The sequence below is a fragment of the Ixodes scapularis genome, unplaced genomic scaffold (assembly GCF_016920785.2).
Source record: "Ixodes scapularis isolate PalLabHiFi unplaced genomic scaffold, ASM1692078v2 PGA_scaffold2__306_contigs__length_199485367, whole genome shotgun sequence".
Classification (NCBI taxonomy): domain Eukaryota; kingdom Metazoa; phylum Arthropoda; class Arachnida; order Ixodida; family Ixodidae; genus Ixodes; species Ixodes scapularis.
This window is the reverse complement of record NW_024609857.1, coordinates 7,641,564-7,713,652: the sequence shown is the minus strand read 5'-3', so window position 1 is coordinate 7,713,652 and position 72,089 is coordinate 7,641,564. Positions and strand designations below refer to the sequence as shown.

Below are 72,089 nucleotides of genomic sequence, written 5' to 3'. Positions count from 1 at the left end.
AAGCTGCTTACAACTCCCTGTAACGCCGAATTAGAGCGCAGCTCTTGAGGAGGAGGAGGGAAGGGCACTGGGGGGGGGGTTAAACTAACCAGGGGGGGGTCACGTGACCTTGGGGGTCACGTGACCCCCAATGCCGATTATGTCATCACTGACGTCACTAATGACGTCATCAGTGACGATGACGATGCGGGTACCGATGGCGTCATTAGTGACGTCATTGATGACTTCACCAGTGATGATGACGATGACGATGCGAATGTCGGTGACGTCATCAGTGACGTCACTGATGACGTCATCAGTGATGATGACGATGACGATGCGGATGTCGGTAACGTCATCAGTGATGATGACGATGACGATGCTGATGCCGGTGACGTCATCAGTGATGATGACGATGACGATGCGGATGCCGGTGACGTCATCAGTGACGATGACGATGACGATGTGGATGCCGGTGACGACATCAGTGACGTCACTGATGACGTCATCGGTGATGATGACGATGACGATGCGGATGTCGGTAACGTCATCAGTGATGATGACGATGACGATGCGGATGCCGGTGACGTCATCAGTGATGATGACGATGACGATGTGGATGCCGGTGACGTCATCAGTGATGATGACGATGACGATGTGGATGCCGGTGACGTCATCAGTGACGATGACGATGACGATGTGGATGTCGGTGACGTCATCAGTGACGATGGCGTCATTGGGGGGTCACGCGACATCGGCGGGGGTCACGTGACCTCAGGGGAGTCACGTGACTTCGGGGGGTCACGTGACCTCGGGGGGGTCACGTGCCCCCCACGAGGTCACGTGACCCCGGTGGGGGGCTCGCGCGGTGCATTATGGGACATTTCCCATGATGCACCGGGGTCACGTGACTTCGGGGGGGTCACGTGCCCCCCACGAGGTCACGTGACCCCGGTAGGGGGCTCGCGCGGTGCATTATGGGACATTTCCCATGATGCACCGCGCGGCTACGCCGACGCCGACGCCGACGCCGACGGCGACGGCGACGCCGACGGCGACGGCGACGCCGACGGCGACGCCGCTCAAGCCGGAAACGGGCCCCTAAGAGCTGCGCTCTAAAAAAAAATTCCGAGGAAACCTAAGCACTTTTTTTGAGGTATGAATGCGAAAGCTTGAATGTCGTTCTTGCACCCCATGGGTTCGTCTGCGGTGTACTGGCGTGCACGGCCACGTTTCGCTACTGCCAAGGTTGCGGCCGCCGACGATATAGATATCTCAGGCGCCGCCATGTCAGGCGCCGCAGCCCCCCCCCTTTCCCCCCCTCCGGCAACGTTTAACACAAGAGCGGCGGCCGAGCGCGCGCTCTCGTGAAGCGGTCGCCACTTGCTATCTAGAAGCCGTTTTGCTCAGCCAATGGAAAAATGGGCATTTCTTGCGCTTTCTTTTTTTTTTTTGCGGTTTTAGACGTTGCCGGTTCTGCCCTATGAGATAGCTAATGCTTTTGCATTATTAATTACAGGAAGATCTATCGGTGGATTCTTAGGGAATGCGTTAGCATGACCCTTGGGAAACGCGACAAACGTCTCCCTTTGGGAAACGTTAGCGCTGACCCCTTTGGGAATCTCTAACACTGACCCCGTAACAAGATCAAAAAGAGGAAGCAAAAAAAAAAGGAAGTAGAAAAGAAGGCAAAACAAAAAAGTTAGAACAGAAAAGTAACGGGGTCAGCGTTAGCGAATCTCAAAGACATGTGTGGCGTTCCCCAAGAGCGATGCTAAAGCATTCCCTAAGAGTTCACCAATGCATCTTTCTCTATTTAGCTCTAAACATGTTTTCTGCACTGCCTGAGCCTTCCGTAAATTGCAGCGATTGGCTCTCCCAAATGCTCTGCAAAAAAAAAAAAAAAAAAAAAAAAACAGACACATTGGATATTCTTCAATTATGTTTTGGCTCTTTACGGAACCCGTGTGATGACCGATAGGGTGGAACTAAACTAACTCTTTTCTGGCTTATTTTCGTGATGCATCTCAGTATAAGAGTTATTTATACGCTTTATGAATATTTTCTTCTAATTCACGATAGGCTCAATTCAATTAATTAGATAAATATTAATACAGACTCATTCATTGAATCGAGTCTGCAGCATTGTATACGTGTCCCAGTTTACCTCCAAATCTTGGTTTAAGCCGTAATTTATATGCGATTGAATGTTTACACAATCTTATATTTCAGGTGGTACACGTGCTATACTATAGATAAAAAAGGAAGGGGCTGTGGCAGTTTGATTCTAAGATTCGAGGGTTTGCATTAGATTTAGTTAGGGTTCCTTTGCACAGCTGAGGAATTCAAAGTACGTGCAAAGAGACGTCAGAGAAGCATCGCTTTAATAGCTTATTTTTTTCTAAGGATCTGCTATTTGTAGACCTATTAAGTTATAGTGCCTATTCCCGCGCGCCTATACTCTCTAAAATACGATATTCGCGGTCGGTCATGAGCAGTTGAGCAGTTGAGAAAAGTTTAGAAAGTGCAAAATGCAGTTTTTCGTGTGAGTAGCACAGAAGTCCATTTTTAGGACCGTTTATAATTCAGTTTTCTAGACAACAGGGATAGTAATATCCCATTTCAAAACTGAAAACGGCGTTTTTTTAGGAAAATTAAAAGAGGCGGCGTGAAAAGTGGCGGAAAACGAAAGCTTAAAAGCGACGTATAATCGATAAAACCAAGGGAAATATAGTAACTGACGTCGCACAAACTACAACAATAGCTGGAAAAAAGAAATCGAAGGGGCAACAAAATTGAATTTTGAATTCACCGTCAAAGATGTGTGTTTTGGCTATTAATATCAGTGCTGTGTTGTTATATTTAAAGTTTGTAAATAGAGATACTACACATCAGGAGCTACATAATTTTTTTCGAGCTAGTCCCGGGTATTGGTTGGTGTTATTCAGTACTCCAAGGGTACTTCCAAAGATCCACGTGGAGAAGTCTCTTCACTCATACGGCTTTTCTCACCTCCGGAGCGTGACAAGAGCTAGGCCAGGCGTAAAACTTATTTCGCATTCTTATTCCCGAAGCCGTCCCACAAGACCGCACACTAAGACAAAACTAGTTCATCAATGTTTTCAGTTAGAGTACAGAAAGGAGTTTATTAAAGGAAAATTGCTCGAATTGGCTTCCTATTCAAACAGGTGCACAACCTAGGTTTCCTTGGATAAAGAGAGAGGAAACCAAATAACCACGTTACACAAAAAAAGCGCCATTGCAGCGCCGAAACCTATTTGCGTCAATATTTTTCGGACGCGGAAAACTACGGCTTCAACGACAAACACAACCGAGGTTTCCCGGAGAGCGCCTTTGAGGACGAAAGCAGGTTTCCCTCGCGACGCGCCTCAAAGAGCTTTTCTTTTTTCCGCAAACACGACAAGACCAACGACAGGTCCGATACTCATGTCCCTAAAGCGACAGAATCGCGCGAAAATATGGGTACTCCAAGGATCCACGTGGAGAGGTGTCGTCATTCATACGGCTTTTCTCACCTCGGGAGCGCGACAAAAGCTAGGCGAGGCGTACAACGCGTATTCCAATTTCTATTCACGGAGCCGTTCCACCTCCCACACGACCGCCGCGCTCGTGCGCGCTTTTTTCCCAAAATGCGTCCGCATGGGAAAAAGAGTCGGGCAACGTCTACGCGAAGAAACGCGCTCGGTAAACCAACGGCGCGGATAAACACGATTTGGCGCAGCGAAGCGAGGAATGCCATCTGTATTCCGGCGATGTCAGCCATCTCCTCACTTTTGCCGGTAAACAGAAAAGACAAACAAACCGAGAAACGCTTTGGAGCGTGAAGTATACCACGACGCGAAAGGATGTTTGCGATTACGCATTTGAGAAGGACGGCGCGAAGGTGTGTCGCGAGGCGCGATGGCTCTCTCAGTCGAAAGGGCTTGGAGAGCGCGTTGAATCGTCTTTGACGGATTTTCTTTTTCTCGCGCAGTGGCACGAGTTGAAGGGGGAAATGTTGTTAGAAACGAATAGGTGTTATAAATGGGAGGAGCGGGTTTGATAGGGCAGGACGCGTGCCGTTGTTGGGCGGGGCCCAAGATGAACGAGGAGTTACGACACTTTACGGCGCTTTAGGGGCTCTTTCTCTGATTGGTCGCGAGCTTGCGCAAACGGCTGCGATACGGTTTGGGGGGAAGAGAAATGGGGGATGGCGTAATAGTGAGGGTTCGGAGGAGGTGACAATGAATAAATGAAGGGTGAGCCGCCGGCTACGATTGTGCAAGTGTGATCGTACAATACAATGTCTTCGATAAAATCCGCGTGACGGCGAATATTTTGCGGTCTCTGAGAGACATTTGGCACACGTAATAGCACACTTCAGAGCATAAGGTTTCTGAACCAAATCTGTGCCTGGTTGATGAACGGTTCTCGGTGCTTAATAACCTTGGGTTATCAGGTAGAGCCACAAGCACTTCGAACTATTACAGCTAAGCGAACGGCCACCTGCTGTATTAATAGTGCCTCTTACAAGTTGCTTCACGTGGGTTGCATGACAACAGTATTGACCATATTTATGTTGATGACACGTCCCTATAGATAGACTATAGAAACTTGCGTCGGTCTCTGCCCGACGCACTATACTTACCTTCCTACCTTGCGTGCTGACGTTTCGTCTTTCAACACATGCGCCTTGCATTCTGAGTGGGAGAAAGGGGCGGGGGAGGATGGGGGGGGGGGGGGGAGGGGGAAGGGGGGAGTAGCACATAGCTGTCAGCGTATAGTCGAAGTGTAGCAGGAAACGACCGGTGTAAGTAAAAAGTTCAATTTATTGATATTAATAACTGCAATTTTTAAAAGGTAATTTTTCACCGGCTCACCGCCACACGTCATTACGAGTATTGCCTTGTTACTAACTTTTATGGGGCCACAAAATGTCGCCAATTGGCCTCGTAAGATTTAACTTCTTTACAGATGTAATTTACATGCATGTGGTGTTTATGTTGTAAAATGATATGTCTACGGAACAATGTTTTCAAGATAGGCTAATTAATCGCTAATTGCCAAAGCACATTCCCTTTCTCTTGTTCCAGTCTTCTTTTTTTATTGCTTTTTTTATAGTAAACCTGTACGTACTGCTGTCTTTTCCGTGTTAAACGCTTTGCCGGACCTCGGATACTGAGCAAAGGCGGTGTGAATTTCGTCATGACTTTATATCATACGAACGGATGGTACGGTTTGAATTGGGCTGCAATGTGCGCCCCCTAGCTTCTACCAGATTAAAAAAAAAAAAAATAATTCAGATTGACCGCGGAAAACGAGGACTATTTTAGCTGGTCACTCAACATATTTTCAACTTTCAACGGCGCGATGCTAAATATAGGCAGCAGGATGGAGAATAAATATCAATATTGATAAAATCGTGATTTAAATAAAATCAGTTTTACTCTGATATTTTAATAAAACCTAAATTCCCGCCAAAAAATAATCCCCCCCCCCCCCCCCAAATAAAACAAAAAGTTTGTTTTTACCGTTTGTCTATCGTTTGATGCTAATGTGCATTTGTTTTGTATTTATATCAAAGAATCATCAAGCAATGATGATATCTATAAAACTGAACACCGGGAAAGGAAGTGCCCTTTTTAGCAAATCGGAGCGTTGAGATTGATTTCTACCTTGCACTTCATTCGTCAGCTTCGTAACGTCCTATTCCAGCAAAATCAAAACACACAAAAAAAAAAAAAAAAAAGGTGCGAAAACTGGAAAAGTAACGTCCTACTGCAATCAAGTAAGAGCTCTAAAGAAAACATCAAATGAAGTTTTATAACTCACGAAAGATGTCCGTCCTTGTCCGTCCTTTCTGTTTATTCTTTCTGTAATAAGTCAGATAAAATCACTCAGTCTTTTTTTCTAGCATGCCGGGATTACGCTGTTAATTAAACTACTTTACACTAACAGAGTATTGTTTCCCGAATTGTTATCAGTGATCGAACGAATTAGTATACCGTGCCAAATAATAAATTTTTATGTAAAAAAAAATTGGTATAGAGTGATTTAAATAAATTAACTCGATTAAAATCAAATGAAACTGATTTAAACCAAATAAATCTGATTTATTAGATTTTTCCCCATTTTGATGAGCAGCCGTTTTCTGCATTTCGTCAGTTATTCGGTACATTCTGCAATGATTCAGGAGGCATTTGCTGAAATACTAATAATTTTAGAGTTTTATGCAAATTACGTTTGCAGAACTTGTAACGCTGCGGGTTTTTGACTTACACCACATTTCTATCTTGGGGCGGAGGCTTTCGAATTATATAGTAGCGCGACGATAAAAGATTATCAGCAAAGGCCCTCAATATTAGCTTCTAGCTAATTATATTAAATACGGGCCACCACACCGCTGTTTGTAGTTATAGCAAAGTAAATGAATCACAACCAACGTACATCCACATAGTTCTGAGATACGACCCGCAAATCTGAGTGTACGCGTTTCGCGAGAAAGCAGGATTATTCGAACCCCCTAACTGGCGTCATTCCTGTCTGCCAACACCGCCTGATGAGTTCCTAGCTTTCTTTCTGGGTCGCATTTGCATACGAAAATTGCATATGAATACGCTAATATGGTAACGATGGCATAAAAAAAAAAAACACTTTGAAAAGCCGAAGCCTACTGGAGTCAAGCGATATTATCCTACGCTGATTTTCTTGTCGGCTGCTTTGTGGCTGTGTAATCTACTCTGCCAACAACATGGACTAAAAAAACAACCTTATAAATAACAAATATATACGAATCTCTCTCTCTCCCTTTCTCTATCTATCTCTATATGTATATGTTATTTTTTTTATAGTTTTTAGCCGCAAAACATACGTGTCGAGTATATGAGGATTCTGTCCGAAAGTTCTTTACCAGTAGTTCGTTGTTGATTATTCCGAACCTTCTCTTTTCCCTTTTGCTGCAAATTTAGAAATGTACGCTCGAACATGGCGGGTACCGAATATATTTTTTCGTAAAGATGATCTCCCTTTATTCGACGAAAGCGGAAGTGTATTGCGTTCACCGAAGGTGCTTTGAAAGACAATGACGCTTCCCTCATCACTCAGAAATAATATGAACAAGGACTCATAAAAATGTATTCACATTTGCAAAAATTAAAAAAAAAAATTAACTCTGAACTTTTAAGCCGGTGTCACACTGATCATGCTTCCTACAAAAGAAAGTCTGTAAACACGAGTCACCGGAATATCCGTGGTTCGAATGCCGCGTGCCAAGTTTTCTCCCTGAACTCATTGTCATGCGGCATTCGAAGCACAGATGTCGCGGTGACTCGCGTTCAAATCTCTATGCAGACTGTCTTTTGTATGATGTATAGACTAACACGCGGCCGCGATGTCACGCAGCTGCGGTGGCGCTGTCGACGGCACTGCGCATGCGCAGAGGATTCACTTCAAGTCAATCTGGTTTCTGCGCACGCGCAGTGCCCACACCTGGCCTGGGCAAACGAGGGCTTGTTTGCAAACAGCGTGTCGGTCTATAAGCAGTGTGACCCCGGCTTGAAGCAGCTAGAAGTCATCTGCCTTTTGAGATGGCAACTCTGGTTCGACGCAGCACGAAGTAATTAAGCCAGCGCAGTAAGACAGCTCAGCTGGGCTCTCTGACATGCGTCATGTAATTATATTTATACGCACACTCTCCGGTATGATCATGCAGGCAGCTTTGCATCTCAGTGCAGCCATTACAGAAAGCATGGCATTTCTGCTTTAAGTATATAATTTTTTTCCTTTACTTCTACCTTCTTCGTATTTTTCTACTTAACCGACAGATTTCGGCACCAAATGCCACCCTCTCTTTTTTTCTTTGTCTCATTTCGTCTCCAGTGACATGGTCCCGCGGCACGGTCGGTCGGTCACCCGCTACATTTTTAATTGAGCGACCCGGGGCACGTTCGTCCGCGCTCCGCGAACAGCGGTGCTTAATGGTGATTAAATCTCGGACAATTGTGTCACTCACCTGCCCGTCCAGAGAGACGGTTGCAAGCTCCGAAGTGCGTGCCGGGAGCAAGTCGTGGTTCTTCCGCGTGTGCGGCCGTCGCGAATGTCACCAGCGGCATTAATTTTCCACGGCCGAGGCGTGGTCTCGCATCTCCGTTGATCCCGCACGTCTGACCGTACCTCGAGGGATCGCCTCGACTTTGCCGTCGTGCATTAATGACGAGGCCATCCCGCGTTCGGCATCGATTGATGCAGAGCAGCTCGAGGCCTGCAACTCGACCAAGGGACAGTTGGCTTTAGAGATTGCCAGTGCTGCATATACGCTCTCTTCAATACACTAAAAAAATTACAGAAGCGTGATCATGCTGACAAACACCGGGGAGTACAGAATGTTTGCAAGTGATCTGGACACATGCTTTATGTGTGTGCGTTTCTGCGTGTGTGTGTGTTGCGTTAGGAGGACAAGTGACTGCGTGACGTCACGCAACGTCATGGTACCACGTGACATCACAAAATCATGTCACGTGGTAATGTCACGAGACATCATGATGTAATGCGACACTGTGACATTTTGACGTCCTTATGGTCTTATATACTTTATGTGTGACTGGTTCAAATGTAAGGCTGGAATCTGACGCTGGAACGTAACGCTGCAACGTGACGTTTTACAGCGGTAGCTTCGAGGGATATTTATACTCCAACGTCGACGAACGCAACGCGCGTCGGCGCAGATCAACGTTCGTCGACCACTGCGCCGCGTCACACTGCGCCGAGAAGCGCCCAAACGATGGTGTTTACAGTCCAGCGTAGAGCAGCGCGGTCCAGTGCGCCCCGACGAACTGCCCTACTTTGCGCATGCGCGTCTCCGTGGCAACCGCATCGTCTATATACGTCGTATTGCAGCTTCATGGTCGGTACCAATCACGCAATTGGTCAGTGGGGTTCGTCCTCGTCGTGTTGTCACGCTTCAAAACAACCATTCGTGGTAGTAATTTGCAGTCCGAAAACAAGTAAATGATGGTGATAACGAAAGCAGATCAGCATTTATTTTCTCAAAAAGGTCACGCGAATGCCGACGGAAAAGAAAATTCAGAATGTCGCGTCCGTTAAAGCTAGCGGCTTCGCAGGTTCGCCGGAGTCATGCCAAGCGACTCCCGTAGTTCCGCCAGAATGATTTTATGAAATCCATATTCCACAGCGACCGTTTCCGGACGGATAGCCTGTGTTTCATCATCATTCTATCCATTCACGCTGACTCAAGAAACCGACACCGAAGAGAGCGGACGATGCCTAAATTACGCAATGTACGCATGCGACATTGTAGCGCACTTTACAGTGCCCGAGTCCCACTAGAACGACACACAGACACAACCGACACCGACAAGCCTTATACATGTGAACCATGCATTCGAAGGTATCTTCGGCAGGATTGAAATTACTCGTGTTTTTGTTCTTTTTACGAGCACCGAGAGACTGCAAGCCTGCCAAAAGTAGCATCGCGAGCTAGCTGCAAGTGTTTGAGGGTTGTTGGTGTCGGTTTTTTTTGTTTGTCGCTCTAGTGGAACTCGGGATTTACAACCTGAGACACCCCGGTTGGAAATATCTTGCCGGCTAAATAGTTGTGAGCTTTCACTGGGTCCTCGCGTACCGTGTATTCGACGGCGCTTGTTGTTTCGATCGGCTGCCGGCGCGTACATGCGGCTAGCACGATTAGCATATGATCATATATATCACACACACATTAGGCCATCCTTAATTCTACTTAACTTTACGTTGGGGGCGTTATCGAGCTTCCAGCTTCTGCCGGCACCCCACCACCACGGTGGTGGCGGTGATGGCGGCACATCCTCGGAGCAGTCCACGTCCACGCATACACTCGTCCAATCGAGCGCACGAACGTTAAATATGCAGACCAACACGGGAACACGTGGACAGCACACGAGACACGGTAAGAACGGCAGGTTCAGATCGCAGAATTGAGCGCCTCGCACAACGCACAGGCGCAGACACGCTCCGAATTCCCGAATAAGGCGCTCGCGCTTGGGCTTGCGTGATATCGGAATGAGAAAAAAACAGCGCCTTGTCTGTTCTCTATCTTCTACTGGTACGTAGTTTTGTTTTGCGTTGTTTTTTTTCTTGTTCCGATGCTTCACCAACTCGGTCAGGCTTCTACGTTTTCGGGACAGTCACCGTCGTCGGTCTGCGCTCGGCGACGACGCGAGCAGAGAATGCTCGACTCCGTCGCGCCCTACGCCGACACGCGCTGGGTTACGCTGCGCTACGTCGCGTTGCGCATGACGACGGAGTATCCCCCGTTTGCAGCCAGCGTCGGCCAAGGCGATCGGGCGCGTGTGCTCGTCGATGTTACGACGGAGTATAAACAGCTCTTTATAGGCCCAATCACGCTCAAGGTTAAGCCCTCAAGGTCATGTCGTCGAGTTCACGTATCACCCATGACGGAAGTGCACGTGGCTGAAGCTCGAGGTCGCGTTATCAAGGTCACGTAACGCCCATGGCTAAAGCGTAAGCGCCGGTCGCGTAAGCACCGGCCGCGTAAACACCGGCCGCGTAAACTCGTAAGTGCCGGTAGCCGAAGCCTACGTGACCTGTCATCCTTGACGTCCTCCTCGACGTCGTCCTAGAGGTCGTCTTAGACGTTGTCCATGAGGTCGTTTTAGAGGTCGTTCTAGAGGTCATCCTCGGCGTCTTTTTTGACGTCGTCCTAGACGCTGTCCTAGACGCTGTCCTTGACGCCGTCCTCGATGTGTGTACGGTATATTACAACCATTTCGTGACCGTACCCTTTCGCTTCCTAATTCTTCTCACTACCAATGTTCGCGTAAAGCTACCGTATTTCATCGCGTTTGGTCGAACGAACGGAGCTCCACCAAAATTTTTTTCTCGTGAATTTCACCTAATAAATTACATTTTGCGTTAAAACTGCGCCGTGTGTGCCCCGCGTGTGGATTGGTGCGATAAACCGAGATGATGCAGTCTCTGCTGCACACGGATTGCGTTCCACTCGAAGGTCGACCGCAGCCGACCCTACTATTCAAAGGAGCCAATCCAGGCGCGCTAAAAGAGCCCCGTCACTTCGCTCATCGCTTTCGTGCCTCCGGTATCACCGAATGAACCATTCTCGCACAATGAATGCACCGCGATCCTGAGCTTTTGTTTTCTATTCGCGATTGGTCTAGTCGGAGTTTGCCTAACCCACAGAGGTAACGAGCGACGTGACAAGGTACCCTGGTGCTGCTTGATTCGTTCCAGTGGATTGCAGCATCGGCTGCAGTTTGACTTGGAGGGAAACGGAATACACTCACGATCATTTTCCTCCATCATTCAAAAATTCAGCAAAGGTGCGAAAATTGCACTGTCGCGTGACGTCACGTGCTAATGTACCGCCACGTGACGTCACAATTTCTCCGCTAGAAACATGTTCGTAGACTTCACATTTCCATGACTTGCGTTCAAATTTGAATTAAAAAAAAAACGTTATTAAGGTTTAGTCACTAAGACTGTTGAGACTCAATGGTGTAATTGAGACATCCTGTGTTTGTCCCCTCTTTAATTGTAACCTCCGTTTTGGGTTTTGGAAATGTTTAACTTTAACCAGTTCGTCTGCCTTTTTACTTTATCATGTAGTAAAAACTGCCGAAGAAATTTGAGTCGACCGGCTTCCCATAATACCCAAAACAAACTACGAAAGCGAGGATCATGCGGTCTCTCGTGACCCTTGACATTATAGATCGACATCATACGATCAAACGCTCGAACTGTTTTGGGGGTAAATGAAACTAGACTCATAACACACACTTTCTAGAGCAAGCTGGGCGTTTTTTTGTTTTTTTTTTTTACCCACAAAGCCCGCCCTCATTCTCACGAAACTACCCTCGCGTGTGGGTCTTACTTGTTTCATCCGAGGGCACGAGACCCAGGCGCATATATGAGCAGGTTTCAACGCGCAGTAGGTCGGCACAAAGCCACGAGAAGGCAATTACAGGGTGCATTAGGTGTCCCAATAAAACGAAGGGATGTGTGCAGGGGGGATAAGGCAGAATGGATAATGAAAGTAGCGCGCGACCCTGCAAAACCGGCAAAATGCTGTGAAGGTTATTTATTTTGCTCTCTTGTCGGGAGGAACGTAAGTTTACCCTCATGTTCCTTTCTTTCCCTTTGTTAAGTAAGTGCCGTGTTTCGTGCTTGGTCGTCGTATTACGCCGGTCGGCGTCCCATTTCGCGGCTGAAAAATACCTTCGGCGGAAAAAGCGTCGGCACCGACAAGCCATATCGTAGCGTCCGCCCGAGAACTAAGACGCATGAATTATTCAGCGCCGAGTGCGAAGTGCGCGCCGGGGCCGAGCCGCCCGGCGTCTACGAGCCGGAAAAGTAAAGCTGCCCTTACCTATGCCGAGAACGGAGGATTCCGTGATACCGTCGTTTTTCTCGGCGCGCTGTTTATACTCAAGCTAACTTCGTTGCCTCTGAGGAGGTGGCAGATCCCAGAGATAAAAGTACAGCGAGTTAGTTTTAGGGTTTAAGGGAGGCGAAAGGGGGTGGCTCCACAACGTGCGAACGTTTCTTCTTTGTCTCTTTGGTTTGTGGTGCTGTTTTACCGTTGAAAACAAGACTGTGGAAGTGTCGCCACGCTACCTGGATTTTGTTGTCTACTCCGCGTGAATACCTTTTCTTGTATCTTTACTGGCGTAGGCCCTATGCTGTGTACATTTACGTTAAACGAAAACTAGTGTCTAGTCAAGCTATTGCAAACTTTTAGCGAACCGGTACCGTGTTCCGCGTACCGCACCAGTTTAGCCTTTGAAGCATGCTTTTAAGCGCGCGCCCCGCAGTTACGGTATCATCCGGGCACGCACTTAAAAGCGTGCTTCAAAGGCTCCTATAGTGCTGTACGCGGTAAACGTTAACAGTTTGCTAAAGTCCCTATCGGGGACTTAAAGTCCCCGATATATCATTATCTCAGGTTTACAGAAACGAACGCAAAAAAAAAAAAATGTTCTAAAGATGTGCGCTTCAACAAACTTCTTTGTTCATTCTAGTTTCACAGTGATAACTGTTCGTGCACCCTCTGTATAAAGTCTGGTGGCGTCCGTACGCAATAACCCACGCGATCGCGGGGAGAGAGTGATAGCGCAGCCGCAGTATCGCTCCCTCCCGTTCGCCCCTCGCACAACCACGTCATCTCTCGCCTCGCTTCCTGCCGCCTGGGTTCTGGAAGGTTCTCCGGCGTGTTCACACGGAGCTCGCTCTATTCTCCCCTAGGCATAGCCATTCCTCACAGAGCTTTTGTTCGAGCCGCGTTGAGCAGAGTAGACGGAGGGCCGCAGCGGATCGAGAACAGCAAAGGACGCAGAATCCCGTCTATCACGCACGAGAGGCAGCCCCTATCACGCACGTCTTCTAAAGCACATCTCCTACTGCGTTTTCTACTAAAAGGGGAGGTACTCAAGAAAGAATTTCTCTAAAGCACATCTTTCAAGAAAGCAACGGCTGCCGCTGTTCATCGGAGCACACTTCCTCGGAGCTGTCCCTCGGAGCACAGCGTGGTCGTTTGCATTTTTTAGAGCGCGGCTCTTAGGCGCCCGTTTCCGGGTTGACCGGCGTCGCCGCCGGCGTCGGCGTAACCGCGCGCGTTGCATTAGGGGACGTTTCCCCGCTAAAGTTAGCAGATACATTTTTCCACTGAATTTAGCGGGAAAATTATCCGGATAAATTTAGTGGGGAAATTGACGCCACGTGACCTTAACACCTATTCAATTTCCCCGCTAAATTTAGCGGGGAAAATGACGTTACAACTTCGTGTCACGTCACCCGAAAACAAATTCAGCGGCAGGACGAGAGAAGGAGGACCAGGGAAGGAGGAGGAGAGGAGGAGGAAGAGCATACCTTCCCCTCCGTACCCTTTTCTCCTCCTCTTCATTAGCTGCGTTCTAGTTTTGCATTACACAGATTTGTAAACTTCTTTCATTTTTTTGTTTTTGGAGCGCAGCTCTTAGGCGCCCGTTTCCGGCTTGAGCAGCTTGAGCAACGTCGCCGTCGGCATAACCACGCGTTGCATTATGAAACGTTTGTCATATGACGTCACATGTGACGTCATGAGGGTCACGAGTGACGTCACGAGGGTCACGAGGGAGGGAAGAAGAGGAGAGATTTTTTTCTGCTATATTTAGAGGAAAAAAAACACGCAAGATTTAGCGAAAAAAAATTCTCCACTAAATTAGAGGAAAAATTGCCCCACAAAAATTTAGCGGAAAAATTGCCCCGCTAAGTTTAGCGCAAAGAATTCTCCGCTAAATGGGAGTGCAGCAGGAGAGGAGGAGGGGGAGGAGGAGGGGGGAGGAGGAGGAGGCGCATACCCTGCCCTCGTATCCTCCTCTCGTCCTCCTGAGCTGCGCTCTAATTCGGCATTACAGGGCGTTGTAAACGCCTTTCGTTTTTTTTTTTTTACCTGTGAGATCTTTTTTTTTTTTTCACTACTTTATATTTTGTGTGTGTACTTCCCCCTCCCTCTCTATCTCGTTTTAAAGTTATATACATTCGCACTATACTCTGTTTCAACTTACGTGCGGACGCGACGGACGGTACGGGCTACCCCCCAATCCAGTTCTGTGGACGTAGCCTGGGATTCGCTTTCCGCGTGTCGCTGTGTCCCCTCTCTAAAGCCCCGTGACAATCAGACGGCCTTGGATTGGCTCCGGTGGTTCGTAACATCCGGAGCGCTTGAACGTAAGGCGAAATGGAGTATAGCAAACATATCTGGCTTACCATATTTCTCTGTGTTGGAAGTATCACCGATCTATGTAACGTACCAAATAAAATACTTATTTGGTGAAAACAAAAGTTAAAAAATAATGGGAAACTTTTGTTCAATAGCTGTGAAAATCAAAGTACCGTATGAGACACATAGCGTGAAGATGTACAAGTTTAACCGAAGTGTAGATTTCCGCTGCCTAATTATTAACGTACATTAAGTCAACATTTTCAGTGGAAAGAACCTGGGGTTCTTAGCCTCCCTCACACACAAGTCCCGAGACAGCACTCAAATTTTGAATTTTCATAAGCAGAGAGACACAGATAAAGACGTATTTTCGCACGAAAGGGCGAACAGCGGTGACTCACACTGTCCGAAAAGCTTCGGACAGTGTGAGTCGCGTATGGAAGGCTACTACAAAATGCGGAGAAGGAACTCCATGCTCCAAACTCCAGGTTTGACATCTTCTTGACCATTTTCCGGCGTCATTTGGGTACCCAAACAGCACATGTAACTTTCAGTGCCTTCCCGACTGCTTGCACAAGCAGTGAATATACAGCCATAAAAAAAAAAAGATGAATGTAGCATGTTGGATATGATTGGGAATGACCAATATATAATTCGCAAGGGTCTACTGGTTGAATCAGCTAAACAAAATTAATGTCCTTTTTGTTCAGAACGTATTTATCGTAAACACTCGATGACAGCTACTTGTAGCGTTGCCTAACACAAATAAATTTTATGCCATATATATACATAAATATATACATAAAAATATTTATAGGGTGTTTTTTGTAAGCTTTACACATTTGTTTAAAAGGACGTGAAAGTTACACTTATGTGGTTTATGCGAGTGAGTTATACGGCTGGGGGGGACATTATCTGGGTGACTAATCTTTGCCATAAGTCGGATAATTATTCAAACTTCGTTAATTAGCTTCTTAGTGAAAATAGACACATGGCTCCAATCAGGAACTTACTGAGCGTTATCGAAAACCACTAAATCGACTCTTTTTATAACAACTTGAAGCTCGTGGGAAACTCGGGGGCGTGCCAAAGGTTCCACTCGTGAAGCAGGCGCAAAGCTAGCAGCGCCGGAACGCGATCATGATCTAATCATCCGTGTTCCGCCACTTCTAGCTTTGCGACGTCACGGATGGTAAGTTTGGCGCGCCACCGAGTTTCCCACGAGCTTCCAGTCGTTATAAAAAGAGTTGATTTAGTGGTTTTCGATAAAGCTCAGTAAGTTTCTAATTGGAACAACACGCCTATCTTCACTAATTAAATTAAAAGGTTAATTAACGAAATTCAAATAATGAGGCGACTAATCGGAAAGATTAGACACCCTCATAGTGTCTCCCTGGCCGTATAACTCACTCGCACAAACCGCATAAGTGTAACTTTCATGGCTTTTTTTTAAACAAATCTGTAAAGACAAATAAAAACCACCCTGTAGGCCTATATAAAAACGGCAGAAAAACGTACTTGGGACGGTTGTTTCGAGTTCTATAACACATTATTCGTAAAGTCAGTCGACGTTTCGGCCTGAGACAAAATTTGTCTCAGGCCGAAACGTGCACTATATATATTTCTTAGGTTCCTAATCACCTAAAGCTTACAACTAAAATAAAGATATAGTACGAAAATTACGCCACGCCAATGCTTCACTAACACCCTGACATCGGCCAGTAATCCGTTTCATCTTCTGTAGCTAATTTGTAATTCCCTTGAGAGCTCTAGACGCCCGGTCATTTACCGGCATGTAATTATAATGCGCTTGGCTCTGTACGTCAATGTTTCTATATGTGCTGCCCAAGACGGCGAAGATGAATCTCGTCTACTCAACATCTGCCCTTTCACGCGTTGTGAATGCACGACTTCGGTACGCTACCCCCCCCCCCCCCCCCCCCCCCCCCTTGCCTCTCTCAGGACGCCGGCTCGGAGAAAATGTATCACCAAGCGAATCCCTCTGATGCGTCAATTCACACGAAGCGTTCATTCAAATGAACCCGAGAATCTAAGCCTGATTGAATGCTTTCGGCGAAAGCTGTGCGTCTTCGGCCATGCTTCGTCATCTGGTTACTTCGAGGTGAATGCGGAGCAGCTTTCAGAAAAGTTCGAACGACGAACGCTGCATGTTAGTTACGCGGCACAAAGCATTTGCACGAATGGCTGGTCGAGGCGAAATTTTCCGGCTTCTGTGTTCGCTGCTGAGGGTGAAATTTGACGACTACATTGCGACTATGCTGTGGCTTGGGCTCCCTTTCCTAGCCTTGTGCAACCACTCACCAGACTCAGTTACAACCGTACACACAAACACAAAAAAAAAAACTACGTCCAGCTAACCTGCGCCCTCGCCATAATGTCACTAAAGTAATCTTTAATCACCTCTCGCCCCACAGCAGAGATAAACATAAAAATGCCGGTGAAGTGGTTTACGTTTCGCAAGCGTATTAGAGGGCCATCTACTAAATACTGCTTTTGTTTTTCTTTAAAATTAGCGATTAAAGAAATGGCGGACCAGATATGTTTCGGTGCTCCCATGTCTTGAAAACCGACATAACATAGAAGAAACAAAACTTCTCATCACTCGCCATTCTCACAACAGCCCAGTGCTTCCTCGGAATGGCCCCATTATGGGCCAACGTTCTGCTTGCCCGAGTTTAATCACGTGTCGAGAAAAGATCAGAGGTGAATGTTCCCGCTTAATCAAAGGGGCCTCATTCATCTCGCCAAAGCACGTGGTAATTTCGTTTTCTCGCCAAAATCACGAGTAACCTCCTTGGTATGGATAAACTCCAGCCGTAACGGCCTTCCTCTGGGAGATATTCCTAGAGCACTAACTGTTAACGTTTGGTCGTATTTAACGCGCGCATTATGGATTTCATTAGGAGAGCGTGGAATGAGCTCTCATCACAGGTAATTTAATTTTCCTCGGAACTAGTGCGGCCTGCATTGAGTAGAGTCTTAAAGCCCATTGAAGTAGATACGTCAGTGTGCAATTTGAGTTCATCTCAGAGCTATTTCTTTTCGTATAAATGTAACCACGGCTTACATCATTTTCTTTTCTTTTAATTGCGTAGGAGAGAAATTTTGAGGACGTTGTACGGAGAGAGGGGTGCTGTAATAGGGCGTTTTCAAAAAGGGTACGCCATCTAGTAACTGCAGCGCCAATTATCACAATCCGCCATTTTGGTGTGTGCTCGGTTGAGCTCGTGTGGAAAACGAGCGGGACGTCAGCGTTTGGAGAGAGCTCAGATTTAATCACACGTTTCATGCACAAGAAATAGCGACCGCCAATGTTGCTTGAAACGTGGTTTTCAGAATAATCTATTTATTCGCATTATACTTGGCATGAAAAGTTTCGAAAGTTGCAACAATTTATCCTGTAAATAATGTTCGCTGTGATGTCGGGTTATTGTGAGTTATTTTCTTCTACCTTCGTTGACATTTTTTCGCGGCTTTTTTTATCTGACTCCCTTTACACTATTCCACCTTCCTGCTATATCCTCTCCTTGACGTGCCTCTAAGACGCAATGCGCAGAATTGTCGGGGTGGGTATTTGGTTTGCTTCAAAGATGTATCAATTATAGCCCCCTTTTCCACAATGAAGAAAACCGTTTCGAATTTTTCATAAACTTTTTTTTTTTTTAAAGGAAAATTCTGATGAGGGGCAAAGGGAAACGCTCTGTTTAAGTTGCTTGATTTTTGTACCCAGCTTTGTCTGTGGTTATAATAGGTACAAAAATGAAACACTCGTAGCATTTTTTTGCAATATTTTGGCGCATGAACCATGTTTCTTTCTTTATTCTAAACTGCTTTGGCATATGCCATGCCGGAAATAAAAAAAATAAAAAAATGCCAAACATCGCACCTTGACGTTTTGGTGACATACTTGGAGCCTTGTATCTTAGGACTCATGATACATTTTACTATTAGATTTTATGTATCTGTACACCTACACAAGTACCATCGACTGGTGCTCTTTTATTTTAATTTATTGTTAGGAAATGATTTATATAATTTCTTTGCATGTTTTTGTGCCCGCGTTATGATATATAAATATTTATTTATTATTTGTTTATATTTCTCTCGACGATGTTAACTTTCTTTGCACATTATCAAATTTTCCTCTTTTTTTCGGTGTATGTTTTGCAGAAGCCCTTAAACAAAGGTACATGCACCCGAATCGGCAAAAGGGTAATTTCACAAGTTGGCTTTACAGCAAGGCTTTATTAGCCTTAAAATGCGAACGAGCAGAGAGGTCGGGAGTGCTTCGGAGGCGAAGGGGTGGCTAAGTGGGCGAGCAAAACATATATTTATTTTTATAAAGAAAAATGGCCTCCCATTGGCCGAGTTATCCTTAGGCTTAAAGGGATACTTCAGAGAAATTTGGGCGCTTATTTCTTGGTCTATACGTCTTCGAAGGAGCAGTATCACATCGGACACCTCAATATCTCGTTGAAAAAGACAAGAAAATAAATTTTAAAACGAATTAAGCTATTAGCGAATGGCACCTGGTAAGTACCGCTAAAGCCTGGTTTGTAATATCCGTCTGTACCCGTTTTCACCTCAAGAAAGAAGCAAGTTCTGCGCATTGTTCATACGCGGCGCGAAGTAGTTCTTACGAGATTTGGTTGTCGGAGGAAAAAAAGGCGCTTTTGGCGTTTGGAACGTGTACGTCTTGATAAGATAACATATATCTAATCTAAAATGCACTTACATATATCTTAGTTATCCGCATAAAGGAGGAAATTAGTAATACTCCGCGAAAAGCCGGACTTTTTTTACTACGGTTCTTGTGGTGAAAACAGGTAGGAACATTGACAGGTAGTGACGATGCCTGTCTCGACTAGAATGGCGCCCCAGTAGTACCCCTTTCCGTGCAAGCATGTGTAGCGTGCTCGTGAACGTAGCTTTGGGAAGATTGTAACTGCACGCACTTGTCAGCACGAGCAGAGACATGGCGGCGGCCAGAGGCCCTGCTTGCCATCGTCTTGAGCAAGGAGGTTATAAATACAAGGAGGGGGCATGTTGCAATATTGGTGAAGTCTATACTTCGTTTCAGCTTCCGTCCGAGCGCAGCCAAAGGCTGAGGGACGGTTCGCAATTTCGAGAAGAGCATTCCTACGCACCACAAAATAGTCCGCAAAAGTTTTTTTTTTTTTAAATAACTGTTTTGTGCGTAAACATTGCGTAATATTCCAGATGTGTACTGCTGAGAATGATTTGCAACGAAGGGAATTAAATATCTGAAGTGTATGTTTTTATTAATATATGTAAATGCATCTGGTTTGGTGAAAACGCGTATATCCGCTGGCAACAGGCTGCAGCGCTCGTTTTTTCTGTGTGATTTCGTTCCCGGTATTGGTCGAATCATGTGCTTCGCTGCTTTCCTCACCAAGTCGCTTCAAATCATCCTTTCGTGAAGGCACATTTGGGCGTCAGGTGCGAGAGGTCGTGATGAATGCCTACTTTCAAACTCGGCAGGGGACTCCGGACGCGTCGTACCGCGAATCCGTTGTGAGCAAGAAAAGCGTCTGGGCCACTACATTGCACTGATACGCGGCGAAATCGGGGGACCCCTTTACCGGCCGATCACATTGAACGCCGAGAATCTGGTGGAAAGGACTGCGCCTCGAGCCCTGGTATATCCAGACAATGCAAGGAAACATCAACGGCCGGGTCATCGGGCACCTTGCAATGTGTAGTTGCATCTCGAAACTATGCCGAAATGACGAACAGATGGAAAGCTCGGACACAGACGCCAGCGGCCAGCCTACCTACTGACATCCCCTGTGACTAAAGTTGAGAACGTGAAAGGGCACGTTTTAAACCTGTAGCAGACGATACCGTTGATACACCCGTAGCAGACGAAATACTCGACGAGCGCGGGCGGCGCGGACGACCAGCGGCGCAGCGGAGTGATACAAAAGTGCAGGCGAGATCACGTGACCTATTGCCGGCGTGTGACTGGCTCCGGCCACAGGTACCTTTGACTGCGCTCGGACCACGGTGGCTCGGACGGAAGCTGAAACGAAGTATTAGCCCCGAGAGCGAACACAAGCGTCGCTGCGGTCGCCGCGCCCTGATTGGGTGAGGTGTACCGTGACGTCAGAGGGAGGACTCCGCTCCGCGATCTTGCATCGGCTCGCTTCCCAGCACCGGTTGCCTGGTTTGGCGTTGTGTGCTGCAAGCTCTTCGAGGAGCTGGACTTCGTTCACCCGGTGTACAAGACGTTGAGTTAGGCCGATATTGACGTGCTTCCCTATATTTTATAAGTTTGCTTGTCCCTTTTACTTTTAAAATTGGGTTAAAAATCCCGAAAGCAATCGGCGGAGTCAATTCCGCCGATGAACCTTCCCGTCCGTCCACACGACACAAGGCGATCTTGCGAGGGGTCGGTGAAGTGGTGGCGCAAGTGTTTCAGACGCTGGAATTCTGTTCCCTGCATGTTCATGATTTAGGACGATATTACATCCCGCTTTCAAGGCACTTGAAGTGGCATTTATATCATGGGCCTTTGGGTGGTCGGCAATTTAGCTCGCGACCCCGACTCTGCGCTGCCACTCTGCATGCGCTGGTTCGCAGATATTCTAAAGGCCCTGTTTCTGACTATCTTTGAAGTGCTCGTGGAACAGGGTTGTTTTACATAAATGTAGTTTCTTCATGGATTAATTATATAGTTTATACACGTATGCAGGCATATTTCTTAGAAGATGCCCAATTACTGGAAATTAGTTTGTATGGTAGCAGCAAAAACGGCCGAATTGCCCCCAGTTGCCGGTATGATATGTATTGAACTGCCCAAAATATGCACAGCAATAGTGCCGTATTTCGGAATGTTTATACTTTTTTCGTGACATTCTTTATTCCAGTCTTGGGTATTCGGAAAATACACCGTTTAGTCTGAATTGCCATTTCCAATTAAAAGAGACACTGCTGCAGGTCTCCAAAAGCTTCCTTAGCCTCCAAACTCCCTACAGCTGGACTCTCTGACAACAGAGGAAAACAGGAGTAAAAGCAAGCATTCGAACGTTTGTCCAGTGGTAGATGCAGCACTAGTAGCAGAAAATGTGGAACCTGTGAAGGGCGACAGTCTGCGTGAGAAAAGCTTCTGGTATTTCAGCTTCAGGACAATTCGATTTAAGTAAAATCTTAATTTTAGGGCTTAAGGGGCTAATAACGAGCTAGACACCTTCGCTTACGTTTGTTATACATTAGTTGAGGGTTGATATAAACAAGTCCACACATACCACCCGTGTAGTCCATTGAAATACTATCCGAATCCAGCAGAGGTCAAATGCGAGCAATGTATATAATGAATGTTCCTTGTTTTTTTTACTTTGCCCCTGCACTTGGGCTGTCTTACTTGTGATTCCCTCCCCATGGTCCAGACTGTATTTAGCATGTTGCTCGAGCAGCATGCAGCGTTTCTGCTTCGGCGATCGTGTAAAAAAGCAGAGATACAAAAAAAAAATAGTACACATAACCTGCCAAATCATTCAGACCATCAGCAGCATTTATTGTACGAGATGTAAATCTATAGTGCATGATGCTCCTGCAATTGTGGTCATATTTTTTTGTTTTGTTTCATATACCAGCTGCGATTCATGCGTTGCCTGCCCTGTACACCATGCTTAAAATGGTGGTTGAAGTTTCGCCTGTAGCTACAGGGTATACCTCAATAAAAGCGCATATAAAAATTTACACTTCCTACGAAAAACACGCCAAAAAAAAAATAAACAGAAAGGAGCGCGCCGACAGCTAGCGTCGTCCCAGCCTCCACAGGGCGAGCGGGGCGAGTCGGGGAAAAATTCTCTCCTCGCCGTGACGTCACTCCGGCTCGCCGTAAGGGGGCGCCACGCGAACTTCTCGGGGCTAATAGTCATAAAAAGTTTAAACGATATTGTGCCCAACGTGACCGCAGATCTCTCTGGTGATTGGCGCGCGTGACATGTCGTTTGCGAGATGGATGGTTGATTTTAGAAGGATTCCTTGCAGGCTTGCGCGCGCTCCGTCCGGTAGGTTTTATCAGAACGAAGGCTAGACGAAGGCTAGCTTCGGTCACGTGATGTGGTCATGTTGGGCTGATAAGTGAGGAGAGTAAGGAGGAAAATGAAAAATAGGCGAGGCGTCAAGGGAGCATGGCTTGTGGAGGCTACGTGGCCGACGTCATGCCCTCTCCTACCCTGTATCCTCCTTGGTCTGGAGGACGTCAGCCTCGCCGCAGCTTTTCTCGTCCCTACACAGGCTACGTCACGATTTCGCCGGATGTCACCTGCTCTCCGCTGGCTGCTCTCCGAGCGCTTGCAAGAGTGAGCCGTTTGTAACAAAAAAACAAAAAAACAATGCAGCCATCAGGCTCAAAATACAAACGTGCGATTGTCATTTACGGATATTTTGCATCATATTCAGCCTATTTCTGAACACTACGGGTATATTTCAAATTTGGTTGATAATAGCTTTATGGGTTGGCGTAGGCGATTACGTCAAGACGATCGATGAGGTGGCGGCTTTCTTATGTCGTCCACCGGTAAATCGAGAGTGGTTTTCCTGCGTTCTGATGAGGCACCCTTAACTACGGTTAAGGGTGCTTGCGTAATTAGGGTACAAGTAGTGCATAAAATGCGAAACTATGCCGGTGTCGCGCTCGTGTCACCCTTGCCACGCATGGTGTTCTCAGCCCAGATGTCGATAGCTCCCTGCGAAACGTATCGCGCAGCTCTTTCTCTTTCTTTTCCCTCGGAGCAGAAGCGACCGCGGTGTAGACGCACTCCGGCATTAATCCGGCTGCATTAATATCCGCGTAATGGACGTGCGCATCGGTGAACGAGACTCGGGAGAATGCGTAATGACGACTGCACGCCCGGAGCTTCTGCGGCGGACGGGGAGCCAGAGGCCCGATTCGCATTATCAATAATTAATCAGCCCGCGTCGTCCGCCGCACTTTACGACGCCCCCACAGCGGCGGCGCCGGCACCTGGGCAGATTTCGGGTCGCCGGTCGTCGATGAATATTTGGGAGCCTGCGAAGCTGGTGTCCGCGGAGAAATGGCCGACGCTAAGGGTGTAACAACAACGCCTTTGTTTCTACGTGTCGTCGAACTGGCTGTTTAGACTGAAGCTCGAGCAAATGTACCCATAATGTCGCCCCAAACGAACGCTCTCTCTCTTTTCCGATTTATTCAAAGTCCGACCCCAGCCGACGCTGCGACTCAATGAGGGGAATAACTGTGCAGTGATAAAAGCGCTTCGTCATGGCAGTCGGCAGTCGTTGTCTTTGTGTGTTTTCTGGCACCAGCTAAATCAATCACACAGAGACGAAAGGCCAGAGTCACGACCCATTCGCTGTGCGCGATCGACCTAGTGAAATGGAGTATAGACACGGTGCCTTCATTGTTCACCAGGGGCTCTCATGCGGACCTTTGGCGGGCGAATAAATCGGCGAGAAATGCGATCGCCGTGATTGGCCAATGTGAAGCGAGGCGCAGGCCAATCACGACGGTCTAATCGTTTGCCGACTTTTTCGCCAAGTTTCTAGATTGGAGCCCCAGAAATGAAAGCAATAATTGTGAAAGTTGTCTCGCGCTGTTTGTACAGTTTTTTTTTTTATTTCACCCACTATTGAATTTACATTATGTTGTAGTTTTTTGCAACGTAAAAACTGCGACAAAAGTTCCGCCACCAAAAACAACGCTTCGCTTCATGTCTAATGTGCTCAGGCGCACTAGTGACCATGCAGAGCTTCGTTTTTGTCCGCGCCAGTGTTGAGAGGAAAAAGGCCCGGCGGATGTTCCCCTCTTTCCATGACGTCAACAGAAATGCTGCATTCATAGCGAATGACGTAGCGAGTTTATTTCTCTCTGAGAACTCGGAGTGAAGTGTCTTTTGCACTTATGACGCAACGTGCTGTAGCAAGGGTCTGAAACACGCGGCCCGCCCCTCGCTGAGACGCAGCCCGCAGGCAACCGACTGCGAGCCCCCGTTTCTATGTCTAGAGAGCTAGAAATGACGTAGGCCAAAATCATCTCATGTCGTCGATTGACGTCCGCTCGAAACGTAAATCTACTCTTATAGTTTTCACTCGCCTCGTATTTGATTTAATTTGTGTTTTCCAGCTTCTTTTTTTTAATAGTATCACCATTAAAATCCAAGTAATATCTGAGATTCTTGCTAATAAAATCGTCAGGAAAGCATCATATGGGATATGATCAGAATATTTTTTCCTTTGAGACATTTAAGTCTGAATAATTTTCGAGTTAATTGAGCAACGGGTACGATAATGTGATTGCTCTCGTGTTCTATTACAAAATGCCAGCACGTTCACATCGTTGGGGCGGCGCCATTTCCTAACTTTTGTAATCTCAGCTGCTAAGGGCCCCCAAAGTATAGTCCTATAAGCAAATCAAAATTAGAGATGTCGTTGGCGAACCTGCGAGTTTACAGAAAGCAGAGAGCACTAGGTTCCTTTTTATACAACCTTTTAGCCCCCCCTCCCCCGCGCCTCAGCCTTACATTAACCCTGGCCCTCGAAGCTTCGGGGTTGTGGGCTATCTGGCCCCCCACACTCAAATGGCTTTGCACCGTTCTATTATAGCAAAGATGCGTTGGTTGTTCGTAGATGGTTGTATATAGCAGAGGTTGCGCTAACTTTTCAGGCCCGCGACCCCTCAAATACCCGAACGCTATCTATCAAACCCCCCCCCCCTCTCCTTTTTTTTTTTAGGGCATTATCGAAGCCATAACTTTTTTAGGAACCCTCGACCCCCAGACGTCGCCTCGCGGCCCCCACTTTGCGCACCTCTTGTGCATAGGACAATCATTGAAGAGAAGTGACTATTCGGTGCACTGTTTTAATAAACCCTAAAACTGTAGTGCAAAACGAGTTACAATTAAGATAATAATGCGCAACTACACCAGATCGCCTACACTCTAGGCATTTGTTTCACTACTTTGGAAGCTGCATCGTGTGCAGTGGGTTTTAGTGAGACCCCGGGGCATTGGCAAGATCGGAACATTTCGGGATCGCACAATCACGATTCAAACTTTTACCAGAGCATAAAAGGTCGGGATTGTAATCCAATATTGTTCAATAAAAATACATCGGTGGACAATTTTTTTCCCTTCCTTTCTGGCAGAAGATCAAGCACACGCTAGGTAGCACTTTTCTGCTAATCTGCTCGAACGTTAGCGCCCCGGTAACGCTCTCTTCGGCATCATCTAAGAAAACAAAAGTTTGCTCGGGTCTTTTCAAGCAGACCATTCACACAGTCTGGAACCTAATGAACGCCTCTTGACCAGCGTCCTCGAGGTACTCAGTCTCGAGCACTTTCCGCCGCTCCCAAAACGCTTCCACGACTATTACGACCACTCACAACGAAAGAAAACCTTCGCTAGCCTCCTTCGCGTGGTCACTATCCCGCGCCCATTCAAGCCTGAATCACATAGTGCGTTAAGCGTGACCCACATGGAGCGTTTTATTGCTCGCGTTAACGCGACGAACGCGCGCGCAAGCGCGGAAGACGCACCCGCATATGGAGCGATGGACAGTTCACGCTCTCGTCGCGTTCTCAATGTTGCTAGACTACACAAACTGCCGCATGTGGGGATACTATTAACGCAGATATGACGCGACAATCGTAAAATTCATGATTAAATGATTAAAATAAACTTGCACTTCATTTCAGACTGGTCTTTTATTTTTAGGTTGTAAATAAATCTGCCTAAACCGGGCTAATATCTTAGTGTAGAAACTGCACACTGAGTCAGCCGCGTCATCGGTGGTGATCAGTCGTTTGTTGTGCACTGTTGTTTACTTGTGGGGTTCGTACGCTCGCAAGGACTCGTACGCTCGTTCCAACGTTGGCTGTGGCTCGTACGCATTTTTGCCTCGGTAGTTCACTGTGATCTGAAACTCGCCGCAGTATCCGATATGGAGCGGAGGAAAAAGTTGCTCCTGCTTCGAAGCATGCATGTGCTGAAGCAGGCGCAAATGCGAGATAAGCATGACGTCGCTTATGCATCGCACGCGACTCGCCCGAAAACTGAACTGGTGGACGGTATTTCTACAACGGGCCATACTTTTGACTTAGCGGCCGCAACGACCTTGACGAGGGGGAGAGGTGGGGTCACGAAAAACTGCTAGAATCGTGGTCCATCCGAGGGTACACGTCATCGTGCAACAAGGATCGCGGCCCTCTCCCCGAAGCGTACACGTAACTTTCCGATACATAGAACTGTGTGGAGATAGACCATTGCATTTTTGCTGTACTTACTGAAGATGCCTCCCCCATGGAAAGCGAGAAATTTAATGAAAACATTTCTTTTAACGATATGTCAAGTTAATGCCCTTAATTTTATTATGGCGTCTCTATGTTTTGGGGGTATTTAAAACAAAAACGAAAAAAAAAAAAGTGACTACTAATACTACAATGAACGCAGTCTTGTCCACCATGCTGACCAACAACGTATTGCGAGCAAGCACAGCCGTAATGACCGCGCACAGCGCGAAAACCGGAAGTGTTGAACTCACGTCACTGTTTGCATGGCTTTCATGGGTGATAGCAAACGCTTACTTCCGACGTCGACGCCAGACGCGCGTTTTTTTCCGGCCCAACGAGAAACAGGCCCAGCGCGCGCGCGTCCGAAATAACGCCCCGTTGACGTCGACGGGCGCGAATCGGGCAACAAAAACGCACCATGCGGGTCACGCTTTATGGTGGTGGGGGCTAGCTGATTCATCTTAGTAAAATCAACATGGCGCTTGTCCACCCATCTACTCCGTGTTCGTTTTTTGAGCGCTGTGTTGGTTTCATATGGTGAGATTTTACTCGCAATTTCTCAGTTGTCACGACTCTGGTTGCGGCAAAATAAGCCTGCAGAGGCTGCGGTGCCCGACGCCGCAGCTGCGAATTCGCGAGAAAAAATCGCACCCTTTGAATCAGGCTTGAATCGGGCTTTCGTAGACACTCTTCGTTGGCGTACGCGTTCGTGGGGATCGAGTCCAAGACGCCATAAGTTCAAAGGCCTAAAACAGCTGTCTAACGCCTCCCCGAAGAGTGAGGGAGGGAGAGAAAGAGAGAGAGAGAGAGAGGTTGACGCAACTATACTTTGTTTCAGCTTCGGTCCGAGCGCGGCCGATGTTATGAGCCGAATGGCCAATCAAACAGCGAAAGAGGCACAACGTCATGGCGTGCTCTCCGCAGTTGATAGGACCAGCCGGTATTCGCCGTCTCTCTGCGCGCGCTCCTCCACCGGCTAGTCTTATCAAGCGCAGAGAGAGCGCCATGACGCTGCGCTTTTTGCGCTGTTTGATTGGCCCTTTGGCTCATAACATCGGCCGCGCTCGGACCGAAGGTGAAACGAAGTATAGACGCCCTTCATCCCAAAGCTGACAGTGAGGTGGGAGCGACGCGTCCGCCGGACCAATCAAACATTTCCCTTTCACCAGGCGACCTCTCTCTCTGCGCGTCTGTACGGGCGAGCGTGATCACGTGACTAAGGAGCGACGTTTGACTGCTCTAGCGAGCGCGTAGCTTCTACAGCACTGTCAACTTAGTGCGGCAAAGCAACAACAACGACAACAAATGACAACCGCAAAGATTTGCGTGGGCCTGCTATAAAATATTCACGTCACTGCACTCATTTACGCCTCGGGAACATACGGATATATAAAAAGGAAAAAAAAGAAGAAAAACTTGTCCGCTGAAGCTGCGGCGTTTCATGGCTGCGCGCTAAACCACGAAACGGTTGCCTTTTCTCGTATGAATATGCAATCGCGTCTCGCGCCTCCAGCGAATCAAGCAAGGACACAACTTGTGCGGAGAGAGAGAGGCTGGCGGAGCGTGGTGGAAGAGTGGCGCTGTACCGTAGTCGTCGTTAAAACAACCGCCCATCTTCTCTTTAATAATGTGTTAGCCGGTGTTGCCCTCCGCGAGGCTGCAGTCGCGTCTCTAGGCTAGGGAGGCTAGATTTCAGAGAGAGAGCAACACCGAGGCCATGGAAGCAATGCAGAAAGAGCACGTCGTCTGCTTCTTGCGCAGGAGTTGCGGTGACGTCAGAACAATGCCGAAGTCTGCTTGGCCTTGATTGGAAGGATAGTGGTTAGACCGCAATGCTAGATGCCTTGAGGTCTTATCGTTATGCTTATTTTTCGAACAGCCGAAGAGAGCTCGGCGTTGTGACAGTTGTGCAAGAAGCAGACTAACTTGCGCTCCGCATACCACTAAACAGACAAGGCCTGCGCCTTTTTCCGCCTAGACGTCATCAATAGTGGACCAACGCAGCGCTGCCTAGCTTGAGTTAAAATAACGGGGCCTGGGAAAGTAGTGCCAAGCTCCTAGAAAGCGTTTGCTCCTCGTATGGTCGTCATTTCGGTTCATGGGATAAGCAATTTCACCATGATTTCTCCATTTTTCGTTGAGCCTATCTACATGCGCTTTTGACAAATACCTTTACAAAGATTTTTTTTATTTTTTGTTTACCAAGATTTTGTTGTCTACGCACCGGCGAAACAAGCTTATATCTTCATACCGCCACCGCACGTGACATCGGTGCTTGGGCGCATCCAAAAGTAATTTTCCTGCCTTGAAATACGCAAGAGAAATGTAATTGTAAGAGATCTGGTGAGATAAGCATGATTAATACGTTGATTGCACCCACAGTGCCAAAGAATCGGTTCTTAGATGCATCGAAGCGCTGATGTAGCGCTGCTCACGTGCCGTCAGCTGCTTATCGTCTGCCATGAGCAACAGTTTTGACGGTGCGATACAAAGCTGGTGAACGCTCCCGTGAGCACGCGCTGTGCTTGTAGCGCCCCGCTGCATGTGTGAACAGGCCTTTATACTGGCGAGCAACGCTTTCAGTACGATGATACTTCATGGCGATCCTGGCGCAACTGTTTCAGAACGACCCTTTCGAAGCTTCGGAGATTTTAATGGACTAAAATGGCGACCGCCAAGGCAACTGAGACAGTTCAGCCAATCACCTTGCGAGGCTTGCTCGTCTGTATGTTAGTATTTGTTTGTGTCCGGCTAGCAAGCAAGGAAGGCAATGGCGCCACTTTCCTAGGATGCATTGACTTTAGCTTGCGTCGGCGTCGCCGACAGCTCGTCTCGCAGTTTCGTAACTAACACGCGGTGATGCCAAGACGGAGGCGTCTGTTTCTTTGTGGAGGCTCTTGTCGCCCTTCAGCGTGTTTCCCGCTTGGGTCCGGTCGGGGATTCAACTTGCGATGACGTCATACTTCTAGCTCATAATGAGAGAGGGCGTTTGCAACTTAATGGTGGACGGATCCTGCTAAGGTTGGGTGCGTCTCCAATGTCGCAAACAAACACTCGTTTAAAGAAAAGAAAAAAAAGGAAGACGTTTACGAATTTTTGTAACGTGAAATTAGAGCTCAGCTCTTGAAGAGGAGGAGAGGGGGAGGGTACGGAGGGAACGGTGTGCCCCTCCTCATCCTCCATACGATTCAGATTGGCGTTGAGGTCGCCTGGCTTCAATTTTCCCGCTAAATCTAGCGGAGAAACTGAATTCATTCATGAGTGACGTGACACGAAGTCATGTGACGTCATTTTCCCCGTTAAATCTAGCGGGGAAGCTCAATTGGTGTTAAGGTCGCAGTGCTTCAGTTTTCCCGCAAAATCTAGAGGGAAAATTGACGTCCCGTAACCTCAACACCAATTCAATTTCCCGTTAAATTTAGCGGGCCGGTCACGCCGACGGCGACGCCGCAAAAATTCGGAAACGGGCGCCTAAGAGCTGCGCTCTAAAAAGAATGACCAGTGAGTTTCGCGCATGATACATATAATTTTGTTTCGTTTTTCCCAGAACATTGTTTGCATGAAGTAAGGTGTCAAAAATTACTGTTGATACTAAAAGATTGAAACATTTCTCGCAAATTTAAAACTTGTTTTCCCGTGGAAATATTTTGTAACGAATCAAACTAATGAACTTTATCTTTTCAAGGTGATATATTGTCTATTCGTGCCTTGTTGCATCGCTGTTCTTAACGGTTTTTTTTTTTTTGCTTTTTTTATGATTTAAAGTTTAGTTAAGACTCAGACTAGTTGCAGAATTCGTGACTAAATGAATAACTAAAATTTTCGCACGCGTACCTTGTCTAGTGGCAAGGGGGACGATGTTGGGCAGAGACGCTTGCAGGCGATTGACGCCTTCTCATCCTCCTCGCGGCTCGCACTGCGAACGCGGCCCATACACCACGTGACCTCGATAGAGCAGATGGAAGCACTCTGTGATCTAGGCACACCGGTCTTAGCGCCGTGACGCGAAAGCGAGGGCTGCTACCGGACTGTTTGAGTTCGCGCGTGGCGCTGAGGTTCGGAAAATTATACATGCGTGTTCTTTATGTTGTGCGGCGCTGGGGTGGTGTTCGGGAGCCAAGGGTTGGTTGCCTGTTGCGGGGGCTCGTTTCTAAGCGTGCTGGAGGCTGCTGCGTTTGGCGAGGAATTTTGAGGTGAATGGAAAGGGGATTGGCGGCGGGCGGTGAGAACCAGTGTGTGTGTGTGTGCGTGTGTCTGTGCGCGTGCTCGTTTGCGTGCGTGTGTCTGTGCGCGCGCTCGTGTGTGTGTGTATGTGTTTGTTTGCTTGTTCTTCAGTGAGGTTGTACCGAAGAACTTGGGATGCGAGACTATAGTGATGAAGACAAGCCGATTAGTTATAGTGATAGTCATGTTCGTGGTGTTAGAAGAGAGCCAGTGTATTCAGCATGGTATGGTGCGTTCCATACCATTCGTATCAACGGATACACCACGAGAATTAAGCCGGCTGTTGGCACACAAGCGCTTTTGGCATCCGGATGGACAAAACAATTCTTTGTGTTCCCGCGTTTTTTTGTTGTTGTTGTTGTGGTGTTTTTTGATGGAAAGGGGGAGGTTAATTGGGTCTAAAATATTGCCTATGGCCTTAGGAGGTTTTGGGAGAAATTTCGAAAGTATTGAGCACGAAATACCAAAGTAATTTGAGGAGATACGCCAATAGACAACCTAGAATACACGGTAGAATGTGACTCCTTATGGAACGTTCTTTGAGAAATTAAGGGTGTGGGGGGGGGGGGGGGGGGGGTTGATTTACGAGGTACTTACATTTTTTCCATGTTTTTTTTTTAATAAATGTTTATGTAACACCCAACACTCCGCAATACGCTTAGCAAGCTCTTGTCAATTCATTAAATGATGACTTTTTTTTTCTTTTTTGGGGCTGGGACATAAAGCTGAGACTGCTCTTTAAGAGTTTAACGCTTTTTGTACCGACACGTAGATTTCGGCAATGCATGACTGCTACGTTGATTTCTCATTTTTCGTATATAGTTCTTTTCTGAACAGGACCCTTAGATGATTGGTATTGCCGTCACTAGCCGTTTGGGAAGAGACAGAAATCAGCTCAAGTGCGAATCTCCCTAACCCGCGCCAAGACGATGAGACGACTAAAGGCGCCCTTCCAGAACCCGCTCGCATTTTAGCCACCCGCAAAAAATAATTACGCCGCTCGCATTATTTTCGCCCGGAATAAACATCCCCGTCACGACCCACACGCACGAATAGCACTCTGTCCGCTAAAAATAAATAAAAAAGTAAGTTAAAATAAGCCACGAAGTGTCGTCCACCGACACGCCCCGACCAACGAACCGGCGAACTAGGAGAAAAAAAAAAATATCGATGCGCAGCTCTGGATTCGACGCCAGTGTGGTCACGGCCGCTAGGCGCCAGCCGACCGAAAGGAAACTCTCTTTCTATTTATGTGGGTTTTATCTGTCTCCCTCGCTTCACAATGTCCCATCGTTGCCCCGGGTGACCCCCTCGCCGCACTGTCGCACCTCTGGCCCCAGCGGCGCTGGAGGTTCGTCTTTGGACCGCGGTCTGGATTCCCGGCTCACGCTGACCGCGTTCTTTTAATTCGCGCTCGCCTGGCCCGTTCATCGTACAAAAGATACGGTGTTTCTTGCAAACACGACGACAGAATTACCTGAGGACACCCCCCAGGCACGTTTAAAGTACGTTTGACTTTGTTTTATGCTACGAGCATTTTGTGTGGCCACACATCTTTTGCGCGACGAGTGTGACAGGACCGTCCTACAATCGGAAGAATCGCGCCTCATACAGACTGTGTGGAGACTGTCTTTGTATAATGTGTTAAATGGAAGCGACCGCGTTCTTTCATGCATCGTTTGACTATACGATGCCGCTGGAAGGCGCTACGAGACATCGCGGCTAATCCGACGAGGTGAACGCCTAGCGTCTCGCTGGTCCGCTTCCGGAGGCCATGGGTGACACTCGAGTGGAGTTGAATGTGCTTCGATGTTTCGTGGCATCCTCTGCTGTGGATCGTGAAGTATTAGCGGCGAGATGTTTCGGTGGCGCCCTCCTATGGTTACCTTTCGTGACGTCATTACCTTGTGAACAACAAGTTCGATGGTGTTTGTAATGGGCATGATAAAAGCCTGAGATCGTTGCGCTCTTAAGGCAACACTACCACCACCGTCGAAATTGAAGTTCTTCCATTCCTCTTATTTCCGTCGATGAGAAATCCTCTGCTGACGTCATAGTCAGCGTTCTGCCAATCGCGGAAGGACGACCACAGCGACTCTTTCGATCGCGCACGTCGCCTTTAGAGCGCGAATTAAAAGAACGCGGTCAGCATGAGCCAGGAATCCAGAACCGAAACGGAACAAAATGCAGAGCTACTGGACCAGAACCCGAACCGAGACAGAATATTGACCAATTCGACTCCTTGCTTTTACGATGAAACCCAGCCAATCTTCTGCTGTTTGCGTGGAATACTAATAAAGGATTGGAATCAATATACTAAGAAATCGCAGGGATCGTACAGCAAACGTAAACGTTTTAGGGCAGGTTTCGTAATATGGCCGGCGCTACAGTCGCTTCTGTTGACAAAGTGTACCGATTGCAGTTTGTCAGCGCTTTTCTGTTCTTGCCGCGGTCATTTGGGGCAGGTATACGAGGCGTCGCTTCTAACAGCGCACTAGCGGTGCTGCTGCGCAAGTACTCGAAGGAGAAAGCAAGATGGCTTCTTGCACCACTCACAATATAAACACTTTTAAGGCTTTGTCAAACGGACAGCACGCTAATCATGCCATGTATCTGCGGAGGGTATCCGGTCTGTTTGCGAAGGGACTCAGTTGTTTTAATTGTTCGCGTTTGTTGTGACTCGCGAGCTTTTTACGCTTGATGGCGCGATCTATGTTTGCTGTGACACCAAGTGCCACGAAGCGCTTTGTGCGACTAGCCTTCGGCTTAGGAGAATAAGGGTTTTGAGGATGCTTTTGCGTACGTTTTCAGTCGTCTTCGCATTTGATGTGAGCAGATTTATGCTGACTTTTTCTAGTAACACAATGTGGCTGTTAGTGGCCCTTTTTTCACGTTCAGGAATTAGAGGAGCGGAATTGTGGAGTTCAGCCATTCCAGGAGTGGGAATGGGCTCAGCATCTCCATTCCGAGGAGTTGAAAAGAATGGAATTGTCGGAAATTCTAATTTCCCGGAAGGGAATTAGATTGAAATCAGGGTGCCCATTCCGGAATACCGTTCAATTGAGTCTAGTCTGTACAAAACCTATATAAATACGGTGAGAGACAGTTTACTGAAATGTGACCGGATAGGAAGTTGAAACGTCTTTAAAATGAGGATAGGATATCTACAGACTGCCTGAATTATTATTTTTTTTTTGTAAGAGTGTATCGGTTAATTGTTTTGAATCGTTCTTTAATAACGGCCCGTCGCTAACTCCACTTGATACCATATTGCGCTTCTCGTTTCTTGGGACGTTGTCCTACCGACAAACAAGACAGGCAGCTCGCAGGAACATCCATTGCACTTATTTACAACTTTTTCCTTTTATGCCTTAACGAAACCGTCCACAAAAGCACATCTTGAATAAGGCGATATGGGACTGACGATAGATCGGTTTGCCGAAAAGCGGAAATTAGGGAGTTTTTGTAGACCGCGTTTCCCCCTCCGCTAAGCCCTCCGAAACCAAGTAGCTACTGCGCCTGCGCGCCGATAGCCTTGACTGTAGAGTTTCGGGTGTCGTAGCGGGGTTGCGGAGGGCATTGCGGAATAGCGAAAACGGTCTGTTGTCGTATTAGTGCGAAAAACAGTTTTGTTTTTAGCGTGGGTGGAGTTAAGTCGTTATAACTTTCTCGATACTGCTGTAAAGAGGATAAGAGAGGAGCTACACCTGCTCTCTTGTTGGTATCAATGGGACAGGCAATGCGATAGCATTTTGGGAATCTTTGCTACCGAAGTTAGTTCTACCTTTGCCTGTGATGCCATGTGGTGCAGTGTCAGATAGCGTCACAGTGTCAGGTTGTGACGTCAGCGAGGTATACGTCACTGACTTTGCGGCGTCAGTAACATCGCGTTACGTGACTAAGTCACGTGACGGGACACTCCGTGAATTATACACCAACTCATGTTTTACCGCATCTAGCGACCCATCAGCGGACAGTTGTGTCTGCTTTTGCGCTAGCCCTTCAAATTTGTTTTGCCTGAATTAAAGCATAAAATACACTACACTGCAATACAATACAATCAAATACAACACAATTCAATACAATACAATACAATTTGAGAGAAAACTTTCCCGCTAAATGTATCTATGGAGCCGGTTCAAACGTTAAGTTAATTTTTAAATAATGTCGGAAAAAAAAAAAAATGTCGTTCGAAGGTTGTTTTGGTGTTTATGACTGTAAAGCGAAGTAAAACACGCACTGTTCTCTCCCTGTCCCATTCTACCTTCGACTATTTTTTCACCTTAAGACTTCCAATCCTTTTGACACTCTCAGGGACTCAATTGACGAATGATCGAACACGATTGTCTGCGAGGCGGTACTCCTCTTTATTGCTTCTAAAACGCTCGACTGATTCCCTTCTTTGCCGCACTTACCGCTCATTCACACTGGAAGCGGATCCGCGTTCGCAAAGCGGTTGCGAACGCGGTTGTATAAAGATCCAGTGCAATTTCACGCGTACTCGATGACATCAAGAGCGTGTGCAATTGTACTGGAACTTTATACAACTGCGTTCGCAACCGCTATGCGAACGCGGATCCGCTTTCAGTGTGAATGAGCGGTCACTCCAGACTGCCGCGTCTTTCGGTTCTCGGAAGAGCGATTCGATTGGACGCGTGGTCGTCGAGTGCTCAGCACCTGACGCATTCGAACTCGTCCAGCTGTCCCGGAATCTCCCGGAGCTTGAAGCCCGGCTTGCACCTGCAGCCGTCTCGGAGGCAGCCTTTGTAGCAGCCGGGATACTGCGTCTCGTCGCACACGGGTTCGCAACCCGTGACGCAGCGGCTGTACTCCTGGTTGCGTCCGCACTTCGGGGGGCACTCGCGAATCGGCACGCAGGGTCCGTTTCGGCTCGATCTGAGCAGTTCGACAAGAGGTAAACGTCAGATGCCTCGCGAACACTGCAACTATGGCGCCATGAAACGCGTCTCCGACTGGTGTGGTTACCGCGTCCTAAAATAGTTGTGTCTCGATTTCCCCCTGATGACGGCATAGATGTATAACGCTGTCGCCGATCGCGATCCTGGCGGTGTGACAGCAACGGTGGTGTAAGCGACAGGCGCCTGCTCTGCTGCAGGTAGCTCTCCGGCGTGACAGACAACGGAAGCTTGAGAGCCGGGAGTTGGGACGCCGTGACGACGACACTCCCGTTCCCTCGTGTTTTTTTTTTTTTAGCTTTTACGTTTATTTACCAGGATTGCGATATTAGACAGCACGACACTCCAGCTTTTGTGACGTTATTTGTTACCACTTCGGGGCCTATTTCGGTGCATGTGCGGAATGCGTAGAGCAAGTCGTCTGCTTCTTTTGCAGGAGTTGTGGTGACGTCAGAAAGACGCCGAGCCCTGATTGGCTTTGATCGAAGGATAGTGGGTAGACATCACAGCTGTCTCGAGGTCTACCCAATGTACTTCATTCAGAACCAATCAGAGCTCGGCGTTCTTCTGACGTCACCACAACCCCTGCAAGAGAAGCAGACGAACTTGCGCTCCGCATAGGACGCTAAACACTCCTCTCGGAGACGCGTTCCGGGCTCCGTAGCTGTATTAAAGTGGATATTTTTTTCCCAAAATACATAACGTCACGTCGGACGTTCCGAATCTCTGTGGTTCAAGATGACCGAGCTGCCGAAAGCAACGACATTTAAAAGGAAAACAACAAAAACAACACAACTTTGTGCGACTTTCATGGATCCTCCCAAAGTATATTTGTAAAGCATGAGGTGGAACTTTATATATATTTCAGCATTTTAAATTGAACTAAAAGATACATTCCACCATGACGGTAGTGATCCTTTATAGTGCAAGGACGCGTGCCACTGTTCTAGAACAAATAAACATATAGAGAGTGTTTTTTTTTATTCCAGAAAATGAACGACGTTTGCCATTCTCTGTAATGCGAAATTAGAGCGCAGCTCATGAGGACGAGGAGGGGAGGTATGTCTCTCTCCCCCCTCCGTACTTTCCCACTTTCCTCCTCGCCACCCATTTGGCGGGTGGGAAATGTTCCCGCTAAATTTAGCGGGGAAATTGACGTCGCGTACCCTCAATACCGATTCAGTTTGTCCGCTAGATTTAGCGGGGAAATGTGACGTTCCATAATGCAACGCGCGTGCTTACGCCGACACCGACGCTGACGCCGACGCCGACTGCGACGCTGCTCATCCCGAAACTGGCGCCCAAAAGCTGCGCTCTAAAATAAGCCGTGAAGTGAAGAGTGACGCTGTTTGTGCAAGTGAATTATACGGCCAGGTAGATATAATAGAGGGGCAGGGACGTCGAAATAGGACGGGACGCGGCATGACGTCATGCCCAGCGACGCCTGAAAAGAACTCAATCCCAGGCTGCCTTCCCTCCTTTAAAACCCAAAATAACTTTTCGCTATCTGGAATATGGAACTAGAAACCTTATTGGACTCTATCTGGCCTTTAGGTTTTTATACTGGATTTCAGGTTTCCAATGCGGAGGGCAAGTTCGTCTGCTCCTTGCGCAGGGGGTAGCGGTGACGTCAGAACGCCGAGCCCTGATTGGCTGATCGCGCCCCCCTATCTGAGCGTCGTCTGCTTCTTTGCAACGTCGTCTGCGTCTGTCTTACGTTTCCTGCGACTTTCGGAAGTGCAGAGGCCAGATTCACGAAACGATCTTACGCCAAAAATGTGCGTAAGACAAAACTTAAGAACAAATTCGTATTCACGAAACGAAATTTTCGTAAGTTTTGCGCAGGTTACGGCGAAATCCTACAACAGCTCCGAAGCTGTCTTACGCACTTCTTACGATCAACTCAGCATGGCCGACAGCGTCGCGGTCGCGACGACCCACGGACGTTTATTTTTCTACGTGAGCTTCTCACGCGTCCTGACTTCAAGCAGCAAGAAAAAAGTAAAAATTACTTGAAACAGAGCACGACGAACAAGAACGCTGGATCCACAGACACCGGGGAAAAGCTCCAACGGCCACGATTTCACCGAACGCGACCAAACGAGCTGGGCAGTTAGGCCTAGCAGGCACTCCGCGACTCGGCGACCGTCTGTCTGCCCACGACCGGCTGACGTGCTGAATGGAATATGCCCGCGCGACCCTTGTGAACCCTTCCCGTGTTATACTTTGATCGCTGACCTCAATTTTAGATTAAGAGGTCAATTTCTTCTTGTTATTTCCTTGTTTACCGAGGCAACGGTGACTCTCGCCGGTTAAAAAGCGGTGAATCTCCGACAGACGCAGGAAAGGTAAAGCAGCCATCGCTTTGACTAGCAGACGAAAAGCAGACGACGTTAACTGCGCCAACCCGCCGGCGCCGTTAGAGAGTGAGGGGTCTCGCCGCACATGAATGGAGGGAAAAAGTGTTTGGGAGGGAACTTGCGGACACACGCTCACTCTCGGTTCTAAGCAAACAAACCTCGGCGCCCCGGGACACCTCGCGACCTCGCCAGCGAGTCCTTTGACTTCCCTCCTTGATGCGCGTCTGCTAGTTGTTAGACGAAAACAACGTACCGCTCGAGTTATTTCGTCTGCCCTCTCTTAAAGGCGAAGTCGAGTTCGCTCCGAAAGTCGCAGGAAAGGTAAGACAGACGCAGACGATGTTGCGAGCAGACGACGTTGCAAAGGAGCAGACGACGCTCAATAGGGGGTCGCGATCAGCCAATCAGGACTCAGCGTTTTGACGTCACCACTACTTCCTTTCTCATGCGCAGAAGACGAAAATGAGCCCACTTGCGAGGCGTATAGATTTCCAGTTAGATTTATATTTCCATTATCCAAAAAGTGAAAAGTTATTTTGGGTTTTGAGGTAAGGTTGCGCACCGACGCGCTCTCATCCAAGCCCCCATCGTCTGCTACCTTAGGCTTAGGATTAGAGATGCCGCGAACTTTTGGCGAACCTGAGGTTAGAAGATCGAACCGGGGGTTCGAAAGGTCCGCAAAGTTTCGAACGTTGAGCCTTTTACGTAAAACATTGAACGATTTTCGAACATTCGAATTTTAGGCGCTGAGGAATTCAATTTTTTTGAACTTCCGATTTTTCATGCTATGAAATTCGACATTTTATTTATTTATTTATTTATTTACCCTAAAAACCCTTTCGGGCATTACATAGGGGGGGAGGGTAATCATAGACAAAGGTAGTGCACTTTGTTGACAAAAAGATGACGTTGGCGCAACATATAATAACAGAAAAGACAAAAGAATGCTTAGTGAAAATTAGGGAAGCAAAAACTACATACATCGTTATACATTGGTTAGGGCGTTGGAAAACATCTGGGCTGAGGTGATCGACGCAATATCGCTGGGTAGGCTGTTCCAATCGGAGACAGCGAGGAGGAGAGGGGAGTTTTTGAATAGGTTGGTGCGAGCAAAAATGGGGCGTACTTTGAAGGGGTGATCTACGCGGGATGAGACATGATGAGGTGGCTGGATGTATGAATCTCTGAAAGCAGATGAACCATGGTATAGCTTGTGGAAGAAGGAAATGCGGGAAATATGTCTACGACAATGAAGTGGCGAAAGGTTGAGGGAATGTTTTATGTTAGTCACACTTGAGTATCGGGAGTAATCCTTAGCTATGAACCTGGCGGCTTTATTTTGAAGTGACTCAATATTATTGGTTAGATACATCTGATGAGGGTGCCAAATAATGGACGCGTACTCCAACTGCGATCTTACGAGTGAAATATACGCAAGAAGTTAGTTGTTTTATTAGCCTGGAACAATGAACGTTTAAGAAATCCTAGAGTTTTAGACGCTTTGCTGATGATATGCTCAGTATGAAGATTCCATGATAGGTTAGCTGAAAGGTGGAAGCTGAGATATTTGATTGATGGGACATTTTCAATCTGGTTCTCTCCAATTGCGTACGCGTGGCGATCAACATTTAATTTGGTGGTGAAAGTTACACACTTTGTTTTTGTAATGTTGATTTGCATCAACGAGGTGATCAAACTTATTACGCTAAGAAATTCGACGGTTTTCAAACTTTTGAACCGGCTGAGCTCAGAAATGTCGACGAACTTCGAACTTCTAAGAAAAAGTTCGACAAAGTTCGAACCAAATTCACCCCCATAGGTTCCAGGCAACAAATATAATATAACACAAGGTGTCAACGTGTGAAGTGGAGTTGAAATTACACTCCGAGTCTTACTGTTAGCTAATCGTGCCACAAACGACGCGCTTGTAAAGCGCTAAATGATCACTTCGGGTGGCCTCGGACGCGTATACGTCACATCTTTTTCTTTCGACTTCGGCACAGAGCCTCCCCCGCGCACAACTCCGTAGGTTGACCCGAGGTAACCTGCTGGCCAATAAATCCCTGATCTGCTAGCTTGAAATTCACCAAGGCGCTTTGATGGGAGCTTCCTTCATAACATTAGCTGTTTTTAAACGCAAACCCTCAATTTCCTCGTGCCAAGGAAAGTTACAACGAACGCTGAATCGGCGCTTACTTCGTTATCATTAGTAACCGGCTGCGTCTTAGACCGGCCAATATATCCATTCATCGAAAAATAAAAGTCCTAAGCTGCGGCATTATGGTTTAGCCGGTCGTGAACATGAGCAGGTCCGGTGGTCCTCTAATTTAGTGGGTCCCCTAATTCAGCGTTTTCTCCATCCCACGGGTCATGCCGCCGAAAATAAACGCCCAGAGCAACTGAATATTCTCGGGAAGCATGAATACCTTTGTGTGAATGCGTTGTCCTGCAGTTGTCTTATGCCAGCATTGCATTTAGGAGGCATTTGATCAGATTGCTACTAGTTTGCAAATAAGCAAGAAGTACGTTAACCTGACCGCCTCAGGGCTTTTCGGTGAATCGTTCAATCAGTTCAACGCATGTTTCATATGTTAAGACAAATAACGAGTAATACAGGTATAGTCCCTCAATACCACCGCACTGAGAAGGAAGTAGTATATTCACGGAGTAAGAAAAATGTGCGACGTTTTTAGTAAAATGTGTAGAACCTTTCGTGACATTTTAGAGCGCAGCTCTTAGGCGCCCGTTTCCGGCTTGAGCGGCGTCGGCGTCGCAGTCGGCACAACCGTGAAGTCACGTGACCCCCCCCCCCCCCCTCCCCGAGAACACATGACCCTGAGTACCCTTCCGTCCTCCTCCTCAAGAGCTGCACTCTAATTCGGCGTTACAGGGAGTTGTAAACAACTTTCATTTTGTTTAGATTCATTCACGAAAACTTAGGTTGAAACTGCGGAATTCGATTTGCATCTGCGAAATTCAGACTTAGAACTTAAGATCGCAACTTCCGAACTTTTTGAACTTGTGCCTCAAAAGGATCGATATATTTGATTTTTCGAACTTGAATCTTAAATAAAGGCGAAATTTCGCATTTTTCGACTACCTATAAAAAATATGATATCTTCGAACTCGACCTTTAAGAAAACTTAACATTTTTGGAATTATTCCAATTCGAACCTCAGCGGGGTTCTAAAGTTGCGAACTTTTCAGATTGGAACCTTAGCGGGTTTACAACATTTCGAAACCTTTCGTACACGGACTTCGGGAGGTTCGCGGCCACCCCAACCAAGGCTACGTCTGCTCCGCCGTGCCAGCGGTCTGCTTCGTCTGCTCGCTGTCGCGGCTGGCTTTGGATACAATCGGTATGGTGCCTGGAACGCGTCCCCGACTGGAGTGTTTAGCGCGCCCAAAAAAGAGGTCCCTCGATTTCCGCCTGATGACGTCATACAAGTGACATGCTGTCGCCGGTCACGATCCTGGCGGCGTCCCAACAGTTGTGGCAGACGCCTGTTCTGCTGCAGGTCGCTCTCTACTGTGACAGTCCACGGAAGCTGAAGCAGCCGGAAGTTGGGACGCCGTGACGACAGCGACACTCGCGTTCGCTCGTGCTTTTCGCCAGCATTTCTACGGCCAACCGCCGGGATCGCGACAGGCAACAGCATGACACTCCGGCTTCTGTGACGTCATTTGCTCCCACTTGAGGATCACTTTTGATGTATGGGCGGAATAGGACACTAAACACACCAGTCGGAGACGCGCTCCAAGCACCATACTATCGGCGCACCAAAAGAAGTTTCGATGCGACCCTGGATTCTCATCACGGCGGAGAGAAACGAGCACCTCCTGGAAGCAGGGCTTGGATGGCTTTCTCAACCCGCGGAGCCATTCTCAGCGTTCGCGCGTACGACGACTGACGCGCTCGGTTTCCAAAGTCTGGCTATGACGACTCGCTCACGACACGACGCTCCCGGCGCGGTGTCGAGGGGCGGCGGAGAAAAGCTCACCGGAGAAAAGCTCACCGCTAAACCGGCAGATGCGGAGAAAAGCTCGCCGATTTTTTTTTTTTTTTAACTTAAAGGATTCCGCGTCAAACGTGGCAATTAAAGACAATTCGCATTCGTCACTTCATTAGAAATATTTCCTCTTTTTTGTAATATTCTTGATTCATTGGGCATATCTAATTATTCCTCAGAAATTTATAATCACCCATTTTGTATATTAATGAAGCCGCATGGGTATAATATCAGAACATCGTACACCGGCAAAAAAAAAAGACAACGCTTTATTGACAGCTGAGAGTGCGCCGTCAGTAGCTGTCAGATAAAGAGGTTCGTTCTTTGCGAGCTAATATGTATAGCGGTGTGTGAACCATTTCAGCTCCAAATATTGTGTAGTGCCTAATAGAGAAGTAGGTGGATGTAATCAGTGTCGGCTACGCTGTTTTCTTTCTGTTAATTTCACTAACAAAACTTTAGTTGCGAGAACAGCTTCGTCCTGTCGTGTTTGTTGTCTTCACTCCGTAGTCGTCGCTTGAGCGGTTTTCATCAGGCATGACCTTCACAAACTCTCCCTATTCGCTACCCTTACCGAGGACCACTTATTATTTAGGTCACGAGTAACAATGGTGCCAGTGTGTGGCTCTGAAGGTCATGGGTGGCTCGCCATAGGAGGGCACTATCACACAAAGGCAACGTGTGGAAACACCAGCACGAACCGCTAGAAAACGTGCATGTCCGAGGAAGAAAGCAGCCTCGATATCCAATTGACTGATTTATCCTGTTTTCAAAGGTTAACAAAAGCTTCAGAGATAATTTCAGGCACCGCGTTGTTGCGCATGACCTTTTGGATTTTCGGCATTTACAGTTTGAATTTTTAGGTTTTAGGCAGACATATTACTACGTTTTCGAACTTTTTCCTGTTCTTCAACTTCACAAAGTTTTCAAGGCTTTCGTTGCTTAGAGAGTAAGTCACAGAAAACACTCACCCGTAATTATTGATTTGTGAGCAATATACCCAATACCGCAAGCTTAACAAATATTAGAAAAAAGAATTTTTTTTTTTACAAAGCTGGCGATTTTTAATAATAATAAATTGACATATGTTACGCGTAATTTAACAGCTTTATATAAAAAGAAGAAAAAAATCGGTGAGCTTTTCTCCGCATACGCTCAATGGTCGGTGAGCTTTTCGCCGCATCCGCTGGTTTTGCGGTGAGCTTTTCTCCGTTGAGCTTATTTCCGGTGAGCTATTCTCCGGTGAGCTTTTCTCCGGGATTCGTGTCGAGAGCGTACGCCACACGCCTCCAAATCTCACCTGTTCGACCCCGATGCAGTGGACGCTGGCATACAAATACTGCGCAAACACCCGCGTTACCAATGCAATGTCGTGGCAGCGAGGATTGTTTACACCATATTTTCATAGAGACGTAAGTTAACTGAGTTTTATAATTGTCACGAAAATTAGCCAAGACTGCTAAATGATGGGGAACTTAGTAAAAGAAAGAAGATAGAGGGAAAATATTGTCTAGGGACTGAGACGACATTTGGCGGCCACGCCTATACTTCCGTTCCACTTCGCTTCATGTATGGAGGATACAGACACCACCTCCTGTCCACTAAAGCCTCCTTGTGTAGGTTTCTTGCACATGACATCACTTCCGGCTAGACTCAAAATCAAAACCAACATTGTCGTCTGCTATCAGCGCAGTGGCGCCATGTTGGAGGCATTCGGCGTTATATTGCGGCAGCATTAGTGCCGTAGAGTCATAGAGCCCTCTTTGTTTAACCACAATTCAAAATATATGTGCTTGTCTAAGTCAATCACAAAAAGGTTCTTGACTTGATGTGCAGTCCACAAACTCTTAATTGGTGTACAAAGCTTTTCTGTCGAGATCGTACGTTAATATAATAGCTTAGAGTGAAAGGTTCTATGCATTTAGAGTTGGCGGAAACGCGTTGCAAGTAACGGCGTTACCGGTAACACATCAATTTTTTCGGTAACGTAGTAACGTACTCGTTACATTTTCAAAACAGTAACGGTCAACTTACGTTACTTATTTCGAGAAAAGGGTAAAGCAGTTACGTTACTCGTTACATATTCTCTCGAAAACTTAAAATATATTATGCACTTCAACTTTTTTCGTGTTTTTAGGGACCAAGCCGTGTGAATTGTTGAGTTTTTGGCGTCTTTCTTTTTTGTTTTGTTAGTCGTAAAAAAATAAGGTAATTATGTTCAGTTTGTGCGTGGACATAATGTTTTTTTATTGTTGTTTCTTAAATGCAAAGAGCAAGTTGTCTGCTTTCTGCGAAGGAATTGCGGTTATATTAGTCTGATGCCGAGCTCCGATTGGCATGGATTGAAAGGATAGTGGGTGAATCTCAATGCTAAAGGACTTGAGGTCAACCCACTATTTTTTTTTTTTTCAATCAGCCAATCAGCGCTCGGCATTCTGACATCAACGCAACGCCTGTGCAAGAAGCAGACGAACTTACGCTCCTCATATGGCGCTTACGCATACCGCTAACGTCAAAACAGGAAAACATGTCAATTCATAAATACAAAAGTGACACAAAAGTAACGTGCGTTACGTTTTGTCACTAACGGTAACGGTAACGAGTTCCTTTTATTTGGAAGTAACGTAAGATGGTAACGCGTTCCATTTATTTCCAAGTAACGAGTAACGTATTTTGACACTTTTCTTCGGAAACGCCTATAACACTGCATGCCTTTGGCCGCTTCGGAATGACGGGGCACAGAAGCGCGCATCGGCGGCCCCAGTTGGCGGCCCCGATGAGCCGATATTGCTGACGACGCCTAAATATGCACAACTAAGCAGCAGAACATCACCCGTAAGGTCTCTACTTTGTTATTTTTTCTCCTACTTAGTATAAAAACACCGCAATCGCGTATTAACTATATTACATAAAGTTGGCAAGCGCTCAAACAACATCAGCTTGTCGCGGCAAAACGAACACGTCAAACCCTTCGTCTGCTTTCTTCTTCGTTCTGCTCCGCCTGGTCGAGGTACCGTCCATCCGACGGAGCTATTTATAACGCCGGCGAACCGATTGTTCGAGTATCGCCTTGTCCTGGTTCCTAATGGTTTCCGGCATTCTAGTAGAAAAACCAATACTGCTGGCCGTAGCTCCGTTGTCGCCGACTTTTACGGCTGGAACAATTAGTTACGGCGCAACTGGCCATTTTAAACTTCCAGTGAGCCGACAAACTACAGTGCGAACACGGCCCCAAAGACCCCAAGGCACACAATACATAGCATATAACAGCGACGAATGCCTCCAACATGGATTCCGGTGGGTTCCGGTGAGATTTGCGGACCGGTAGTAGCGTTGCGTCATGGGCCTCTCGTGCAAGAACACTATTAGGGACTAATACTCACGATACGTTTAAATATGACCTACTATGTGTTCAATTTTTTTTAATTATTGAAAATAAACATATGACTTAAATTAGAATCTTATTGAGCTTGATTGAAAACCACCAAATCAGTTAAGTTTAGACAGATTTTAAGCACGTGGTAAGCGCAGAAGTGCTTAAAGCGTCCACTCGTGCAACAGACGCAGCGCTGGCGGTCTGAAAACGTCGATGATAATCTTTTCATCCGCACGCGCCACAGGGTCTGCTGCGCGAGCAAAAACTGCAGTGCGCCCCCGCGCTTAAAATCATTTTAAAAATTGATTAATTTAGGGGTTTTCAATCAAGCTCACCAAGTTTCTAATTCAAGCCATATGTTTATTTTCCACAAATAAAATGTTAATGAAGAATTTTGCAATACTTATTTGACTTATCGTGAGGGCCTGAAAAAAACCGCATTAGTGTACTTTTCACTTTTTTTGAATAAATTGGAGTTAAAAGGATATTTCCTACATATGCATGCACACGCGCGCAACACATGCAAAGGCGCCCACACAGATACCTAGTATACCTAAACTCACACCCCACACGCACGCAGGCAACAAACACTCACACACATACACACGTACACACGCACGCACATCTGCGCTCGCACATGCGAGCACGCAGGCACGCGCGCGAGCACACACGTAAACATTTACACTTCTACAAACACACACACACACGCAAGCACAGCAGCGCTCGCATGTAAGCAAGCGCACCCGGGTGCACAGACACTCACGCAAACACATAGGTGTGCGTGCATGCACATGCACGTAAGCACACGCACTCACTCGCGTTTACACGCTCACGCGCGCAGAAGCACACAAACTCACGCACACATCTAAGTTACCATTACAGTTGCCGCAATTCGTTACGGGCGCGCACACGCACAGACACGGAGAAAGTACGCACAAAGTTTACCGTAAGGAAGGTAACACAGAGAGGGGTATACGGACACCTTCTCTGGGCCACCTTCCTTATGGTGAATATTGTCAACATGCATGTTTTGCACTTAATTCGCACAAGGGGCCGCCGTTCCCACCGACCTGATGTAGCCTTCTGCGCAAACGCAGCCCGTCCTGCACTCAAGAGAACAATACTTCTGTACGGGCTTGGAGCAGTACTTGACGCAAGGGGAGCCGCAAGTGACGTAGTACTCGTTCGATCGCCGCTCGCAGCGGGTGCAGTCGGCCTCGGCGATGCACTCCCAGCGCCTGTTGCGCACGTAGCCCGGCAGGCAGACGCAACGGGAGCACCGTCGCCTCGGTTTCCGGTGCACGGACTCGTTGACCGCGCCGCCGCACTGGCGGTCCGGGTGCTGGACGGGGTCGCCCAGTTCCTCGTTCAGGCCTTGGTCGCACTCGCACGAAGGGCCCGGCGGTACTGCAATAAGAAAAGGATACCGACAAGGCCCCACCAAAGTCTGACTACATTCGGGCCTTGGATGGTTCATGCACGGCGCCTCATCGATGTGGACGGACGTACCACGGCCACACTCACACTGACGGACACGATGACAGAATCATCTAGGGGCAAGACGCGCGCATGCGTGTTCGGAGCGTGTTTGCGTCACACGCACGTGGGATCCCAACAAGTCTGCAGACGGTCTTTCTGTGACCATTGGGATCGTAATAGGAGATACGCCTTGGACAGTATTTTTTCTGACGTGTTGGCTGTGGGGCCGGCGCCTAGAGCTAAATGATGCGGTTGACGCTGCGGGCTCTTATAGAGTAAGGAATTTTAGCTAGGGATAGGCAATTGATCAATTAACCGATCGGTTAATTGAATAATGCTTTGATCGCGATTAGATTGTTTAACCGGTTGATCGGTAACATTTTTACGAACAAAAAAAAATTAAGCGCTTTCACCAAGTAGACGCGTGGACGAGTACACCTGTATGAAGGGCAAACTTTAGGTGAAATTTTAGAATGAAGTTAAATGTAGGGGCGGAACTTGTAACTCCTGACAAGTGAAGAATGTTACAACACGTGTACCGGCCACTTCAACGCCGTTCGAGTGTCCCTTGAGCGGAGCAGAGACTATTCTAAATAATCAAAGAGGTCGGCCTTGTCGGGGAATGTCAACAAACCACTTTGCCTCATGCAGCTGAAGTAACAATCTTTTAGTGTGTGAGAGGGAGAAAACACTTTGTTCACCCTTTGTGTAGAGTGCGGGGGGGGGGGGGGGGGGGGGTGCTGTGATTTGTCACTTCTTTCAGTCGCACTTTCGTCGTTCTCTTCGATGTTGTATGGGTGTTTCTTCTGTGATACGGCGTAGAAGAGCGGTACAATACGAGTTGAAAAGGGTCGGATCAGGTGGAGCGACCCAGTCTTCCCAGCTCAGGGAGCGAGGAGAGTCTGCTTGTAATCTCAAGAGTGCTGTGGTTTGTGACGGGGCAGTCCCATTGCCCCTTACCCCTGAGTGGGCCGGTACCTATTTGAGAAGGATGCGACTGTTGGTAGATAGCTTGGCACGGAGGCCGTGCACGGCTGGGTGTAGATGAGGGGAAAGTATGGTGCTTATGAATTCGTCTGATAACTGCCTGGCTGTCTGACCGAATGTGCACGGTCGTAGAAGAGGTATCAGCAAATACCGTGGAAGCCAATACTGGCAACTCCCGCGGAAAACGGGCGAAAAGTGATTGCAGCGCCCCTGGCGAGCTCGGAGTCTCCACTGGCAGACAAATTCTCGAAAATGCATTGGTTTTGCCTATCTCCGTGCGAGGTGACCAACGAAAAAAAAATTCTCACGGACATTCGCTGCTTTGAAAGTTAAAAAATGGGTGCCAGCTCATGAGTGAAGGACATTCTCTTCGCGTGGGAAAGATGTTACAGCTTTCTGGGTGCAATTTCGGAGTTCTCCCGAAGAAAACATTCTGTCACAACCTATGTAAGCCAAGCCAAACACGAATGTATGCCTTCGCGCTGTTTCGTGAAAAAGGGAAATGTACAAACATTTCAGAACATAGCTTCGTTTCAACTTTATTGTTCTTATCAGTCAATTCGTTTTGTCATTGCAATTCCCATTTCTCATGAGTGTCTTGCTTATAAACGTTTCGTCGAACAGGCGAGCTGGCTAATCCCGTTAAGATCGTCTCCGGATGAAGAAGCAGAAGTCAATTTCGAACCACGTACGTTACGGCGATGTCAGTATGATTCGAAAGAAGTCGTTGCGCATATGCAAATCTGACGCGATTATAGATTAACAAAAGCGGAGTTACGAAAAAAGCAGACTTCTCGCGCTTGCAAAGAAAGAAGAGGAGAGCGTCGTAGCCCCGCGAAAAAGATGATTTCAGTCACGTTATTTACAGTGCACAAATTCCGATTGTTAGCGCGGGGACGACTGGGGACGACCAACATCTTCTGCTTCGCTGCTTCTTTACTTCTACGACAAAGGCCGACACCCGTTGAACCGTCTCCACTCTTTCCATTTTTGAGTCTTCTTTCTTTTATATTTTTGAGGCGACGCCACTCTGCCGCGTTATTTCTTCCTCCTGCTTATATGTTGCTGTGTATATTTTTTGTTCGCTTTTCGTTTTTTTTTTTTTTTTTTTTTTTGCCAGACGTGTAAACAATCGGGTATCCTTGCTTTGCTTGGCTTAGTTTTTACTCCCTTTCCTTCGCTTCGGCGCTTACTACCCTGGTTCGTCTGCGCTAGGCCCGGGCATTTTGAGGGCCGTCTGCAACTTTGCTGTTGTTGTTGTTGTTTTCTTCCACTGTCCTCTGCGATAACCTTCTATTTTCGCCTTCGATTGAGTTTCTAATCCAAAATCGTCATACGTGCTTTTTGATATTTATTAAATATATTAAGAAGTGTAAGCTCGTTACCCATTTTTATTCGAATTTTATTTGTGTACTCCGGCCAGCACGTCTGCTACGGGTCATCGTTTGTTGATCAACCCGCCGCATTCAAGAACAAGTTTGTGCGATGTGGTGCCTACCATTGCAAGAATAAGTTTGTGCGATGTGGTGGAAAATCTTTCTTCTGCTTCCTACGTCAACCTACGGACACCTACGTCAACAAGTACTTGAATGCACTTTTAAACTGCTTCGTCAAGCGAGCGAACGAACGACCCGCCAAAGTCACTGGAAAAAGAAATTCGAAACCAAAAAAAGGTTACTCACTGCTAGCACATATAGAAGATTGCTGCCTGCAACCAAAACATTTCTGCGACTCTTTTTACCGGGCAGTGTGAGCTGCACTACGTTATTTATTTACCCTGTTTTGTTTTTAGTTCGTACCTACGCCGCGAAAGCAAATAAAGAAATGTACAACAAGCAGCTGAAAAAAAAAGGGTCGCTTTCTTCTTTTTTCATTAGTTTCGTCTGTTGCTTCCGCTTTGTTTGTCGTGGACTCAACACCGGTGGCGACCACCAGCTATTCATTTGCTGCTTTCCATTTTTCTTTCTTTTTTTCTATAATTGCCGCAACGATCGTCGTCGTTGAAATAGTTTTTTGCTAGCTTCTTTGTTTTATTCGCCGTTGTTCGCTTCTCTTTCCCGTTTCTTCTTATTTTCGTCGGGAATGGCGACACCATTTTTTCTGCAAAGTTCGGTAAGTGTTTGCACGTTCATTTTTATCCTTACTTTTTGTTTTGTTTTTATGCTCCAGCAGCTCGTGCGCTTGCTCTGGTATTATTAACATGTCGTTTTTGCATGTTTTAACGATTACGACGTAGTTCGAGTAGCTAAACGCCTTTTTTCCGCTTCCCAGACGCGTTTCAAACGCGTGTGATCCCCTGAGAGGCGTTTGAGACCGCTAAATAAACTGCTCTATCTTTGTTTATGCGCGCGTTGTTATTCGATTGTCGTTGCAGTTGCGATCAGTGGATTCCGCTTTGCAAGCGAACTGACCGTAATAAATTGTTTCTGCTGTTAGGGTGACGATACGGGGCTTGTAAAGCTCGAGGACGTCGCGGAGCCTATACTTTTCCATTGCGACGACTGCTTCCGTAGACTCCGAGTCCGCTAGAGGCGCCACTGTCACGTTCGCCGCCGCTCCTATGTGTTTTCGGAGGAGTTTCCAGTATTGGCGAAGCTATATCGTATTTGGTATCAGTGTGTAGGTCGGCTGCCGTCAGGATGGCTTGGATTTCGAGATCTGTGCTCGACGTACAGTTGTGGTAGAAGGAGGTGTGGCTGTCTGCCTCCTCCGCAATCGCCACCACGCTTTCTTGAGTTTCGGAGTTATGTGCAGCATCCGTGTAAATGATGCTGGCGTCGTGTGTCGCGACGAGGCGAGCAGCTCGACAGGCCTTTTTTTTTTTTGCTTGCCGTTGTCGGAGTTAATATGTCTGGGGAGAGAAAGGTATGTGATAGGTAGCGACGGTGTCAACGGGGGTGGTTCCGGGGGGCTGGGTGGGCGTTGGGAGTTGTAGTAGCTCGGGTCCTCCAGGATCTCGCACCCTTGCTTGGAGGCCTGAAGTCGCTATATCTCTGCCGCCCTGGCGAGGTTAACACGCTCCTCGAGGGTGTTCAGTGTCAACGTGGAGTGCAGTTGTTCGTTAGGGGTGTATTTGGGAAGGCCACTGATGACTCGGGACGCTTTTCGAAGGAACGCTTTCAGTTGTTTGGTCTGTGCTTTGGTGAGCGAGTGGTAGGGGAGGCCGTACATTGTGCGACTGATCAGGAGAGCTTCGATCACTTGTCGTCCCGTGTGTTCTTTGAGGTCGTACGGCCTTCTCGACACGCGTTCGAGGTGCGTAGTATGTGGGCGCATTGGTTTGCGGTGCGGTGGAACCAAGTACGTCCCAATCCGTTCTGGTCTAAATAGAGTCCTAGGGTTCGGATTTGCGTTTTCCGTGGAACAGCTTGTCCCACGAGAAAGAGTTAAATTTGAGAGCGAAAGTCTCGAATTCAACTCTTTCTACTCCTTTCCTTCGGAGGTCTCCTCTCTGTGTGTTCGAATTGAGTAGGACTACGTATTCCGTTTTTTCAGAAGGCGAGGTGAGTGTGATCGTTTGCAAGTATGCATGTATCGTGCCCAAGCCCTTCTGGAGTATTGTTTTTGGGTTACCCGGGGAGTCCCTAATGAGCAAAGTGGAAATCTGGGCGAGTTGGTTCATGTTCAGAATATAAAGCGACAAAAAAAAAAAAAACTACAGGACAAAGAGGAGAGTAAACAAGACGAGGCGCCTTATGGCACAACAACGTGACGTCTTCTGCATAGAGTGCAAATATGAGGACAGAGATCGCCATGAGAAGAGGCGGAAAATCCTTTAAGGCAAGGTTAAAGAGGGTCGGAGAGGGTAAACGCTCCTTGAGGGAGTCCTTCCGTGATTCAGTGGGTGCGGCTGGTGTAGTCGTCAACCTTTAGCTGGATGTAGTTCGATTTCAGGAAGGAGGTGAAGTAGCGGACCATGCGGGGTCCCAGATTGACCTCCCGCGCTTTCTGAAGGACGGGGTCGTGAGCCAGTATAGTCAAATGCTTTACGCATGTCGATGCGGACGACGGTGCGTGTTTGTGCTGCGCTAGGGTGCGCGAGTGTGTCATCTTGATTCCAAAGTAAAGTGTCCTGGGTCGAAACATGTTTGCGACCTCCCGTCATGGTGTAACACAAAGCGCGTTCAGTCTCCAGGTGCCATTCGATCCGTTCGAGCGCCATTTTCTCCATTGTCTTGTCAACGCATGAGGTGAGAGAGATTGGCCTCAGGTTGGCGACCTCGGGCGGCGGAGAAAAGCTCACCGGAGAAAAGCTCACCACGAAACCGGCAGATGCGGAGAAAAGCTCACTGCGCTTTGAGCGGATGCGGAGAAAAGCTCATCGATTTTCTCTTTAACTTAGCGGATTCTGCGTCAAACGTGGTAATTTAACACAATGCGCATTCGTCACTTCATTAAAAATATGTCCCCTTTTTTGTGATATCATTGAAGTTCATTGGGCATATTTACTAAATTTTTAGATATTAGTGATCACCCAATTTGTATATTAATGAAGCTGCAAGGGTATAAAATCAGAACATCGCTCACCGGTAAGAAAGACAACAATTTGTTTACAAGTGACAGTGCGCCATCGGTAGCTCTGTCAAATAAAGAGGTTTGTTCTTTGCGAGCTAATATGAATAGCGGTGTGTAAAACGTTTTAGCTCCAAATATTGCGTAGTGCCTAATAGATAAGTAGGTGTTGATAAAATCAGTGTCGGCTAAGCTGTTTTCTTTCTGTTAATTTAACTAGCAAAACTTCAGCTGCGAAAACAGCTTCGTCCTGTCGTGTTTGTTGTCTTCACTCCGTCGTTGTCGTGTGAGCGCTTTTTATCATGTATAACGTTAACCAACTCGCCATATTCGCTACCTTAGAGAAGACTAGTTCTTGCATAGGTCACAAGTAACAATGGTGACAGTGTGCAGCTTAAAGGTCATGGGTGGCTCACCGTAAAAAGGCACTATCACACAAAGGCAAGGTGTGGAAGCACCCACCAGCACGAACGGCTAGAAAACGTGCATGTTCATGGAAGAAAGAAGCCTCGATATCCTATTGACTGTTTTATCCTGTCTTCAAAGGTTAAAAAAAGCTTCAAAGAGAATTTAAGGCACCGCGTTGTTGCGCATGCACTTTCGGATTTTCGGCATTTAAAGTTCTGATTTTTAGGTTTTAGGCAGACATTATTAAGTTTTCGTACTTTTTCCTGTTCTTCTAGTTCATGAAGTTTTCAGTTAATTCTTTAGTTGCCTAGAGAGTTAGCCGCAAAAAACACTCGCCCGCAATTATTAATTTGGGAGCAATATACCCAATAAGCTTGACGAATAATACAAAAAAGGACATTTTCTTTGTTACAAAGCTGAGGAATTTTAATGATAATAAATTGAAATATGTTACGCATGATCCAGCAGCCTCCATATAAAAAGAAGAAAAAAAAATCGGTGAGCGTTTCTATGCATACGCTCAAGGGCCGGTGAGCTTTTCTCCGCATCCGCCGGTTTTGCGGTGAGCTTTTCTCCGGTGAGCTTTTCTCCGGGATTCGACGACCTCATCAGGTGACTTTCCCGACTTAGGCATCGGTAGGATGTTTACGATTTGCCACTTGGGTTGAATTCGACCGGTTTCCCACGCGTCTTTGATGAACTCGAGGAGTGCTTCCTCTGTGCAGTGTGTAGATTTATCAGCATTGAGTACGTGATGTGGTCCGGACCCGGAGCGCTGGTGTGTTTTATTTCGTCTAATGCTTTGTTGAGCTCGTGGAGCCAAAAGGGGGCGTCCGTAGCCGCTTGTGACTCAGGGGTGACCTATGGGAAAAAAAGTGCGCAAAAGCCCGTTCTGCGAACTGTTGTTTAGATATGTTCTGTCTTAGTAGGATGTTGGGCACTATGTTTCGGTGGCGTTTGTTTCCAAGGAGCGAATCGATGATTCGCCACGTTTGTGGGTTGTGGAGGTGGAAGTTTATCCGTTCGCACGTGTCAATCCAAAATCTACTGACGAGCTCCCACGCGTACTCTTGGGCTTTTGCCGTCGCCGCATCTGGAGCCTATTGTAATGAGTTGTCGTGTTTGCGGCGGCGCTTGTTCTTCATGACAGACGGCCACTTGTTCTATAGCGCGAAGAGGTGCCTGTTTACTTGCGGGGTTTGTGGTGAGGCGGTGAAATAAGAAGTGTGAGTCTCACACGCCGTGCTGATGGTGCTATCCCATTCCGCAAGTGTAGTAACAGGGGCAGTTCTGCAGGTCTCCCCTGACTTTTTCCCACTTGAAGTTGGGTTGACGGTAACCATCGCGCTTGTCCACGCTCGGCGACCATGATTTACTTGTGTACAACTGTATTTATAGAATAAAATGGACGCTGCCGAGGGAGTCGAAAGTGTTGGTCCACGTCCCGTTCGTGAATCGTGTCGTCTACCTTAAGTCCGTATTCATATCACGTTCAACACTACTGCCAATGCGTGTGGGATGTTCTATTAGCGGCGAGATGTTTCGGTTGCGCCCTCGTTTGGTTACCTTTCGTGACGTCATTATCTTGTGAACAACAAGTTCAATGGTGTTTGTAATGAGCGGGTGGAAGCCTGAAATCATAGCGCTCTGAAACCAACACATCCAACCCCGTCATAAAATAACTTCTTACATTCCTTCTATTTGCGTCGCTGAGAAATCCTTTGCTGACGTCATAGTCAGCATTTTGCCAATTGTGGTGGGCCGATCACAGCGACACTTTCGATCGCTTACGTCACCAATATACCTTCTGCTATATTACCCAAGCATCAAGGAGAATGCAGGGATTGGTGTTCCACGCGCCGCACGTGCTGGCTTCAGAAGTAGTAAATTTTCTAAACCAAATACTTTAATCAAATGGCATCTTGCACGCGCGTTCGTCAACGCTTTATTTTGGTTATTTACTTCGAATCTTTTATACGGGGAAGGCGTGCACGTGTGGCGCGTGGAACACCAATCCCTGCATTCACCTTGATGCTTGAGTAATACAGCAAATGGTCTATAGCGTTGGCCAGCCTCATGCGGTTGTTGCAAGTGAGCCCGTATATCTGTCTTTCGGATCTGCCGTTGCGCAGGTAGCCCCAGGTGGTGTGGGGGATATTAAAGTCCCCGCCTATAAGGATGCGCGTTGTCTTGTGCTTGGAAGATAGTTGGTATATACAGCAGATGTCGGGCGTTGGAGAATGAGGCCAAAAGCGCGAAACACATGCGCGTCAAAACTGTCCGATCCGGCGTGCGAACTGTCGGGAAGATGGCTGCTTCAAATCGCCGCACAGGACGGTTCGCGACACATGGCTTCCGACGCGTCGTTGCGTTGCTCCGTTCAGCTCCGTCTAGTTTCGGGTATCCCTCTACCACATGAATGAATGAATGCTAATTGCTATATTTATAACGGGCGGTAGCTCGCGCCACCTAGCCTAGAAAACTAAAATACTTCCCTCGCCCTTCTTAGTTTTTCTGACTTTAAAACAAACACAATATTTTTATTACATTCTATTCAAATGTGCGTGTATGAAGATTTTCCGTGAGGCTACTTTTCTGCTCAACATCACTTAATCGCGATGGACCGCAGCGGACCTCAGGAGCCATCCCAGCGATACGAGCACTGCGTACAAATCACGTAACTACGTACCGCGCGCATTGCTGCGTCTCTCCCGAAGTTCACGTGACACTCACACGACATTGAAATGGCTCGTAGCGTCCGCTGCTGTCCATCGTAAGGTGAAACGGAGTATATTCGGGTTTCGACGGTCTTGATCGATACCAGAAGGCCGGCTTGCTTTGGCGCGCGAAATCAGCAGCTCGTTTTGTGCGCGCGGGAAAACTCGATGGCATCCGTTTCCTTCACAACCACGAAGAAGGACCTCGGTCGTTCAAGCTATCAGCGCGCACTCATCAATTACAAGCTCAGTTAAGGTATGCAGGTAACATTTCCCGTTACAGTAATTGTCATGCCCAGAATGTTTCGTTTCTGCAGTGGATATACTTAGTTACTGGTGCGGCTTACCCCTCCCCTCTCACGGCAGACCAGTGTTGTAGGCGTTATAGAAAAAGGTAACGAAAGACGTTACTCGTTACTTGCAAATAAAATTAACGCGCTACCATTACCGATCAAAAGTAAAGCATGTTACTTTTGCGTTACATGTTCAATTAAGAATTGACACGTTTTACTCTTGTGACTTCACACCTATGTATAAGGGGAGTATTTTAAGAAATATTATGTTAATGCAGGAATTAAAGGTAATTACTTAACCTTTTATACAGTTTCACCTAAATACTCGAAAGAAAAAACTAAAAAAACAACTAAAAAGAACGCGAAAAACACAAATTCACATAACTTGGTGCCTAAAAACACAAAAAAGATAAAGTGTGATTTTTTTTTAGTCTTCGGAATAAAAAAGAGAGGAGCAACGTAACTCCGTTACCTGTTACTCGAAATAAGTAACGTTAATACGTTACCCGTTACTGTTTTGAAAAGATAGCGAGTACGTTACTTGTTATAAAAAACTAACGTGTTACCGGTAATGCCGTTACTTGTAACGCGTCACCGGTTACTGGTTGGTTTGTCGCCAAAACTGCGGCAAGCCAACCAGTCAGCTGCTCGAAACGTAAAGCCCGCGGGTGGGTCCACAACGTGTGACAACCTTTGACGACCTCCACAACATGTAACAAGCCTACACAAGTAGCACAGCTGCAAAGAGTAGATTTTTTTTCTTCTTCAATACATAATCAATCCGCAAGAACTTCACCAAACGTCATGCGAAAGAAGGAGAGATACTTACTTGTTATCACAATTTTGGGTATTCTTCCCGGCGGATAGGGTACTCCGAACCGACCACCTCCTGGAGGGTTGGGGTTGTTACCATGGTTGACACCTGCGGGATTGCAGTGAAACGTTATTACTTCCGCTTCGACAACAAAGGGGAAGAAACGAAGGTAAAGGAACTAAATCCAGACCCACATTAGGACAGTTTTACTGACGCATACAGAATCCCCTGCGATCGTCCGTGGTTGTCTCTAATGGGTAAGATGTCAACTATAACAATATTCTCTGCAAGCTGAAGAAATGTAGGGCGTGGTGAGTCTCAGGCATCTCATTGTAACTGAGTGGCCAATGAGACTGCAGCATTTGCCGACAAGAACGGCTCCCGCCACCAGGCGATGTCACCTGCAGAATCGCTTAACTTTCTTCTAACCAATTGGTGATGAAAGGTTCGGCAGTGTAAAATACCCTTTGGTCACTATTTTTGTGATTCTCCGATAACTCTTAAAACCGTTCAATTAAATATTACAATATTTCTTCACTGCCCCTCTTTAACGGGCTGAAGGTGTTATTGCGAAGGTTCCACTTGGTAATATGAAACAGCAAAAGAAACGTTATGGGTGCATAAAAAAACAAGAACGTCCATTCTTTCAACGTGCACATTCGTTTTTTTTTTTTTATTATTATTGATAGATTCTGCCAGCCGTCAGGCCAAAACAAAAATGGTGCATGTTACAAAAAAAATCATCAACGTGACGAAGAAACTAACATTAAAAACGCTGGTAACTCACATAGATTATGCAGTTCACATTGTTTTGTAAATGATATGACATCGCTACAATTGTAAGCAAATGCAGGAAGCGTGTTGCCCTAATCAACAGAGCAAACAAAACAGATTTGAAACGATCTGTAGAGTACCAATATCTTTGAGTATAAAACTTGTGTTTGGTTCTATGTAGTATACTTTTGAGAATCGTAACATATTTTTAAAGCGGCGCTGATTCTTAGAATTAGCAGCTACGAAAGCAAGTGCGCAGCTGTCGAAGGTGTGTGCAGCGAAATATGTATCCAAAAATTTGAAAGCATTCAAGTAAGGTGTTGCTCATATATTTCGTAATTATTGTGCCAATTAGTGTACACATCTTTTTTTACTCAGTTTGAATTTAAAGGGTTTTTTTTTGTCTACAAAAGCAAGATACAATGAAAATATTCTCATCCTACTATGCGTGAAATTCAATCCAAAGGTTAATTGCTTACAGACTCATAAAGCCAGGGTCACACTGCTTATACATCCTACAAAGGACAGTCCGCATACAGTTTTCAACGCGAGTCACCGCGAGATCCGTGCTTCGAATGCCGCATGGCAATGAGGTCAAGGAGAAAACTTGGCACGCGGCATTCGAACCACAGATATCGCGGTGACTCGCCTTTGCAGACTGTCTTTTGTATGATGTGTGTGACATCGGCTTAAGGGTGTGCAACTAAAAGTTATTTATTTTCGTGTTAGGAGCTTTTACAACGTGACATGAAAGACGACACTTTGTTGATCAAGTCTCTTCAAAGTAGTACTTCCCCGGAACGCAAGGTAATTAGACACTGCCAAGCATAACAAAGGATAGTGGGTGATTTTTGTAGATTGTTTTAGCGCTCGTAAAATCATACGATACTTGCTCAAAGCAGCAGTCGAAGTATCGTCTATATTTATCGGAGTTAGAGGAATGATCTACTGAAAGTTTCGAATGCTGATGCTCCAACAGCATTTGTATTTAAGGCAGCGCGCTGCTCTGCGAAATTGAGCCGGCAAACGTCATGTTCAGTTGACCCCGCGCAAGCTCGTTGTTTTGGGTACATGGATATGTGATATTTAACTTCTCATTTGCTGATTATTGATTGCACAATTTTCTCGTTCCCACTGGACAACGATCGAGCGGTCGTTGGATCGTCTCGTTCGGCATACCGCAGAGGTTTCCTTCAACGTGCTTTTCGGGAAAGTAAACGCGCAGGCCTTTTTTATAAATACATGGCAGGGCATGCGCGATAAATTCCGGTATATGCCGCCGTATACACTTTCAGAAATTGCTGCTTGCTTACTGACCCGAGGCATCTATTCCCGATACGGTATTAAAACGTTACCTTCTTTTAAAAGGGATTTTTAGCAAACAGTTACCCCGTTCCGCGTATACCGCATTATCGGAGCCTTTGAAGCATGCTTTTAAGCGCGCGCACCGCGGACACGGTATCACTCGGGCTCGAGCTTAAAAGCATGCTTCAAAGGCTCCGATAGTATACGGTAAGCGGAACACGGTAACGGTTTGAATGAAGGCCCCTATTGAGTTGCGTAAGTGAACAGGGCGAACGGTATACCGTTTGCGTATTGGAGCATGGATCTGACGGGGATCCCGATTGGCTGAATTTATTCGAAGAAGACAAATGATTGGCTTCCTCGGTGCATAGCGGGGCCATTTAGACCCTTTTGATACAAAAGCGCCATCTGTCGCACGGAAAGGAGCCCCCGACGCCATTTTGAAGGATACCGCGTCGCTCCTGCCAGTCTGAGCACGTTTCATTGTTGCAAAACTAATTACGATACGTTCGCTTTTTGTTATGCAAAGTCAGATGGATTGTGGTTTGGTTGCCCGAATTAGTAACCGACTGTATTTGTTTTGTTCTGCTGACATCTCCAGGAGTCAGCCACTATTGGGGTGGCGACTGACTGTTCTACATGGCTAGGTCATTTGACGCGGAGATTTGCAAATGAGCCCGATACACTAAAGATAGAGCTACAATTGTTAGTCGTGAAAAGTGTGCGGCGATCGGTTTCGAATATACGGCTTTATTCGTGTCGGAAGTTGCGTTCGTAAACGCGGAACATAGGTAAAATTATACCTCCTCTATATTCATAAAGCCTGGCAGTTCGATGATGGAGCCATAGAGTGCCCGGTCGCAGATTTGGAGCGCGAAGACCTGGTAGCACAGAGCATTTCTCTGGGAGTCTGGTAATCAGCGCACAGCTTTTGCAGCGGCGAGGACCCGAAACATGGTTTTCAAACTCCACGAGAAAAGAAGCGGTGGCCCGAGGAACATTCCATCACTCGGAACAAGTGTGTTTTGGCGTCTCGCTGCAGCGTGTCGCCCGTTACATGCCGCTCTACCGTTTCACTTTCGGTGGCCGCGTCTAGTGGTGACTTGCCAGGCTTTGCCAGTATAGAGGAGGCTATGGTAAAATTATGGCCTCACGTGCTTGTCTGGCTGATTTAAACAGCTGAATGATTTCAGCGTTCAGAGTGCTAAAAACATTTCAAAGTGACGTTATCACAGTAATTTGGCAGTTAATACGTGTTTCATTTTTTTCCCAAGGATTGGTCGTTTTAGCAACTACATTCGAAAAGGCGTGGAAAAATTATAAATTAAAATAATTTCGTGCAACAAATTTTAAGGCAGGTACTTTATTCGTCTTTGTCAGAATGTTAAAATCAGTAGCAGAATGTAAAAAAAAAAAGCAATTCAGTGAGCATGGAGATATAATAAAATGTGGCTTTTAAATAGCTAGTTTACATATATAGATAATGTGCTAGCGCCATCTAAAACAAACGAAAAGGGACACTGTTTTCGCCAAACTGCTTCATTCAGCCTACCTGCCTCGCGTGCTGTCTGCAACCTGCTAACGAGTTTGGCAGTCAGAATCCACCGGATTGCCGACAACTGTGCACTACGTGTTACATAGGCTTGTGACTGATCGGGAATCGACTATAGAATAACAGAATGATGCCAGCACCACCCTTTCAACTCGCGTAGCCACGAACACTCACTTATATTTCACAACAAGGTGGCTGCGAGCGCATCACTGAAAAAACACAAAGAGCGTTCGTGGAAATAATCCATTCTCACTCTTAATAAATGAATGGTAAGACTCAATTTCTTGTTCTTACTCCGAGCAGAAAGAGAAATGTTTTTTCAGGCGTAGTGGCGTGGGCGATGTAATGAGGACACAAAAAGCTCACAGATTTGATTATTCAATGGGACAACTTGGTTTATGATTTAATTTTTTTACTTCAATTTTCGAGGCGCATTTTTGTCGAATAAGAGTATGTCGAGATTTAAGAGGCCACTGCAGGACGTGATTCATTCATCGACTGTCAATCTAGTCTAGCGGGTTGCTGCTGGAGGTACATCAACAGTTTGTTCTAGCCTGAGCGGTTTAGAATTTAGAAAAATTTACGACACCATATTTGGTGTCACACTTCGGCCTGTACTCTTTAAGCCCAATAGAAAAAAACAGCAATCATACGAAAGAAGAATATACAGGGTGCTTCTCAAAACACGGGTTAAATCGCTCCTGCAAAAAAGTGCGCATTTCACAGGGAAAATGGGTGATTTTTTATTGGTTGATGTCAAAGGGCCTATATCTGAAAACTAATAATATTCCGTATAATTAGGTTCGGAATTACGTTGGAGTAGTTAGCATTTTCACTGGTAAATTTAAGGGTATTCTTTCAAGATGATTTTTGTTTTGGCATCATCGAAAACCATGAGGTCAGCGCACTTTCTAAAACTATATGGCACGAGGAGCATTATACAGTGTTCCGGAAACGTTACAGTCTGCAAACGTTGGTAACCTTAGCGCAGCACCGCTCTTGCCACGCTTTCCAAGTGTTTCTCACAATCACTGATTTGGTAATCATTGATGACGCTCTGCAAGTTTCTGAATAGAGTCATACGTTTGTCTTCACTATTTAAAAAAAAAAAGTTAATGAACACGTTTTAGATCATAATTCGACTTATTCTGACGATTAGCTCGATATACGGAGCGTATAACTCACCTGGACGGATAGCATTAGTGTAGATTTCCCAGTTTTCTTAAAAACATTATATAAAGCTTAAAAATAACACCCTTTAGTCTGTAGTATAACTAAATATTATGGTTTAAAAGTTCCGCTTACCCTGGTTCACTTGCCTCTTCAAAATGGCGACATGACCCTCGTGAGGTTCGTTATACAAATATCCGTCTTCATGCCGATGACGTGACAGATTTCTGGCAGTGTTAAAAGGCGAAACCGGAAGGCGTTCGCTGCTTTTCTCCCTTACGATCGCGCTGAGAAGCAGGGGTCGAAAAAGTGCGAAAATCAGGAGCCTCTTCATTTTGGGAGCGTTGTTCGCCACATGGACACAGCACTGAGCGTTTAAGGCTCGCACTTAAACTCGCAACTAATCCGCGAACAACTAGTCCTAACACATTCAAATAGTATTTCTTTATTTGCTAAGGAGTTTCGACAACAACCTTTGAAGCGCCCGACAGAGCGCGAGTCTTCGTTATTTCCGCCCATTAAATACGAAACTGTGGAACAGTCATTACCTTGCAGGGGCACGTACTTCTTTATGTTCCCTTTTTTATTATGCTCAGCCCTCAATGACCGAAAAGTTATTAAGGCGCCTCTTAATGCCTCTATTGTTCTGCATATCAAAGCGAAATGGAAGGAACTTCTAGGTCTGTAAGCAGATGACGTGAAGCAATCTTAAAAATGGCGAAACAAACAAAAGCTTATTGTTTCAGTTTGTCTTTAATTGACTGGATAAAGGTATTTTTTTTTCTTTTCCTTTTGTATATGAACTCGATGCTGTTTTGTCAGACAGTTGGAATAAAAGCCGACACTGTTAAAATTTGACATCACTTTCAAAGGCAAGCACGGTTCATTTTTGATTGTACAGTTTTTCGTGCAGAATGTTTAGCGTGATTCTCTCTCGCATTGGAAAATAGTATTTTTTTTTTCCTAAAGCGTGAGAAGGGGCATTCATTGTCGAAGACCCTGACCTCGAGATAGAGCACGGACACTTTTTGTGGGTCTTTTCGAACTCGTTGACTATCAAGTGCCGTCAAAAGAATGAATGGCTTTCTGGTGGGACCTTCTTGTCTCTCTCGAGGGTCTGGCCAGTGTAGTGGGCGTTACAGAATCGAAGTAACGAAATCCATTGTTCGTTACTTGCAAATAAAAGGAACGTGTTACAGTTATGGATAAAAAGTAATGCATGTTACTTTGGCGTTATTTTTTATTTATGATTTAATGCATTTTACTGTTTCGAAGTTACAAGAATGCACACGTACCATATTTCAAGGAACATTGTATCTATATAGGCCTCCTGCACTGAAGCTTTGAACAAACTGTGGCGCCCTCATTTTGGGTGGTACAAGGTCACCTGATTGGGCCTCGCACTACTTATGGCACCTTCGCTTAATTTTTTTTTTTTTTTCGTGTGTAGCGCTGAAAGTTGGAAAAACACCTTTAACGTCCGAAATCGGTTAGATTCAATGCCGCATGACAACCGAAAGTTTCAGATTATGCCATCACCGCTAGGGTACGCGTCTCTTACCTCTGAGTCAGAGCCGTTTCTTGAGCACGACTCTGCTCTGAGTGGAACATCAGAACATCTGGCGTCCCAACCATCGTTGGTCTCGGTGCTTTTTTTTTTAAATTATTATATTACTTTCTACTTTGGAGCACGTGAACAGCGTCACTTGGATTACGCTCTTCGTGTCGAAGCACAAGTCAAGCACAGTTTGACCTTTGCTTTGACGATGTTCGAATTTTTGTTGTTTCTCTGTATATTCCTTGTTATCGCGTTCCGCACCAGAGGTGGCACGCTTTTACATCAGTGACAGTTTGAGACGCTCAAGTTTGTACTAGCCAAAACAAGTCCTAACACGTTCCTTTTCGCAGCGCCCCCGGGGCAACGCAGGAGGCCTATGCAAAAACTTAACATAATTATATTTTCTACGATTCCACCTCAATACTGACAAAGAAAAATGGGAATGAAAGCGCGAAAAACGCAAGAATTAGTATGACTTGGTGCCTAAAAACTCAAGAAATGAAGTATAAGTTTTTTGTTTTTTTTTAAGTCTTGGGAAGAAGATTTATTGAGTAACGTAACTATGTTACCGGTTACTCGAAAGAGGTAACGTAAGGTTGAAAACGTAAAAAATACGTTACAACGTTACAAAAATGTTTGCATTATTAGCCACGCCGTTACATTGTAACGCGTCACCGCCAGCACCGGGTCTGGCACAAAGGCAGCCTCACTAGCGGTAACGAAGAACGCCACAAAAAGTGCAATCGTACTAACGTTTCACGTTCCGCTTTACCTTCATCATAAATCATTTTAGAACGGCGTTTTTCAAGATGTCGGTTCATATGTGCACTGTGCAAAAGGCGCGTGACTTGCACTTGCAAAATAACTCTTTTGTATATTGCATAAAGACATGGGCAGGAGCTGAAAAAAAAAGTGAACATAGAGGATAAAAATGATCATCCGCCGGAATAGGGATTCTTCACTGGCGGACGTTGAGTAGCTGTGCGCAACTGATGAGCGCGTGCTGAAACCGAGCTTCCACAGTTTTTTTGCAACGTGCATTCGGCACTATCAAGATTGCCGGTCTTAGCAGCCTATTAAGGTGAACTCGTTCTGAGTATGCGCTCTAAACATTGCCCTCAAATATGTCGTCCGGCGAGTACCCTGAAAAAAAGAAAGGGCATCCGAGGAGGAAGTGCCACCTAGCAGCACATACGTAACCGTGAGAAAAATCTTGCAAAGAAAACTTCCGCGGCCTAGCGGCAAAAATGTGAAACAAAGAAAGGGTGCTGATCAGAGCACATCGCCGAAGTGTCACCTCAGCGTAAAGCCGGAGTCACACTGCTTACACATGCAGGCACGTAGCCAGGGGGGGGGGGGGGGGGGGGGGAGGGGAGGGGAGGGCCATGGGGCCTGCCCCCCCCCCCCCCCGAAATCTTCCATTTTGCGTGGGCCTCCTCTCCCCCCTCTCCCTCATACAGCATTTTGTCATGGGCGCCCCCCCCCCCCCCCCCCCCCCCGAAACAAAATCCTGGCTGCGTGCCTGTACACATGGTACAAAGGACAGTCTGCATACAGATTCGAAGGCGAGTCACCGCGAGGCCCGCGTGCTTCGAATGCCTCACGGTACTGAGTTTAAGCAGGAAACTTGGTACGTGGCGTTCGAACCACAGATATTGCAGTGACTCGTGTTTGCAGACTCTCTTTTTGCGTGATGTATGATTCACGAGCAGTCTGACCTAGGCTTAAGAGCTGAAAAAGAAACACCGACGACTGAGCGTTCGTGCTAATTGCTCCGCGCTGTATACGTTACCAGCGATGTTTTCATTGCGATGCACGATCTGTTTTGCAGGCGCCGCAGCCGTGTCACCAGACGCGGTGGTGCTGGCGGTGCCTGTCAGTCCGGGACCTGCTACTGCTGCTGTGCACGTTCGCCATGCTGTCCGTCTACATGAGCTACCGCCTGGGCACCCTCTACCTCCAGGACTCCGTGGGAGGTGCGTGTTTGAGAACCCTCCTAAATACTTTCGCCTACGCGAGTTTATACCAGGTGCTTCGACCAAAAGGCTATCAAAAATCCTTACAAATAGGGAGGTTGAGAGAAAAAAAAACTCTTTACGGGTACAAACTGCCAGTCACGGTAAACATCAGGGATTGCAATAACAAAAAAATTACTAATAAGCTGAGAAAATAACAATAGTTGACTTCTCAACTTGTTTTTTTTCTTTTTTTAGTTTGTGAAAATAAACATATCGTTTCAATTAGAAACTTGCTGAGCATCATCGGAAGTCACTAAATCGACTAAATTCAGAAAGATGTAAGGCAGCATTTAACGACGCATCTTGCCTCCAGCGCCAACGCGTGAAGCTACCGCCACGTCTCCCTCGTGGAGTGGAGGTGGTTTCCAATGATGCTCAGAAAGTTTTACTTAATACTATGCGTCTGTTTTCACTAATTAAGAACTTTATTGGTAAACTTTAGTTAATTATTGAGCGAATGAGTGTGTTTTTTTTTACACTATTTAATATCTGTCGTGGCCGGCAGTTTGTTCCCTTAAAGAGTTTCTTTTTTTTCTCACTTCCTTTTTGTAGGGATTTTGTGAAAGTCTTCGCTGAAACACCCTTCACTTGGCACAAAGACCGTGATACGACATTTTGGGTGTGTGCACCCCAATGAATCTGGAGCGATTACTTTCCCACAAACCACTTGGAAGAACCCCAATCGCGGGGCGAGGGGGGGGGGGGGGTGCTTCGGCGAGTGACGGGGCTATTAATAAGTATAAACGTAAAAAAAAAAACGTTTGCGTTGTGGCAATGTGTATAACGTTTCACCACACTCATTGACACAGCGCAGATTATCTTTTTAGGTCTAAACAGACTATCGGCCTCGTCATTTCCCTTCCATAGACCAGCAGAGCAGTCTCTCCAGATCTCTTAAAGTGTGCACCTTTTGAAATTCTTTCGCGTATGGCACACGGACCACCGGTTTACTTACGAAGACCACAGGCAATGCAACACGCGGAAATCTACGTGCGCACCAATGATCCCGTTAAAGCATCATCATTCTCGAGCATTCACACTGTGGCCTCTCGAGGCCTTTTCTAGGAAGTGCTTTAGGCCGCTACCGTTTCATTTATTGGGGTGTTTAGGCAACCCCACAATAATCGAGTCCCGTGCGTTTTCAACTTTATCACACGTAGACTGAGAGAAGATTTGACACGGGTGCTGCATCAGCATTGAACTCAAGGCCTCGTGCATAGTCAGTGCGTCAAAGGACGCCGGAGTCGGGCTTGAGTTCAGGTGCCAAGAGTTGGCGCCATCCGTAAGTGTTATATCGTTACGTGGAGAGGGAGGAGACTGTTCATAGGCTTTGATTATTCTGGGATGTCTTTGTTTGGGGCGTCCTATGCTTGCCTGGCTAAGTGGCGAGCTCGCGTCTGGCGAACACTAATCTTCTCACGCTCTCACGCTGAGCTTTGCCGCGAAGGCGTCCATAAAACGAGCCTCGGCTTTAAGCTCCAGGACACAATGCCGTGGAGATGACCGTGCCTAAAAGGACAACTTTGGCGCCCGAGCCGAGAAGGACGGGCGGGGGGAGGTTGCTAGTGCGATAGGCCTATAGTGCCGTAATTAAATTGGGGCCAATCCCATCGGTGGCCCTGAGCGTCGTTTAATTGCCGGACCACGATGCCACGCGATGCCTTTTCGCCGAAGTTATTAAATTTGTCACTCGAGCGGCTGCATCGCGTGCCGACAAATGAGCCGTGACATCCGATGCCCCCCGGCCACTGGAGGGGACCCCGTCGCCCCCGCCGCTTCGCCAAGAGGGCAGTTCATTAAGTAGCCACCGTGGCTCGTATCTCGTTCGGCCGGACCCTCGAGATCGCCGAGACGGCAGCGGATCTAGCGCTGCGGGGTTCGTGAGGCCTGCTTTGGCACGATATGACGCGAGTCCCGTCGTTTAAGCGTCCCCAGATAGCTGCCGGGGCTCATTCGTTCTGACAGCTCGTCTACAGCAGGGGAGATTGGAAGATCCTTGCGAAGCGTCTCCCGCAGAGGAGCGTGAACACGTGGTGTTAGCAAGACGGGGCTTCGGACGATGTCTCCGCGATGACTTAGAAAGGAAGCGGGACTCGAATGGCAGCGGTGCTTAGGAAAGTTATTAATAAGCTTATTTTATTGAGGTACCCGCAATGGAAGCTTGTAGTCAGAAACGAGGGTTGGTTCTTTAGATATTAGCTTCCAGTAACTAGGTTATTGGTTTCGATGTTCCGGCTCGCAATCGATCCTTGAAGGCTTAAAACTAAATAACTATTTTTTTTCTCGTCTTTGTCAATGAGAAAATCTGGTTAAAAAAAATTTCCTTGAATTGTATTGTTATTTAAATGGAATCACGGAGGTGGTTTCATTGATAGGCCCAAATGAGGTGATGTGTTCGTTCAGAGAGTTTGTTAAATAGACGCAGAAAAAAAGTTTGGTGTCACATTTTTATTCAAATAAATATTTTTCTTTCCAGCTTACGATCTCCAAAAGCGTAGCTAATTTTATGCTGTTAATCTAAAATGTTAGGTCCGTGTTCTAGATCCAGCAATTTGCAGGAGCAGTTAAATGTTCGATGAGTTTTCACTAAACGTACACACGAATACCGGGAAATACAAGTTCATTTATGACGTGCTATTTAACACCTGCGTTTTGCTAAAAGTCCATGACTACAATTTTGAGAACACACAACGAATTTGATAATAATAATCTAAAAAAAAAACGTCCCTTTACGCGTTTTTTTTAAGTAAGGGCCGCTCGTCCAGACGTCCAGGAACACCTGAAAGACTCGTGAGCTCAATACACGGCCGAGTCAATCATGCGGTGATCATAATAATAAATAAAAAGACAGTTAGTACTCGGCAGTTTTCGTCACACGACAGCAAACGACCACGAGCTCGAACCCAATTTTTCGCCAACGAACGCATCGTAATTTTAAATCCCACGAAAACGCCGGTGGATGGCTAATTTTCTACGCGTGAGTCGAATTGAGACGCATTGCAACTCCAAAGAAACTGACGTACCGAATTATTACAACCTAGAATACAAGGCCAGCGTATGACGTCATCGATAGTAGACCCCGGACCCCCCCAAAGCGGCAAACACGCTGTAGCGGGACGAGAGTGACCGCAAAGCGGCTGGCGCGTTCGTCTTGGCGTTGCCACGTGCTAGCATCGCGCGCGTTGGCACGGTGCGTGGATTCACTAGTGACGACGCTTTGAATGAGGGGGGGGGGGGGGGGGGGTGAGGGGGGCAGGGGGGATTTCAAAGGGAGATTCCAAAGTGTTCCGTACTTTGGAATCTCCCTGAGCACTTGCTTCGTAGAGGTCTATCCGTTGGTCTATCTGAATCAGGATCCTTGTGGCGGCCGTTTTTTTACACTTTTTGTTCAATGCGTTTTGGTGGTTATAACTAATATTGCGACAAGATGTTTCATGCACAACTGCGATTCAAAAGATCGGGACAATCACTCAAAAAAGAGCAGCGATTCCCGATGTGTGTCACTTGAAATAAAACGACTTTTTCGAAAGCAGTTTACGGGGCCCAGCTGGCCGAGCAAGTAACGACATGCGCGGTGAATGGACGCTGAACCCTTCTTATGCCGATGATGATGGGCTTATATACAGGTGTTGGCATGATACACAGCCCCCTCTATATACAACAGTGGTTTTGATTATTTTTTTTTTTGACAAAAAGGGAAAACACTGCTTAATGCAATTTAGAAGTGCAACGCTTACTCCCAAAAGAGTAGCAAACGAATATCACCCACCTTGGGGTGCTCTATATATGCCACAACTTGATTTGGCTGGCGTTGTTGATTCATTCTGCATTAACACCAATCGAGACCGCAGAAAAAGGCTTACACCGTCGGGTGACTGTTAGCGTTCGGAGCATGCGCAAACAAAATAAAACTGAATAGAAGCTGTGCACGAAAGTTTAGCTCCACCCAAAATTTTCAGGTATCTGACATGGTTGCTTCTTTCTGACAGATGTGAGTTATTACGGCGCGTCAGGCATGATCTTTCTGTATATTGTTTCTTCTCTGTGTGCTAGCTTCTCCCCACAGTTTCTATGTACCCTGACGCACAGGATGTCAACCAGAATGAAACTACTTTTAAAAAAACAATCGCTCCCCGAGAAAGTATATGCAACTCTTCCTACTTTATTGTAGACTAGTTGTTATGGGGGCAGAAGCCTGAGCACTACCAAGGTCAGTTTTCCACCGATACATTTGATTCTGTTTCACAGTGCTCCACCAAGCCGATGGTTTCTCACATTTTCGTGTTATTTGCCATGGAACACGATGTTCACTTGTTTCCAAGTTCATTGAGACGTCCGAGCAGCCGAAGTGCTCGAGTAGCGGCGTCGCTGTTTTTCCCGTGGCCGCAGTGGGACCACCGCGTGAACGCAGTGGGTCTGACTGCCTGCCTCTCCGTCCACGAAGACGAAGAGTCAGACGTCGACGAAGCAGACAACAAAACAATTCTAAACCGATAAGACGACTGTAACTGCTTTTCTGCGCTCGATGAAAAACTAAGGCCTTACAAACAACACAGTCATATCAAGTACAGACATGCATGAAAATCCAAGCTGATACCGGGGGGTGGGCGTCCCAAACGATGATGAACGATGGTGTACGCTCACCACAGCCCTCTGCAGCCAGGAAGCAGGAAAGCGATGACCACAAGTATCATGGCGGCGGCACCACTTCCGGAATGCGCGCCTGCGCAGTTCGCTTGGTGACAATGGTCTATTGTGTAGCGGTTATCAAGTTACTTTTGTTTTTAGGTTGTCCGGGGGCGTCGAGTAAGGTCCAGATCCAGACACTTAATAAATTCTTAACAAAATGAACAAAACATTCGACGTCTTTAGAGCGACATTTAATAGGCCAAACATTGAATTAGTAACCTGAGACTGGGGAACAAGAAAAACCTCAAAAACGTAGAAAGAAAGAAAAAATAGACAGGGCCTTTTGATGTTTCTCTTCTTCCGTAGTCTCAGGTTAATTCAATATGGTTATTATTCACCGGCTCGCCTGCACCTTTACGATATGTTATTCGTTCAATAGGCCACCATCACTAAGATTTGAGCATACAGGTTGCTCCGCGTTACGCTAATTTAACAACCAGCCCAAGTGTGGAAAAAAGTTGCGAGAGATGGCTCTGGCATACAATCAAAACACTGACTGGAGGCACAAACTGTCGTTTGGTTTAAAGAGTTTATTAGCCCAACGTTGGTGTACCCGTGCGTATCCGTCCAAATATATTCGACGGCATGCCTGAATCCTCCAGCAGGAAACCTTCAAGGGTAGTGTAGGACTTCTCTACTACACGTTGAAGTAAAGGGAAAGGGAATGAAAAAAACGTAACGAGAAGTAAAATAATGTTTAATGAAGTGATAATGTGATTATGAACATGATTGTAAGCCTGAGACTGGGGCAGAAAAGAGAACACAACAGAAGGTAGTAAAAGAGGAGGCAACGTCTCCTCTTCTCCTCTCCCCTCCTCTCCTCTCCTCTTTACTACCTTCTGTTCTGTTCTCTTTTCTGCCCCAGTCTCAGGCTTACAATCATGTTCAACTTACACTGGCTAGCCTGCACTCTGACTATTTTTCGTTAATGTGATTATGTTAGCCCTAAAGCACGTTAGAACAACGCATTCAGTTTATAAATATCTTAAAAAATTGTTTCATGGTGTTTTTTTAATTGCAGAGAAAAAATTCACGAATATGCCGAGTTACTAAGTCATACATAGCAACAGACATATAACGATCACAAACTCGGCAGGCTGTTTGAAACCAGCTACCTGTTCTCGCGGACAGCGTTCTGTGGCAACGCAGTCAAATCGTCGAAAATGCCACGAAAGTTGTCCCCGGGTATAGTGTCGCAATATTATATAAAGCATTAATATATATAAGAGGGTTTATATATTCGTCGCCTCCGAGCATATATATGTACGGCAGGAGTATTCGATCCGTACTTATTCTAGTTTAACCTTTTTTTTTCGTTCACTTACAAACAGACACTGGTATGAGTTACCGTACGCATCTACGTTTCATAATAGCGCACGAATATAGACGCTGTTCGGAGAACAAAACCCGCGTTTGTCTACATGAAACCCCTTTTTTTATTTGTATTGTTTGATTTGATTACTGGAAAGCCCGTCAGCAAAAACACCTTACCAAGGTGAAAGCTTTTCACTCCGTCAAGCTCCGCAGCACGTGGCTCACTCAACGATGCATCTTCGCTCGGAATCCTTCGCTAAGCTCTTGTACATCCAAAGGAAAAGATCGCTATCGACGCTTACGGCGGCGGTGTCGAAACTCCCCACCCCTCTCTTGCCCCGCAAAAACGCTTTTAGTGAGGATCCGTTTTCAAATCGAATTATGGCGTTCAGGCCGCGTTCGAACTCGAGCCGCGAATTCTTCCAGCGCGCCGCCGAGAAACGAAACGACCTTTCTCACAAAGCACCGCATTCAGACCTCGAGACGAAGTTCAGTTCGAGTCTTTTTTTTGTTTTCTTTCTTTCTCGCACTCATTTTTCCTGCCTAAGCACAGCGGAGATGTCTGTTCGCCTTAGTCGCTTCCTTTCCTC

General features: G+C 46.7%; 1 protein-coding gene across 1 annotated transcript; it reads right to left on the bottom strand.

The window, feature by feature from the left end:
* Positions 1 to 35,889: 35,889 nt before the first annotated feature.
* LOC115326364 (zonadhesin-like) lies at positions 35,890 to 57,337 on the bottom strand. Its single transcript, XM_042292160.1, has 4 exons — positions 57,334 to 57,337; positions 57,135 to 57,227; positions 46,980 to 47,316; positions 35,890 to 36,143 (listed from the first exon to the last, which is right to left on the bottom strand). The coding sequence occupies exons 1-4, from the start codon at positions 57,335 to 57,337 to the stop codon at positions 35,918 to 35,920; spliced, it is 660 nt and encodes a 219-aa protein (XP_042148094.1). The 3' UTR covers positions 35,890 to 35,917.
* Positions 57,338 to 72,089: the final 14,752 nt, after the last annotated feature.

Bases quoted from the DNA above. Each gene is read 5' to 3' on its own strand.
- LOC115326364 (XM_042292160.1), bottom strand. The intron at 47,317-57,134 runs GTAAGTATCTCT...TTCTTATTGCAG, and splicing joins ACCCAAAATTGTGATAACAA to TACCGCCGGGCCCTTCGTGC. The intron at 36,144-46,979 runs GTCGGTGGGAAC...CGAACTGCTCAG, and splicing joins TGCGCAGAAGGCTACATCAG to ATCGAGCCGAAACGGACCCT.